General features: G+C 31.7%; 1 protein-coding gene across 1 annotated transcript; it reads left to right on the forward strand.

Annotated features, from left to right (window-relative positions):
- Positions 1 to 19,184: 19,184 nt before the first annotated feature.
- On the forward strand, positions 19,185 to 29,873 carry LOC122538184 (the record flags this gene model as incomplete). The annotated part of the gene is made up of 3 exons (XM_043672027.1): positions 19,185 to 19,257; positions 19,307 to 19,466; positions 29,804 to 29,873. Coding segments are annotated over exons 1-3 (303 nt in total), but the record flags the coding sequence as incomplete, so codon positions are not given.
- Positions 29,874 to 54,208: the final 24,335 nt, after the last annotated feature.

The following is a 54,208-nucleotide window of genomic DNA, read 5'->3' on the forward strand; positions in this document are numbered from 1 at the left end:
TTTTTTTTTTTTTTTTTTTTTTTTTTTTTTTTTTTAATGAAACAGGCAATGAAAAGCAGAATTTGAAAATGACAGAGCCACGAGAAAACGAAAGTTCATTTCTCAATATATAAAGTTGCAACTTAGTATTTTTTTGATATAGCAAAATAAATGTAAAAACTTTTCAGAAAATTTTTATCCGCAATGCCAATGATAAGGAACAGAAACTCAAAATTTGTTACAATCAACATTCCTCCTTCAAACGAGATACATAAGAGGAGTCAGTCTTTTTCAATCGAATATTTTATTCCGTTCCTTTTGTTTGAAATATAATATATATTAATACATAATAGATATTACTTTTTTAATTATGAGAGTGATGAAAAATAACGTACAAATATAAGAAAAGAAAATAATATTAATAATAATATTATTATTAATAAATATTATATTAAATAATAATATTTTAAAACAATATTTTATATTCAAAGATTAATTTTTCTCCATTTAAGTAACATCATTTTTATAAAAATATTTCTGTTCTTAAGAATCTTATCCACAGAGGAGTAGAAAAAAATAGAAAATTTTACTTCAAAAACATAGAGAAACAAAGAAATGAATCAAAAAAAACCTTAATATTTCATCTCTTCTGTTCCTTCCAGTGATTTTTAACAATTTTAGTACAATTCACGAATGATATTATACATTATTATAAATTATACATATATTTATAATTCACGAATGATATATATTATTATAAATTATAAATATATTTATAATTATGGTATTATAAATATATTTATAATTCACGAATGATATTATATATTATTATAAATTATATTTATAAATATATTTATAATTATAGTTATAAATCCCTAGTAGCTCCAAAAAATTCACCGAGAAACTTTCATCAACTTTCAGAACTCTTCGGTCTGAGAAAAACACCTTGCAAAAACAAGCGGTTACCTCTTCAACTCTATGTCCAACGCAATCCCCATACGATGTAGGGAAAAATGCACATTCCTGAACATTCCCAGAAACTCTGGCAAACTCTGTCAAGTGAAATTTCACTGGAGAAATGACCGGTAGGGGGTGGTCCGGATGACCTGGAAAGTGGGTCGCGCGACATGGCACGCGCCCCTTGTCAAATGGTCGCCAAACATTTCGAAAACATCTCAATCTGGTCGCGAGAGTGGACCACGGGTGGGCAAAGCTCGCTCTCTCTCCGAGGTTATTTGTCAAGCATCTCGAGGGGGGTGGCTATCTCTCCTTCTTCATCTCGGACAAAGGGTCGCGTGGCCAGACGGAAGTCGCTCGAGAGTTGTTCTCCTCCGCTGGAGGAACTGTGTAAATCACTTTAAAATGAAAGAAGGAGAGAGAGATGAACAACGTTGCCATTTCTCCGTAAACGGAGAGAATCGTGGATCACCGTGGTGAAAATTCGTTTTCTTCTATCTATTAGCTCGCGCCAATTGTATGCCTAGCCCCCATTCGGTCTCTCCGAGGCAAGGTTGGCCTCTTGGCGATTTGGCCCGAATACCCAGTGGCCCTAAATTTTCTAAAACTGTGCCAGCCACCAGTGCCTTTCTTCCCAAAGACTTTCCATTTTTACGTCTGGCTAGCGCGTACAATGGAGATCTCCCGCGACGAGCTGCCTGCCAACGGAGTCAGTCACGTTAGGAGAGGAGAGATCGCTACCAGTGTTCGTACGGGTTATAAACGCATAAATTGCTCCTCGTCTCGTTTTCGACGCACGCCCGCTGGCCGTGACCTGAATTCCTCAAGGCCACTGAAAGAAGAACAAACCGAGACGTTTGGCTTCCGAGGGAGCGTTGGGTTTGCATTGAGATTCTGTTTCTTTTGTGTTTTATGTTTTTTTTTCTCTCTCTCTCTCTCTCTCACATGTCAGACGAAGTCGAAAGAAGTTTCACTTTTTTGTCATTTCATTCGATAAATTGAGACTCGGTTCACGTACGAGTTCACTTTGGTAATTTGATCGTTGGAGTGTTTTACGCATGTACATCTGGTGATTAGGGCAATCGTTCTTTAACACGTATCAAAATACTCTAGAAATCATTTGTCATTTAAATGGTAATTGTCGAAATAAATAGATTCGCACGATTGTCGAAACGAAAATCAATAATAACAAAAAATACACCCGTGTCACCTGGTTCGCGGACCATAACGAGTGACCAAACACCGTATAATTCGTCGCTTTCTTTTTGAACTCGTCGGTATCACTGGACAGAAACCACAGAAGAAGTAATGAATTTATCATTTTACCTGGATTATATTTCAATATACCTAAAACGAAGAAAATTTTGGGACAAAAATTCCCTGTTGCGGAAACAGAAAATCTGAAATTCGTCGTATTAACGAGTATTGGTTGTTCTAGAACAATTCGGCAATAATAACGTACGAATACGCTACAAATTCCGCGAGTACTTTCGAGTACGATACAGAGTAGTCGCTCGAACGATGAGTGTTTTTAAAAATGAATTTTCAGTAAAGTAATATCCGGGGAGAAAAGAGAGAAGTCAGTTGCGGTGGGATTCGTAACGCTCGTCCAGGTACGTCAACAGTTTCGTAACGAAACGCAAACTTTCCTCTGGTCGTGTCGGTAGTAAAAATCCATTGGGTTACCGAACGGAAGCGGCGGTCACGCAACAGTCATCGCATTATCGATGCACACGTGCCTTTTGTAAAAAAATTCCGCCGCGTGAGACGGTGGCGCACGGTGTGCCACAAAACCGCCACGAGGTGTGATGCGTTACAGCTGGTTAAACAGCTGTAACCGGAGAAAGATAGCCGTGAACACCCGCGACAAATTTCAATACCTCCAGAAAACCTCGCGCTCCAAATCAGGCCAGTCTTCCCTCGTCTTATTTCCTTCCTCGTGTCTTTCCTCCTCTTTTCGCTGTAAACGACGATCTCCTCTTCGCGTTTGTTTGCCGATGAAAGAGGCAAGTTTGACAGAGTTTGACTAGTTGAGATTGATGTGTTCGCTGAGTTTCCGGCGAGAGAGAATTGTTAGTTTGTTATTTGTGAAATTTTTTGTAGTGGTTGTAGATTTTATTTACTGGTGAGTAAATAAAATTGCAAAAGTAATTGCAAGTTATTAAGAAGAGCGAGAGATAAGAAAGTTGTCAAATGTGTACTGATTCTGTTTCAGTTGGTTTCAGATGAAATATTATTTAGATTTTGGCGCGTGCTCGTGCAAATTAATACTCTTGCTTGAATGAAAGTAATAGAAACTAAATTGAAGTTTGCATCAGCCATTATATCTAATTATATATTAAATGTTTTATAAAATTTTTAATATATTGTGTGGATTCTTGGATCGCGTAAATTTTCTATAAATCCTCAACACATCCGTAATAATGTGATTATTAAACTATTCTTATGTAGGTGATTATTTCGTGATTAGATTTATAAATAAGATTTATAAATAAAGATAGTTTGAAATTTATCATAAAGTGACTGAAGATGGTATAGCTACTTTTGTTTGATGTTAATAATTTTATTTTAATAAGAGGATAGGAAGACTGTTTGTTGGAAATAGAAAATTGTTAAACTAGGGATTTTTATTCTACTTATTTCTGAGAAATTTGAAACTGCAAAAGTACATATAAGATACACGTTATATGAGAAAATGTACGTAAAATATATCCATTTTTACTATTAATATTTAATCCAAATTTAATAGTTCGGATCGTGTCATTAGTGCAAACTGTACACCTAAAGATGCTGGATATATCCACTTTTGGCCGTTATAAATCATGTTAAATATATCTTACAAACAAATAAATTTTAGGTATGTAACTTAAGTAGCTAACATGAATGAATTATAGACAGAGAACCTTAACTATGTATGTATAGTTAAGTTTGTTTATTCAGGTATAGAATAAAGCAGCACAACAGGACTTCACATTAAGGTTAAGGTTAAGTAGATTTAGTCAATTTGACATGATACTAACCAAATTTTTGTTCAAATAGGTAAATGTAATTCATATAAACAACGTCCTATAGTTACGAATAATAAAATGAAAATTTTATAACGTATAATATTCGGAAGTATATGTTAATTCTTCATATTTGGTCTTTGATCGTAACTTTCTGGAAAATTCGGAGCCTTTAGGATAATTTTACAAACTGTTTAGAATAAAGATTATAATTATAAAAGAAATTTTCAAGGTTCGGTCACGTGATGTGATAAAAGTCACCCTTTGCGAATGAAAGTTTATTGAACGTGGAGAGTAGGTCAGCAGGAGCTTTCATGAAAGGGTCAAGGACACCGCAAGATAACCACCCTCATAAATTTTATTTTATTAGGTAGCTACTTCATAAAAATTGGTTTTACGATAGCTTCATTTTGTGGCCAACAGAGAACAGGATATTCTCACTTTTTATTCCCAATTAACCGAGAATTAAGATTCGACTAACTGCCCTCCCTCCTATAAACCATTCATTATCTTTCATAATTTTCGGATTTTTTTGGAAACGTTGATATTATTGACTTTGTAGTTTATTTTTCCCAAATACATTTATGGCCACAGAAATACTTTCAATATCATCTTTTCAACATCTAATTTTGATTGATATTGTTTTGGGACACAATGTTTATTATCATATGTATTATATGTATATTTATATATACGTATTATATATATTTATATATATTTTTATATATGTATTATATATATATATTTATATTTTTATATATGTATTATGTATGTATATATTTTTTATTATTAATTTATATTCATTGTTCTACACCGTAAAAAGATATAAATCGTTCAGTGTTGGTAATTGGAGTATAAATACTTCGTGTCATGTATTCATACATGTACGAGTGTAAACTTTATTTAAAAATGAGTATTATGATATTCAGTACCTAAATTAATTGTTACGATATTCAGTATCTGAAAGAAGTTGATAGAAATACAAACATAAACATCTAACGATCCATATTCATCTTTCAAAGAAAATAATTAACCTACGGATTTTATGAGTATAATTAAAGAAATAGGATAATTAAAGAACAGAAATTTATTTCCACTATAAAATTTTCAATGTTTTATATACGTTCGCGTATTGTACGCACTTTTACATTCTCAGATTTCTTAAGTAACTTTTTTATAATAATTTTTTGCCATAATAATAATTTAATAATAATAATAATAATAATTTCTCATTGAAATAATAATTTCTTAACGTACCGAAGTGAATTTCTGACAAAAATCTATCTATTAATAACACAGTTTTGCAAGTTCATTTAGTACATCTAGAAGATGTGAAAAATCCCAAATTCATTAATGTCTAGAATGATAATTTAAAAAATTCTGTGTACCTATAATATGTAGATGACTGTAAAATCCATCGGTTCGATCTATTCGATCTGTTCGGCTAGTTTAGGACGGATGCCGCGATAGTTGCCTCGTCATGGTATAAAGAAAGAGATTTTGGTGGATGTCGAAACACCGGTAGCTATTATTAGATCTTATTTTTTCCTATAATTAGTATCATCGAGAGCATATTTATCAATATCTTTTGAACGATTCCAATGTAGTATGGTGCAATAGATTTTAAAATTGGAATGGAAGTTAGATCCTCTTTGTTTTGTAATTTTAATAATACCACTTCGCGAATAAATAGTTTTTAGTTTTATTAATTTAGTATATATTTTTTTATTGTATTTGAAAATTTATTAATCCTTCGAGAACGTGTACATACTAGCGTTCAGAATTGATATACACTAATTAAATTAATTTGATTGATTTGTAGATTTGTAATAATATTTAAATTTGACTGAAATATACAAATAAGTGATAAAGCAGTAATTAGAAACATCGCTTATTACGTTTTCTATGAGATTAGTAAACTGCAAGTAATGTAATAATATAAATAAAAATATAGTAATATATATATAGTAATAAAATATATTTTATATATTATAATATAATTTTATTATAATAAAATTTAATATAAATTTATTATAAATATAAATTTTATTATAATATATTATAATATTATAATATAATTTTATTCTAATAAAATTTAATATACATTTATTATAAATATAAATTTTATTATAATATAATAAAATTTTATATATTATAATATATTTTATTACTTATTATATATATATATATATATATATATATATATATATATATATATATATATATATATATATATTCTATATATATTTGCATTAATTGTGAAAGTTTTTTTCATCAGTTTAGAACAAATTTTTTAATCTAACTTATTAAAAATTTCAGAGATAAGAGGCGTATCAACTAATGAAATAATTCCACGTAATTGGACAATTACAAAGGCCAATTTTATTACTATGTCGATCTTTTCTTTCGACATTCTATTGTCAATCTTCAGAAACAGTAATGTCATTGACTTCATTTTATTTCCTTTTCATAAACATGAAATCTTTCTGCTTGTTTAACGATTGTTTTATCTTTGTAAAATGAGAGTTCTCTTTCGTCAATATTGCAAATCTTTGTTACAGTTAAAAATATTCTCTTTTCCTTATCTCAGTTTCTTGAGAAACTCTACAATAGTGACTTTCCACTAAAGACCGTTCTGTGAGGCACATTTTGGAAAGCTGGCGTCACTTTGAAATCGTTATCCTCGAGGTCGTAAAGGCAAGAACTGACAATATGTATTTCACGGGACTTAGTTATAAAATTCGCCATAAATACCATCGTGAAGTCCCATTCGTCCTTCGAAACTTGGGACTGTCCTCTTGTGCTCTCAGCTTTCAGCTTCTCTCGTTTTATCTTTTTCAATTTTCGTCTTGCTTTGTCATTGTTTCCTTCCCTGACATTTCCAAGCGAACTGTCTTTTTAGGCATGTGCCACATTAAATGTTCACTTGAATTGAATTTTATCTCGCTGTAAACGCTTTTGTTCTTTCCAGTCATTGAGAAATTCGATCAAAAATCGATTTCATTTATGAGAATCTAAGAATGTGGTTCCTTTATGAATTACGTATTTCTATGTGCCTAACAGAGCAGCAGGGCTTTGAAAAAATTCTATAAATATATACTCCCTGAGAAATTAAATTACTTCTTAATAAAAAAAAGCTCCATGTAAGTATTATTCACTTTCTTCGAACCATCATTTCAATTTATTATTTATTAAACAATTTCAGAGAGTACATTTTATTTATAGGAATAAAAAACGGAAAAGGGAGAGTCGAAGATTTGGCAGACGAAGTGTGCTTAGAAGTTCACGAAGCCACATTTTTTTTCCCCCCCCCCTATTCTTAGGGTGCAATAAATCAAAAAACGCAAGGTCTCGTCCTCGAAGAAAGGGCAGAGCCCCTATTTGGCGAAATCGTGGAATCGACGACCGGATATTCTATGGTCGGACGACGGCCACACGCCGGCCACCTCCATAAACTCATTAACTCGCAAAAGTTGCAATTCTAGCTCGCATTTTTCTGAAAAGGCGACCTCGTAAATTACATAGACATAATAACGTACACGCGAAGAATATTTAACGGAAGGTTATCCAGTGATGTCGGTTTTTCTCCCTTGCCTCACTTCGGTCGCACGCCCTCTTCTAACGGATTTTCGTTTCTTCTCTTTCCCTCCCTTCTTCTTTTCCTGGTTTTCAAAGTGTTTCCTGACACACACTTTTATATATCACATCGTTCCACATTTTTCTTCAATCCTTTTTCTGCAGACTCCGAAATTTTGAGAAACATAAATTTTAGGGATTGTTTTAACATACCTATATTATCTAAACGAGTGTCGTGGATAAAAGGTATTGTGAAATCACTTTGTCACAATCTTTATGCATTACAATAATTTGACATAAACATTAGATAATTATAGTTTATTTTCATAATCATCATGCAGACTCCGAAATTTTGAGAAACATAAATTTTAGGGTTGTTTTAACATACCTATATTATCTAAACGAATGTCGTAGATAAAATGTATTGTGAAATCACTTTGTCACAGTCTTTATACATTATAATTATAATTTGACATAAATATTAGATAATTATAGTTTATTTTCATAATCATCATAATCATCATGCAGACTCCGAAATTTTGAGAAACATAAATTTTAGGGGTTGTTTTAACATACCTATATTATCTAAACGAGTGTCGTGGATAAAAGGTATTGTGAAATCACTTTGTCACAGTCTTTATACATTATAATTATAATTTGACATAAATATTAGATAATTATAGTTTATTTTCATAATCATCGTGATTAATACAAACAATTTGTCATAATCATATATCAGTTTGAATAACGATGATACAGTAATAATTGTATAATAATAATACAATTCGATGTAATAATACAACTTGAATAACTCTATATAATTAGCATAAAAATCGTTTCTTGCATTGTCACGAGCATTCTTTAGTATTTTAATCGACAAAATTTTAGAAAATGTTGCAGCCTCTAGAAAACATTCAAATTTCAATTCATTCACTCGTTTTTCTAAAAAAAAAAAAGAAGAATAAAAAAGAAAGAAACATGTGAAAAATTATTCGTCAAAAGAAAAAAAAAAAATTATGTTTCATATCCTTTAAATTTCTGCATCATCATCTTTTATTATATTTCTTGGTTAAATATTTCTCTTTCACTTAATTCTCACTTATTCGCTTCAAGAAATTGATCACTCTTAAGTAGCATTGCGAAAAAATAACAAAGTCCTGATTAAACAGAAAAATCCCAAACACTTTGAATAATCTCCTAATTTTAAACGGTTTATTTTACCTTAACCAGCCGGAAAGGCAGGTATGTTTGAAGTGACGTTTAACTCGATAAAGGTGTCGTACCGTGTAATCACACGGAAAATCTCAAGATTTATCGCATCGTAACATCATGATCGGTAATACTCAATCCCGTGCTGAGCCTTGTGGACCTTTTCCTCTTCTTGTTTCTTTCTTTCTAGTTTCGAAGGGGCGCTACGGCGCCACTCTTTCTTCCTAAGAGGAAGTCGTATTTCATCCCCTCTGAAACGTGTCGCAATCATACGTCCCGTTTGATCTCGGCTTCAACGACGTTTGTGGATCGCGCGTACTATTTTCTTACCGTGGAGAATTAGCGTTGTAGAAACTGCGACTATTTTTCGATGTTTTCTGCTGTACTATAAATGGAGCACCATCGTAAAGTGATCGTTTACTATTGAGACGTTAATTGACTAGTTTGAAGAATAGTTAGTATAACAATTTAGTAATTTTAATATAATACACGTAATATTATATAATTATTATATTATAATATAATAATTATAATAATATATTATATAATTATGTATAATATAATGTTATAATAATTTAGTAATTAAAATTTTCTAAAATTAGTAAATTAGCCTATTTTTTATTGATTAGAAGAAAAGAACTTTTAGCAGTGAAGTTTTAAGGAATTTTCATTATATATTAATATTTGGATAAAAGAGTGTTAATTGTTTATAATCATAATGAATAGTTTATAATAATCATAGATATCTGCCTAGTTATTAAATAATAAATAAAGGAATAAAAATAGTTAAATTTTTTAGAATGCTTTTATTATTAATATTTTTCCAGAAGGATTTTAATAGCTTATATATATAGTATAGCAAAGAATTCTAATAGTTTAATTTTAGGAGATTTTTAGGGAGTATAATATACTATAAATGTACTACCAACAATATATTACTTATATGGTAGTAATAAATAGTTATAATAAATAAATAAAAGTATACTAAATTAAGTATGATAAATAAATTAAATATATTTGCACGTGTGATAAAACAGAATAAAGTCAGAAACCACTTAAGTAGATATAAGTTTTCAGTGGACAGCCACCCAAAGATTGAATTGACTTAAACATCGAAATCCTCCTCCAACTTGTGGGAGAAATAAAAAAAAAGAAAAAAGAAGGAAGCAAAAAGTGTTCAAATAACAACGAAACATGAGAGACGTCGATCTTCCCGATCAGCTTTGCAACTTACACGATCATAAACTCACCACGATGAGTAGCAGCTTCGTTAAAAGAAACTCCAAAATCACGGCACTCCAATTAGTCTTCGAATTTTTCGGCAACTTTTTAAACATTCTCGTGGCAAATTTTCAAAGAGGGAATGGCTATCCAGAGAGGCTGGTAGCCTGAACAAAAGGCGCGTTTCCAAAGGTTCATCGAAACACCCACGTTGAACTGCTCTCACGATGGTGGGATTCGTTTGGCCGGCCTCCGTAACGCCTCCGACTTGTTCACAATCAAGCTTGAACAGTTCGTGGTGGGGCTCGACATCGATTCGAGAAGTGGGGAATAAACGTCGGCGTACGTATTACATCACGATAACGCTTATATTCAGAGATAGATACAATGAAGAGTGGCAACCGAAGGCTTGAGATTTGGAGAATGATCACAGATTTTGGGTAAATAATTTTGTTGTTGTTGAAGTAAATGGAAAACACACTGTAATATATTGCTAATTTGAACAGTTTTTTTCGACGACTGTTTTATTTGTACGTAACGAAACATATGTACGCACTTATGTGTGTACAGTGGCCCACGAAACTCATTATTATCATTGGTTAAATTTAAAATCAATTTAAAAATGAACACAATTGAATAGGTTTTGAATAAATTATAATATTGTAATATATTATAATGTTATAATATTACATACAAGTACCATTACTTATAATATTATAATAATTATAATTATATTGTAATAATTATTTTTATTTATATACAGGTATAATTATAAAATATAATATGTATAGTTTATATTATTATTATATTTTATATTATATCAAATATGTATTATTATATTTGAAACCAATCTGAAACTGAGCCAACAACTATAGTATATCTTAATAACATAATTATATTATAGTCCATACCTACTAATATTATTATAATTTATATATAGATCATAATATATATAATTATTATTATTTATTATAATTAATATATATATATTAATTATATATTTATTATATTTATTATATTTATTATATTATATTTTATTATATATATTATATTTATTATATTTATTATATATTTAATTTAATTTTATAATTTTATATATTATATTATATTTTATTTAATATATATAATTATTAATTATTCACTATATATAATTATACATAATTATTATTTACATTACATTCACATGTAATATATCCACATTGATATTTATATTATTATTAGCCAAAGTATCAAACCTACTACTTGATAAATATCAGGCACATAACTTCACTTCATAATTCTTATCCGCAGTTTGTTTCAGTCGCAAGAAATCAGGGAATCGATTCTAGCAAGAAGCGGTGCCATTTTTTTTTTTTTTTCTTCATCCATCCTTTCAAGAGTTTCATCGTTATATTATCTATCTACATATGTCTAGATCGTTAAGAGCGAATGGTTTTGATAGTGTGAGACGACGATAAAATAAAACTAAGACCGAAGTATCTGTGTTACTTGAGAAATTTCGAGATTAATCACGAATTGGACACAGTTCGTTGGTATCTCCTTAATCATGGAATGTTGAAGTTTAGTGTGGTTCGACGATCGGAGTCGAGCTCGAGTTTTCACGGTTCGCTTGCGTTCCCTGTTCGAAGTAGTTTATTGTTTGTCATCGTTGTTGTTTGCTGTTGGTTCTCCGGCTGATCGACGTTGCTTTCGCTTCGAACTGAATGTAGGTTAATTTTACGCTTCAACGAAGTTCAACCTCATTTTCTATTCGCATGTCGGCGAAGTAAGTGTTTGTGGAAAGCGTGCGTTCGGATTGAAAGGTGTTTAATTTCGTTTGACTCTTCGTTTTTACTCCAATTTTTGGTTTCTTAGATTCTGTAGACTTCTTCATTTCTGTTATTTGTACTATAATTATAAATTTTGGAATTTAATCAAAACAGGATGCTAAAAACTACTGCATGAAAATTCAAATTGTTCGTAATTGTTTGATATTGTTTGATCTCTAGATTCTTCGTTTTTATTATTAAAATGAATGATTTTTTTTTTTTTGTTATCAAAGAAGATTACTCTAAAACTATTGTAAAAAAATTCAGGTCATTCGTAATTATCATAGGATTTAAATTATGTTATTTCCAGTAAAAGCGTAGAATTACAAAGAAGGAATTGAATTACCATCGTGTAAGAACCAAGTGTTCTTTCTCTGCATGAACAGCTTACAAATTAAAATTAGGTATTTAAGTAATTTTTCTGAATGAACAGTTAACAAATTAAAATTATGTATTTAATATTGTGAAATGTATATTAAAATTTTTTTTTAATAATTTTTAAATCTATAATAACAATTCTTTGCTATAAATTTACACATGTACATAAAGTTTAAACTCAGTAAGTTGACAATATATTTGTATAATCTTATTTTATCATATCAATAACTGCAGATAATTTTATATTAAATTTTTCTTTTACTGAATATTTTAGCTCTTTAACTATGAATAATGGTACTGTAGAATAATAATAGAGTCGAAATGTTCCTTAGTCTTCCGAAAGATATCAAAAAGCAAAGAATGGCTATCAAAAGTATTCTCATTAAATTCTAATTTAAAATATCAAAACATATCTAGAAATTTCCTGAAAAAGCAATTGAAAAGTTTTTACAAACTGAAGAGCAGAGCATCCAATCCAAATTACGGTACAATTTTTAGAACTATAAAAATCCTCAATTTTGTACGGAAGTGATGATGTAAAAGTGATGCAAAAAGAATTTCATTCAGTGTCTCGACTATAATGAAGTTTTCCCCTGAAACATTTCCTGAACAATTATCTACAGAACAGTTTGAAAATCTTTCGAATTATTATTAAGAAAACGTTATCAAGATTATAACGTTCAATATGCAATATATCTTTCTCTTATTGAACTTATACCTAAATAAATCAATTTTTCTGGAAGGTTAAACTATGAACAAAATGAAAGTGAAAGCAATGGCAAGAGATAAAAATTGATCATAAGACGAACATCCATTGTGTTAGACGAACATCCAAGGAGTTAGAAGATATTTCGCAGGCATGAAGAGGCAAAGATATTTCTGACATATTTATAACCAAGCGATTTACCTTTCGGTACATGCACAATTTATAATATATTTAAACAGAAAAAATATGAAGAATTCTGTTGTAACTACTGTTCTGTCTGTTGTAGTCATTTGTCTTGCCATTGGTCCCATGGGACTGTTTAATAACAGCTACCACAGACGGTTATGTACACAGGGAAAACGGATTATGGGATTAAGCACGAGCAGCAAATAACTTTTACCTTTCAACCAAGGCCATATTAACGGAAAAAAAGGCGGATTGTTGGCGTTTTCTAGTAATTGGTTATCTACGATAATCTACTGTTGCTGGCGTGTTGAAAAATTAGAAATAAATAAATATTTTGATTACCAACGGATTAGGACGGAATATAAGACTTTTCTGAAATTTTGCAAATTTGTGTCGTACGTACATGCCACTTCGGACTTTCAAATTCACTTTGAAAGCCTTGATGGATCATATTGTGACAATTAGTTTAAATTTTTTGATCCGGCAGGTTTTTATTAAGAATTTTATAGGTATGCGTAGGAATCTGCAAAAACTGATAAAGTTTTTGGGTAAATGAATGTGTTGGTAAGTATGTAAAGTTTTGAAAATCTTTTAGAGTTACAGTAGTGTTTGATAACAGTAGTGATGAATAGATTTTTATATATTTGTGGGGAATTTTATAGTGCAAATAATGCACATAATGTTAAAAGACAATAAAATATCCAAAGTACAGTTCTTTACAACGTTTAATAGATGTGTAAAACAATTTTCTATCAAAATTCTATTCTCTCAAAGGTAATGCATTGTCAAAGGTGTGAATTTGCATAAAAATTTTTAATTTAGTAATGAGTATTCAGTATCTTACAAGTAGTCTGGCTCGAACCTTTAATTTATGTTATTTGTTCTCATAATATATTTATGACAACTCGAAATTTCTGAACATTTTTAATATTTTCTTTTAATGATTTCTGATACCATAATATGATAATTTCAATTCTTGTTACTGTTACCATAAGAGTACTTGTCTTTGTATATTAAATCATTCATTTCTTAAACGACAAGGCAAATGTTAGATACTTCAATGATTAATTCATCACTAAATTATTATTTTACATATTTGGTAGATATTTATAGATAATATTATTGTAAATAATATGTTTTACATACAATTATAAATATTTTTGTAAATAATACATTGTAAATATATACATATTAATAATAATATTATTGTAAATATATACATATTAATAATATTATTGTAAATAATATATTTTACATACAATTATAAATATTCTTCTAGATATAATTAAACGAATAGAACTTACGAAATACTATAACGAATATACTCATTCCACTCTGGTTAGTATTGTAAATATATACATATTAATAATAATATTATTAATTATAATATAATAGTATTGTAAATAATATATTTTACATACAATTATAAATATTCTTCTAGATATAATTAATCGAAAAGGACTTACGAAATACTAGAACGAATATACTCATTCTACTCTGGAAATTTTATATGTATTGTAAAACACCAAGTCATCAAGTTTCAAGCACAAATGTATAAAAAAAATCTATTCTATTCATCGCTGATTTACCGATATTTTTTCAATCTTAATTTACTAATATAATTCTACAATCTGATCTACTGATGCAATCTCTTCTATACTAATACTCGTATTGACGATTAAAATGATTCCTTTCGATGAAAAATATTAAATCACGGAAACGAAGATGAGACACACATAAGTGCAGTGCATCAGTCAAGGCTAGATCCAGCAGAAATGTCTCAATTGGCGGGTTTTCGGTCCTGTACGGATGTGTTCCGCCATTTTCACGGATGCCATCGGGTGTAAAGACCGATCCCACCTGACTATAAATAAGCGAAAGCACGTGTCGACGTCGTCCGCGATGCTCACCTATTATTAGTGGCAATTAATGAGATACGGTTTCCACGGGGAATATATCCGTGGTAACGCGCGTTCGCCTCGCCTATCTCGCCGTGGAAACTTCCTACCATCCTAATTGCACCCGCTTACGCTCCCGTCAAAGTGAATTCTCGACTTCGCGCGCGCCTCGGTCTCTCGCCTCCGGTCACCTCTCATTCTCTGTCACGTTTTCGCGCCCCCATGCAGAATATTCTTGCCGAATATCCGCTTTGTCGATGTAAATATCAACCAACGTAATATATCATTTCCCCCTTTTATTTCAATGATCTCCGTCTCACCGAAATGAAAATTCATTGCACGCCGAGCACTTTTCCTCGTGATTTTCGTCTTCCCTCGTTTCGCAAATTTGACCTCTTGCGCTGGAATTTACTCAGTTTTCAGGTATATATTTAGGCGAAACGAATAATAAAATTTAGTAATTTTCGATCGTTTCTGTCCAGTGATATATATCGTTTGTACGGTTCGGTCGCTCGTTATGGTCCGCAATCGGTTGCCAGCCCAAGTGGTTAAAATTTGATCACGCTCGTGATTCGCGGTGCGAATTGTAATTTTCATTTAAACGAAACGAATTGTTGTTTGAATTTTAATTATAATTTTCAATTATTTAAATTGAAGGCTAATGCGTTGCAGGGTATTTTCAGGGCTCGAGAAAGTCACAAAGGTCGGTTGGTAAGGAAGAAAACATTTCATTTCAAAAGTTTGGCTATTTAAATGTTGCCGATGTGAACTTGTTGAAGGAATGAATAATGAACAGTTGTTTGAACAAGATTGTATCTGCGAGTAAGTTGATAAATTTACAACATTCAAAGGTTCGATAGTTCGATAGTTCGATAGGTCGATAGGTCGCGCTGTCATCCCTACGAGAAGCGGACATATTGTTGGAAAGAAAGTATAGAATCAATTAGCAATCACTTGTTGACGTGCGTATAACTTGCATTTTTTTTTTTTTTTTTTTTTTTTTTTTTTTTTTTTTTTTTTTTGTGAAGATTGAATACTGTACGATAAGTAACCTCAATTTTATTTAATAGATAATGTAATCATCAAATTCATAAAAATCATCAAAATCAATAGCTTCGTTCGAGTATAAATCGCGGCCATATGTATAATTTCATTGAACCTGTGAACACGTGAATTCTTAAAGTATAACAATTTACCATTATTTATTGTAACACTCTGTACGTGCATTTTCAAATTACAGTAGTCCCTGAACTTTACAAAAGTCTAAAGAGGACACACATTGACTACCAACCTTAAGCAGACCAAGGCTAAGAAAGAAAGAATGTGAAAAAGCAGTGTCGACAAAGAGAGCAAAATCAAGAGGGCAACAAAGCACGAAGATGCGTTTTCATCGAACGGAGGGGGGAAGGGGACGAAGGCAAAAGCGGCGGCGGCGGCGGCGGCGGCAAGAAAGCGTGGCTCGGCGCGGTGGACTCGCGCGTCCGCCCCTCCTGCGTACACACGATTCGAAAAAATTTCCTCCGGTGCTTCCTACGGCGACGATGCTCATCAATCTTGCCGCGATTTCGTCCCCGAGCCCGGACACCGAGGCACGAAATCCAATTTTCTTCGGCGGTGGAACAGCGCGCGAGAAAGAGAGAAAGAGAGTATCAGCGGGGCGCGCGGACCAATTGGCTCCTAATTTAAGGATGGCCTCGAACAAAAAAGCGAACGTAATTTCGTGGCTGGTCCAGGCGAACGACGAGCCGCGACCAACGAAAAGGCTTGGTCGTCGCAGGAGTGGCTCGCTGCTTGATAAATTAATTTGCACCGGAAACGGCTGACAAGGAAATGACGCCATCACGCGCTACCAGCCTCGGACCAGCAACCGCGCACCGCTTCCTTCGCCTTTGTTCCGATCTCGCTGTCAACCATCGATTCTAATTTCTTTTTTTCTTTCCTTCTTTCTTTTGGAGTACAATCGATTTGGTGAACCGTGGTCTTTGTTTTTTCCTTTTCTTTTCTTTCTTCAGTTGTCGGAAAACTGGATTCTTTGGTATATTACTATTGTGGATGGATTGAAATCTCTGGGAAGAAATTTATTCCATATATTATATTATAAATATATATTATATATTATATTAAAAATATAATTTCGAGTAAGTCCAAAGCGATCGTTCTTCCATTTTTCTTCGTTATATAGTGATATAACATGACATGTAACTGCATCGTTGTACTTAATGATATAATTCGCACCCTTGCAAATTATTGAATTCAAACGAGTGATATTCTTTAATAATATATTTATCGATAGTCATAGGTACCTACATAGTGTAATAATTAAATTTTTCTGTAAATAATAACGCCTAAATATCTCTATTTTCGTGAATCGTAATATGTCGATTTTGTGCACTGTGGTTCTCAATATTTTTTGACGAATCGATGAAAAATTAGATTGTTTGGTATTAGATACTTGAACTGCGAAATTTCATGCAGGCTCGTGTGTCTCTGTGAACACACAGGACCTAAAAAGTTGTCAAACGTTGTGACAGATAAGTAGCTATTTGAAAAGAAATTTGTTCAACTTAGTTTCGTAAATTTAGACTCCACTTGCTCAGTTATGGTGCGAAAAACTTAGAAAAACGCGTAAAAGACCGCGATTCGCAGGGACCCTCGGAAATTTCGATCCCTCCGCCTGTCCGGCAATTTTTTCGCTTAACTTCGTGACGCAACTCAAGGTCCGAAGGCGTTGGAAAGGATTCTAATATGCAACGAGGAGGATCGTGATACGACGGAGGCAAAAAGGGGAGAAACATTGAATAGAAAGAGAAGAATTAAAGAGCGAGAAAGAACAGAGGAAGAGGGTCGATCGTACGAGAGAGAAAGGAGACGATCTCATTTCGAAACGTGAATGAGCCGGCGGCTACCTCAAACGAGAGGCTCTCCCGGCCTTTTTCTTCTTTTTCCGCCACTCTCCACGCCACCTCTTTTTCTCTCCGTCTTTCTCGGCGTCGTTTTTTTTCCTCCCCCCATTGCTACCCGGTAGATTCGAGTTTTTCCCGGGCACAACAATGGCCGTTCGCCGCCGATCTCGCCTCGCTACCTGTTACACGGCAGAAGATCGGCATGATGCACCACCTATCTAGATAATGACTAATCAACCCAACTGGGGAACGGAGCCGACCGGTCTTCATTGTTTTCTCGATCGACCATCAGCGTTGATATACTTAAGAGTAGACGCGTTTGTGACAATTTAACGAACGGCCCCGGAGGGCCGACTTTTATTCCGACTGGGAAAATTACTTGCAACTTTTTGCGTTCGCATGTCCGTTTGAAATTTATCTTTGAGTAATGCTAGGTTATAGTAATATGCGTTATTTTATACAGTGATATAATAGCTGTATAATATAATATTATTATTTGGATAATAATCGATAATTGACATTTTAATTTTGGAGTTATTTAATTGACTGTAAAATTGTGGCCGAAAATCTTTCATTAATCGTAAGAGATTTTTTTTCTGATGTCTTTAACATCTTTTATTTATTTATTTATTTATTTATTTAGGTTTTGATGTTAGGGAACGTACAATTTTGTTTTGTAAAATATTTTTATGTCGTTTCAATTTCAATTTCTCAACATTTTTACGTATTTTGGATTTGTCTTACATTGTCGATAACATTTATTATCAATTATTAGATAATTATTGAAACTATAATATTAAATTATAATTAGAATGCTTCACACGTTAGAATCCATTTCAAAATTCCTTATTGTACATCGTAGATTTTCAGATATCATCAACTGTAGTGTAAAATTTCTATTTATAATTGTGATCAAAATGAAAATGCACAACCTAACACTAATAACTTCGTTCCAACGTTTTCGCAAAGAATCGTTCTCAATTCTCCAGAAACACGAATTATACAAAACACCGATTACACCGATTACGAAAATATTACAAAGGGAGACTCACTGTTCTAATGATTCTAATATTAACAATTGAACGGTGAGATCATTCACGAGTCGCCACCAGCACGTCCAGAATCACTATAAATACCGCAACTGTTTGTATTTCCAGCGAGACCCGTGACCGATGCATCGTGAAACGAACGAACGTGAAGATTTCGTTGGATTTCACGTGGCGAGCCAGCCGATCCCTCGGCGAAACGCAAAAAAAGAGAAGATCGGGCAACATTCCGAGAACAATGTACTATCGAAACGGTGATTGTGCCGGGCTCTACTCCACGGTGGACGATTTAATCGGGGAGAGGAGAGAAAAATGGAAGAAAAAGACTGTGACGACAAATACGACGACGTCTCGTTGGTAATAGGCTCACGTCATCGTGGCGCTGGTTAATTAAAAGCATCTCGCTCGCCTCGAGATCCGGATCATTTGTTTAGCGATCGTGCACGGAGAGTTATCTGGCTGTTACGATCGTTCCGTGTCGGATCGCAATCAGCTACCGGATTTAACGTACGAAGAAATCACGGCCGGCGAGGGGAAAGGAGAGAAGGAAGGCGAATTTGGGAACGAGTCGAACGAGGACACTGACACGTCGAAGTTGAAATGAAACGTTCAGGATATTATTGGAAATCTAATAGTTATTAGTAGAATTTTATTATGCGAGTATTACGTCGCGAGTCGGGTGATTTTACACTTATTCTTTCTTCAATCTTTCAATTGAATTTACAACATTGCTGCCATTGTCAATGATAAAAAAGAAAAGCAGGCACAGTAAGAGTATTTACTCAACGACATAATTAATGCAGCTTGTTTGCGACTCTATTAAATGAATACTTGAATAATGATTTCCGATTGATTGTAAAGTGTAAATTATATTATTGTTTTTACTTTGGGGAAAGTATGTTTTCTAAAAGAGTAAGTTAGCGTTTCTTTATTTATGCGGAACTATCGGTTTTGTTAAGTTACACAGCTACAATTCTACATCAGTCAGTAAACAATCTTGAGTGGTTTTCGACCGAAGAGCTCGGAAATAAATAGAAAATAAAACTCACGTATACAATGTATACTAAATTAACTTGAAAGAAAAAGATGCGTGTATAACTGCGACGACAATTTCAACTGCTCTTCGACTGACTAAAAAGGAAACCCAAATAAAAGAAAGCTTGTTGTCAGACGATGGCAACGTTGTAACAGCCACCCCAAAAAGTTGAAAACTTCGCAGTTTTTTACTTTAAAATAAAATAATTTTCATATAATATTGTTGGATGACCAACCCGGACAATATTATTGAATGTATCCAAATACTGACAATAAGCTAACAACAGTCCACATAAAAGTGGACTGTGAATAGTTAGTCATAAGGGCAAGATCCAATGGTTGGTCATCTATGCTCCTTCCCCTTCTACTTGACGATGATAACCAAATATATATAAGGACATGCTTTAGAGACATTCCTACTCATAAAACATTCTAACTCATTATATATAAAGACATTCTATATCGCTAACAAAATTCTAAATCATTATAGAGACATTCTATGTCATTAAAAGCATTAGACATTCATCATATTCCAAGACATTCTAAACTATTGTAAATCATTCTATTTCATATACGACCATGACTGTAAGGGAATAAAGTCTTCTAAATTGTAAATGACTCCATTACACAGAATCCAACAATATTACCAACTGTTTTCTTTACTTGTGGATTTGCAAAATTTGACTTCACTTATATAGAATATTTATACAAAAATATTTATAAATTTGAAAGAATAAATGTAAAATCCGATTGAAAAATTATCACTCTATACCGATACCGGTAACAGTCCACATAAAAGTGAACTGTGAATAGTTAGTCATAAGGGCAAGATCCAATGGTTGGTCATCTATGCTCCTTCCCCTTCTACTTGACGATAACCAAATATATATAAGGACATGCTTTAGAGACATTCCTACTCATAAAACATTCTAACTCCTTATATATAAAGACATTCTATATCGCTAACAAAATTCTAAATCATTATAGAGACATTCTATGTCGTTAAAAGCATTAGACATTCATCATATTCCAAGACATTCTAAACTATTGTAAATCATTCTATTTCATATACGACCATGACTGTAAGGGAATAAAGTCTTCTAAATTGCAAATGACTCCATTACACAGAATCCAACAATATTACCAACTGTTTTCTTTACTTGTGGATTTGCAAAATTTGACTTCACTTATACAGAATATTTATACAAAAATATTTATAAATTTGAAAGAATAAATGTAAAATCCGATTGAAAAATTATCACTCTGATACCGGTAATGTAATATTTTGGTACCCGAGTGTCGCAAACATTCGGGACCCGACCCGAACCCGAGAAAATTACCCGATTCGAACCGAACCCGAATTGTCGGGTACCCTAATTACTGATAGTATCAGGAGATATATGAATTGTTGTGTTTCAAAGTCGAGGAATAGGTATCAGTGAAGATTAATGATTGTTGAAATTCAGAATTCAGATGACACGTGACGATAGAAAGTGAATAGAAGTGAATAAACAAGCGTTAACAGTCGAAAGGAAACACTGAGAAAATTTATTGGAAATATTTTCTATCAGTTATTAAAAATTGGAAGCCACGTGTAATTGTGTTTCAGAATCGAAGAACATAAGAAAGGTATAATGAATTTCAGAATCTAACGGATGATATCATTGTGAGAGGAAGAAAAGGAACGAAAGAATGGCTCGTTCGATTAACTTCATTTCTTATCGATGACGCAGCGTGCGCGATAAAAAAATTATACGTGTGTGTCATTGATTGGTACTCAATTTTTTTCTTTTTTTTTTTTTAGATTGAAATCGAGAATATTATTCTACGAGTGAAATTGCAGTTTGAACAAAAAAACGAGCACTTTGTGTTTGTTTGAGCTATTGCGTACAAAAATCGGCTACCGAAGACAGTTTTTCCTGAACTCGCCGGCAAGGAATGTATTAACCCGTCAACGATGGAAACCATGTTGTAATTTTCTTCTTATATGAACAGAGAAGGTTTGCGTAATGCTCCAGCAAATTGTCCGATCTTTTTTGTCCCTTGAAATTGTTGGGATAATCTCCGTTTATGTTCTTTTATATTTTGAAGTGCGTGCTACGTTTACTTTGCCGAAGCAATCTTCAGCCACTGGTTTGACAAAAGATAAGTATCTATATAGCTGAGGAATTTGTAACTATAAAGATCAGTTATATCGAAAGAAATATTCAGAATTTATTGCAAATTTTGTCCAACGCGTTATTGCGTTTCAATGTTGATGATTGATGATTGCTGGAATCTAGAAGAAATGAAATGCGACTGTGAAGAAACTTGAAGACGTGATTAATAGAGCTCAAAAAGTTGATAGCTATAAAGTCGTTGCCAGATTGCATTACTAGATCACACTTCGTGTGATTTTGTATTTTCGAAAGAAACTTGAACAGAAATTTATTATAATAGAAACAGGTTACTCTACTTATGTTCTATTTTTTGCAATATCTTAACTGATGTTATCGGACATTAAATTAACTGAGTTTCCATTGTAACAATCTCAGTCGTAGTGAATATAAAACACAAAATAGAATGCAAAATTCCAAATGAAAGTGTAAAATTGAAAATCTATATAGCACGTTTCAACAACGTTTCTTCACACTACGTGCAATTTCACGATTCAAAGTAACCACACAAACAAAAATCCGCAGCTCTGTTAATTAGCTCCTCATAAAAAATGATCCAACTACATCCTTCCGAGAAGATCTAAAGAAACTACCGAACACCGAAGTAACTCCTCATCGTCTGAAACAATCAACACCTCCTCAAAAAAAAAAAAAAAAAAAAGAAAAAAGAAAAAACCGAAAACAGAAAAGAACCATAGAAACTTCGGAACACATAACGGAGGAGAATCTCTCAGAAGGCGTGCGAGACGAATCACCTCGTAGCCTTCAGTGACTACGCTCGAACAATCGGAAACACGTAACACGTCGAGGAGATCCTCCTGGTCGCCAGATTTTTCGCGCTTCGATCTCGAACTCGAACTTAATTACTGGAAGCCCCCCCCCATTATCGTTCACAATGAGGCTCGGCGATGCTTCTGCAACACCTCTTCTCTCGCCTTTTCCGATCTCCTTCGCCGTTCTTCCCTGCTATCTCGTTTCTTCGAGGAGACGAAGGAGCAGGGTGAGGTGGTTTTGTTTTTACCTAATTTGCCCCCGACGCGACGCGGCGTGGTCTCCAGTGGCGCGCTGAGAAGAAGATGGGCGGGAGACGCTGTCGCCTCAACCGCCATTTCTCGGCTCTACCGGGATCGTGGAAACTTGTCCAGTCATCGACGCTTGATCGAGCCGACGCAGATACTTTTCTCCTTCTCCTTCTCCTCCTCTTCTTCTTCTTCTTCTTCTTCTTCTTCTTCTTCTTTTTATTTTTATTCTTACTCGAGGGTATTCTTGTTCTGCTCCTCGTTTCCACTGTGTTTCTAACGGTATAGGTTGGAATACTGTAGGATACAGAAGTCACCTGAAGGGAGGTTGAACTTTTGGATAATTGGTCTGGTAATGGGATTGTTGTTGGCGAACAGTTAGTTCTGAGGATGCGACGTGAAGAAAGATGGCGCATTTTCAGTGTTTTTCCAGAATGGTACGAAGACGTACCAGATAATATATATATATATTATATATATTATAGAATTTATCTGGATATATATATTATATACATATATTATATATATTATAGGATTTATCTGGATATATTTTATGTTATTATAGGATTTGATTTTATTTCTTATTTTTGGTACTCAGTACTTAAAATTCAATATCTATCGTAGTTGACTGCATTTTATAATAAAATTAGTACATTAATACTTTACAAATTCTTTGTTGCGTAGTAGGTATATATCACAAGGATATATTTAGTTTTGAGGATGCGACGTGAAGAAAGATGGCGCATTTTCAGTGTTTTTCCAGAATGGTACGAAGACGTACACTTCTGCTCCAAAGTTTATTTATATAGACATATTATATGTTATTATAGAATTATAGAATGTTATTATAGAATTGTAGGATTTATCTGGATATATTTTATATATATATAAAATATATCCAGATAATATATATATATATTATATATATATTATAGAATTTATCTGGATATATATATTATATACATATATATTATAGGATTTATCTGGATATATTTTATGTTATTATAGGATTTGATTTTATTTCTTATTTTTGGTACTCAGTACTTAAAATTCAATATTTATCGTAGTCGACTGCATTTTATAATAAAATTAGTACATTAATACTTTACAGATTCTTTGTTGCGTAGTAGATATATATTACAAGGATATATTTAGTTCTGAGGATGCGACGTGAAGAAAGATGGCGCATTTTCAGTGTTTTTCCAGAATGGTACGAAGACGTACACTTCTGCTTCCAAAGTTTATTTATATAGACATATTATATGTTATTATAGAATTATAGAATGTTATAGAGTTATAGAATGTTATTATAGAATTATAGGATTTATCTGGATATATTTTATATATATATAAAATATATCCAGATAATATATATATATTATCTGGATATATTTTATGTTATTATAGGATTTGATTTTATTTCTTATTTTTGGTACTCAGTACTTAAAATTCAATATTTATCGTAGTCGACTGCATTTTATAATAAAATTCGTACATTAATACTTTACAAATTCTTTGTTGCGTAATAGATATATATTACAAGGATATATTTAGTTCTGAGGATGCGACGTGAAGAAAGATGGCGCATTTTCAGTGTTTTTCCAGAATGGTACGAAGACGTACACTTCTGCTTCCAAAGTTTATTTATATAGACATATAGAATGTTATAGAGTTATAGAATGTTATTATAGAATTATAGGATTTATCTGGATATATTTTATGTTATTATAGGATTTGATTTTATTTCTTATTTTTGGTACTCAGTACTTAAAATTCAATATTTATCGTAGTTGACTGCATTTTATAATAAAATTAGTACATTAATACTTTACAAATTAATACTTTGTTGCGTAGTAGGTATATATTACAAGGATATATTTCTTTGTTAATTGAGTATACAGAAGTGTCCTATGTTTTTCAAAAAATAGTTCAAGCCTCAAAGAACGAGCCATATCGTATATCTACAAAATTTCAAATCCTTTTTTTTTTTTATCACTCTAATGCCAACAATGCAAATAAATTCCTCCACTTCAAACGTTGGCATCATCTGAAATTTAGTGGGTGGCAACAGGAATAATCAAAGATCCAACAGGAATCGAAAGACTCTTAGGATCTTTATAAAACGCGAATTCAAAGGGCCAGGCATTTTCATCAAACGACCTAAACGAGAGGCAACATTTTCACAAAACGAGTTGAGTACCGCTAGCCCAGTAGCATCGAAAGTTTAATTAATGATGCCTCGGACTCGAGGTTCATTCATGGAGCCGAAGAATTCCATGAGCGACTCGCGTCCAAGGGAAAGAGGGAAGAAAATAAAACGCGGTGGCCGGCGAAAACGAGCAACAGGGAGAAGAAGGTTCGAATAAAAATTGGGGCCCACTGATTTTTCTTTTTTTTAAGGCGACGACCCGCTGTGCCCCCCCGAGGAAAATTTCATGTTCTCTCGGTCGCTGTTGTTGCCTCCCTCCTCTTTTTTTTTTATTTCCATTCTTTCTTCCCTTTTTTTTTTTTTTTTTTTCCTTTTGCACTCCACGCTGTTCGTGGACGAGCTAATTCCAGAAGCTTGATTAGTTTTACCGTACAACGAGGCTTCGCGCCCCAAGATCCGACGAGAGCCGCTCTCATTTTCGTGCATAATGCCGGACGAGAGCCCCGTGAGCTTGACTGACACGTGTAATCGGCGCGCGCGAGATACGAGTATCGATTAACTTTGTTGGCTCGTTTCACGATGTGATTTTCTTTACACGATTCTTGCAACGTTTGTTCCTTTTTCACGGGACTTGGTGTTTTCTTTGATTTGAAAGTGTTTTTTTTTTTTTAAAGTATACTTTTTAATTTTAATTTCTGGAGGCTGTAATACGTTTTAATAAAAATAAATAAGATTCTCTGTATCGTGAAACTTATGTGTTTATACATATAAGTCTATCTATACTATATTGATTCACTCATGTATTTCATTCACATTATACATTGTTGTAGAAATACCAAGTGAATCATTTACGATAATCATTAGTTTCCAGATTTTTAATTTGAATAAGTCTTTGTTTTTTTTATCTTTTCTTTAGAGAGATTTAACAATATCCACTTACTTTAGAAAAATTGTTTGTTTAACGAGTTTATAAATTGAATTATTAATTTTTCGCAGTATGTAGACTAGCGATATCGAGTTTAACAAACTTCAATTAAGAATTAAAATCACGATATAGCATTATTGATGAAAGTGTAGCGTCACTTTGTAAAAAACATTTCTTAATTTTAATTCTTCGAGATGACATCCATATATTGAAAATTTAAAAAGAAGTACAAGGTATGCGTTCATAACCACTTTGCATTAAACAGTTTAAGTGCAAACTGCAGTTTCACGAGACAGTGAATTCAAAATTAAATAAAAAAAGACTTGAAATTCAATATTCATTTGAATTGAATACTTCGTATGAAATATAACGCCATGGATTTCTGACAGAATTTTTTCGTCAGTTTTTTTTTTCAGTTTCTAATACAAGTGAGTCGATTTCAATAATACGACAAAGTATCAATCAGTGTACGTAATAATTAATCGGATTATTCCTTTCGCGGAATTATTGCGTAGGTAAATTCATAAATCATTCCATGAAACTCTAAATTATAATCACGAAGATAAATTATTGTTTTTTACGGAAAGTTTTTGTAACACTTGTGTAAGAATTGAGAATGAACAAAAAATAATTCTTAATCGGACACGTGTTTGATTCGTAGTTAATGAAATCTAATTCTCGCTGACAACGCAGTTTTTTTTTTTACGCAAAAGTGCGGAATTCTTTACATTTTTTTTTTGTTTTTTTATATCTTTTGTAATTTGATATTATAGATAAATTTCTACAAAAATTTTATATAAAATTTTTAAATAAAATTCATACTCATTATTTTCGTAAAAGTTCCAACGAATTGTAATTAATAAAAACCATAATATTTTAAAATAAAACTCGTAGACATCTACTCATTTAATTACGGATTTTCGTGCATTTGTAGGAAATTTTGAAGTACAAGAATAAAAAAAAAAAAGAAAAACATATGAAATAGATATTAATCGGAGTATAATATTTTTCCACACTATCATTTTAACATCCTGAAACAATTTTCCACCAAGCTTTTGTTTCTTTTATTACGTTATTATTCTCGAAAAAAGTCCGCCGTTTATTTATGATTTTCATAAAAATTCAAACTATATTTTCAATACATAGTCGTAATCATATAACACAATATTCTAAATAAAAATTCCTAATAACCCTAGTACAAGATTTGTACAGTATTTTTTTCTAAATAAAAATTCCTAATAACCCTAGTAAAAGTATTTGTACAGTTTAAGAAATACGTATTTATACAAATTCAACAAAAAAAAAAAAAATGTCACAATTACACGACAATATTCTATTTATTTTTCACACCAAAATTTTAACAAATCCACATTCCAAAATTTCCATAAAGGTTCAAAGAAAAAAGAAAGAAATAATTGTCATAACTCCTCGCAATTTTCTTTATTCCGCAACTCAACTTAAAGTTCACTTGAGCCTCAAATTTTAGCCTCCGATTTCACAAAACCAAGAAAGAAAAAAAAAAAAACTTCTCCATATATTATAGGTCTAAAACCAGCCTATCTCCGAAAAGAGTCTTCCATTAGAACCTCTTTTCTAATTCGCGCCTTTTTTATTTTCGATCGACGCATACCAAGGATCGCGACGGGTAAAAAAAACCACGAGCGACCGTGGATGACCATGCGGGAACGTGTCGCGCATTCCGTGGAAAATAAGAGATAAGGAAATAAGACGAAGGTTTTCATCTCACGAAGAAGCGGGCAAACACGTGTGTAATGCGCGTTTCCTTTTTTCCTTCCGTTATTCCACTTTCATCCGCTCGCGATGGAGGAGCAACCAGGGGGCAGCAGCCCGACAGTGTAAACAGACGAGGAAGCGAGACATTAGAGTGGAATGAATGCCCCGGGGCGTACAAAATCAGTAATCTCGCCTCTCCTTGAGATAGACGCCCAGCCTAACCCCCGTGTGTGCACGTTCGTCGTTCGCCTTAATGCTCGTGCCGATGCAAAAACGCGGCAATATCGTCGGTAACTGCCCAACCGACGGATCCTACGAAATCTTCGTAAGGTCTACGTCTCTTTCTTTTGTCGCCTGGCGCGTCCTGATTCCGGAAAATCTTCCCGCCTGAGGGGAGAACGACGAGGGCTGATTCTGTCAAGTTTCTCGGCCGCGTGACTCGCGAATATTACATTGAAATTGTTCGTACAGACAGATAGAAAATTATCGATATTTTCTGAATCGGCGTAATTTCGTGAAAAGGAAATGGAATTCATTTTAATTCTTTGAACGTTTAGTCCTAGCGTACTACTGTACAGATAATTTTTTTTTTTATATATATAGCAGTGTACTGTACAGATAATTTTTTTTTTTATACATAGCAGTGTACTGTACAGATGATTTTATATTTTTTATCTTATATTTTTATATAGCAGTATACTGTACAGATAATTATTTTTTTTTTTTCTTTATGTAGTAGTGTATTGTACAGATAATCTTATTTTTTTTTTTTTTATATAGTAGTGTACTGTACAGATAATCTTTTATATATATATAGCAGTGTACTGTATAGATAATTATATTTTTTCTTTTTATGTATAATAATGTATTGTAGATAATCTTATTTTTTTTATATAGTAGTGTATTGTACAGATAATCTTTTTTTTTTATATATAGCAGTGTACTGTACAAATGATCTTATATTTTTTATCTTATATTTTTATATAGCAGTGTACTGTACAGATTTTTTTTATATATAGTAGTGTATTGTACAGATAATCTTATTTTTTTTTTTATATAGTAGTGTACTGTACAGATAACTTTTATATATATATATATAGATATCTATATATATATATATATATATATATATATATATATATATATAGAGAGAGAGAGAGAGAGAGAGAGAGAGAGCAATGTACTGTACAGATGATCTTATATTTTTTATCTTATATTTTTATATAGCTGTGCACTCTACAGATAATTATATATTTTTTTTATATATTTTTTATATAGTAGTGTATTGAACAGATAATCTTTTTTTTTTTATATAGTAGCGTACTGTACAAATAATTTTTTTTTATACATATCATAGTGTACTGTACAGATAATCTTATATTTGATAACAAAATGATTGGTTTACTTACAAAGGGCACAAGAGTGTATTTTTATCTAATAAAGATGAGTGTATTTTTAATTTAAGTAACATGCTCCTCAATCAGCGTTAAACCTTCAGAATCTTGATAATTTCATGAACTTGAAGGATTAAGCGTAAAGTCCCCAATTTGGTTCTTTCTTTCCAAAGAAATTGTAAAGATTCAAACATCTCCAAGAACGTTGAAAATTTGTTTCACGACTGGAGATTCATCGTGATCTCTTGAGAATTGAAATTTTCTCTTTGCAATGTCTTTGTGAAATTCGCTGTACAAATTGTTTTTAAATTCTCTCTGAACATTGAAATTAGATGAACGTTAAAAGATTTTTTTAAATTTTCATCGTTAAACCATAATCGTTCAATCTTTACTAGAGCTTGCTTACTGAGACTCACGCAGTAAATAAGTTTAAATCTGGAAATCGCCAAATCTATTATAAAATCAAGATCTTCCATATTAAGTAACGAATGGCTAATTCAACTTGACTTTCGTTTCCAGGACGCACATGGAATTGGATGAACGTCGGGAAGAATGTAAAACGTGGCAGGAAGAAGGGAAAGAGGAACAGGTAAGAAAAAAAAGTGGAAAAGTCAAAAGAGAGCCGGACACAGGTGGGTGTCGGCTTCGTTTGTAACGCGAGTCCTTCTCACCCTCTTCCACTTCTTCTAGTCCACATCCTCCTAAGAAACGACGATCTGAGGTATCCCTACGAAATCCAGATCACAAGGTGATAGAATTTCTTGTTTATACAAGTTGCACACGTCACAGTGAACGTAACTTGTTCCTTCCAGGATTTTTGAATGACAACATTCCTTTGCATAGAGTCGTCTCGTCAAAATCTTTTTCGATGTCCATTTCAAATGAAATTAGAAACGAAAACTGTTACATTTGCTCAAAATATGTGGAAAATTAGAATCAGCGATATTCCGAGACGAGGGATTTCAAATATTGATTTTTAAATATTTTTGATCACTTTGCATTTGGTCGAAATCTTCTCTCCTTCAGGGGTGGTATGTAGAAAATAAGGGTTGTTAATATCTTTATCTATATTTTAATATATATATATATTTTTTAATATTTATATTCTGTATATTTCAAATTTTAATTTTTATTTAATTTTGTTTAATATATATATTTTTTAATATCTATATTCTGTATATTTTAAATTGTAATTTTTATTTAATTTTGTTTAATATATATATTTTTTAATATCTATATTCTATATACTTTAAATTTTAATTTTTGTTTAATTTTATTTAATATATATATTTATATTTTTTAATATCTATATTCTATATACTTTAAATTTTAATTTTTGTTTAATTTTATTTAATATATATATTTATATTTTTTAATATCTATATTCTATATACTTTAAATTTTAATTTTTGTTTAATTTTATTTAATATATATATTTATATTTTTTAATATCTATATTCTATATACTTTAAATTTTAATTTTTGTTTAATTTTATTTAATATATATATTTATATTTTTTAATATCTATATTCTATATACATTAAATTTTAATTTTTATTTAATTTTATTTAATATATTTTTTTTAATATCTATATTCTATATACTTCAAATTTTAATTTTTGTTTAATTTTATTTAATATATATATATTTTAATATCTATTCTATATACATTGAATATTAAATTTTAGTTTTTATTTAATTTTATTTAATATATATATTTTTTAATATCAATATTCTATATACATTAAATTTTAATTTTCGTTTAATTTTATTTAACATATATATTTTTTAATATCTATATTTTATCTGTCGAATTTGAGCGATACCATAAATAATTCATCTCAGGAATTCTCAGCACTCACTTTGTCTGAAGATCTTCGATACAATGGCGTCAGTACCATGATACGTCGCAAATAAATAACAACGCATACATAAGACGCGCAAAATTCACGTGTTAACGAACGAATGACTAGCAGAATCTACTTAGAAACTTGCAACTCCAGTTTCTATCGTGCGCGAACACCGTATCATAAAACTATCGGTGCCGTCGGCGCGGATCACTTCCATCTTTGTCACTTCCAGTCACGTCGCCGTTCACCAAGACTATTCTTGGATACCCTGTCTATCGTCCCGTGGTGAACTTAATCACCGAGACTCGTTTGCATTTACTCCGCAGTCACCGTCGTTACGCGATTTCATCAGCGAACGATCGGTAAAAAGATGCAGACGCATCTGTTATTTACAAAATGTACAACGAGCCGATGAATCGAGTGAGAGGGCGGTACTGTGGAAAATAGATAACGCGATTAATTTCGACGCTAATAGTTATCCGAGAAATTCATTTACGCCCCGATGGAACAGCGTTTTTCCTCCCCCTCCCACCTCCCCCTTCCAGTGTGACTCGTGCTACGCAGGATCATTCCGCGCCTCTTCGTGTTTCAAGGACCTCTCGGAGGGTTTCTCTCTCGAGAAGGTTGCGCGTACCGGTGAACACGTTGCATAGAGGTGCGCTCGCTGCGAGCTCAATGGGCCGTGTCGGTATGCACGGAGATGACGTTAGCTTTGGAATGTTTGCACGTGGCTGCGGTGCATTCCTTTCTGAAAGAACGTGCGCACTTGCATCGCGATCGGGGAGAAACGAAAACAGGAAAAATGCGACGACCTGGTTCGTCCCTTGTATCAATTTCGGACGTTTTTCGTACGACCACGATGTAAAATTGACGATAGATATTGTACGTTGAATAGAAATTTATTGTTAACGAGAGAAGAATTTGAGAGGAGCATTAACTTCTAAATTTTGATACGTAGATTTTAAATTTTTGAAATTTAAAATTGTTGAAACGGAGGGATGAAAGTTAAGGAAGAGTGGTGTATTTACAATTAGTATTGGTTACTTCAAATTTATTGCAGTCTTGATCAAAGTTAAATTTCGAAAAATTTGATTTTATAGTTTAAATATGGTATTATTATATATATACATAGTATACTATATATATTAGTATTTTATAGTAATTTTATAGTATAAATATTTATAGTATAGTATAAACTTGATATATAGTATAAATTTAACGAAAGTTAACTAATTTTAAATTTAAGTTTAACGTTAAAGTTAACTAAGAAAGTTAGGTTTGACATTAAAGTTAACTAAGAAAGTTAGCTTTAACTTTAAAGTTAATTAAGAAAGTTAGGTTTAACTTTAAAGTTAACTAAGAAAGTTAGGTTTAACTTTAAAGTTAACTAGGAAAGTTAGGTTTAACTTTAAAGTTAACTAAGAAAGTTAAGTTTAACTTTAAAGTTAAGTAAGAAAGTTAAGTTTAACTTTAAAGTTAACTAGGAGAGTTAAGTTTAATTTAAAGTTAAGTAAGAAAGTTAAGTTTAACTTTAAAGTTAACTAAGAAAGTTAGGTTTAACTTTAAAGTTAACTAAGAAAGTTAAGTTTAACTTTAAAGTTAAGTAAGAAAGTTAAGTTCAACTTTAAAGTTAACTAAGAAAGTTAAGTTTAACGAAAGAAGAAACATCTTTCTCTTATGATTTTTCTGTCAGTAAGCTTTAATACTTCATTACAATATCGAATCGTGAGAGTCGTAGATATAGCTCAACTATTGTAAATTCTTTTATTGCAACCTGAACCGATCTAAATATAAATGAATCTGAAATTAATTTTTAAAAGTTTATCTCGAGAGAAAACATAACGTTTCTCATAATATAATAAGATGACAAATTACAAATTCTTACAATATGACAGACTATCGTACAAGTGTAAAATATTCAAAGTGTAAAATAATAAATGTAAAATATTCATGCAGGTGTTAATCATAATCTCAAAAATATGAATTTGCATAAAAATCCACAAATCTGATCAATACCGATTAATAGCTCAACACAATTCCAATAAAACTGCATTATTTATAAAGTGTCGTAATAATCAAACTAATATCAAGTTTGATTTTTACAATAAACCGTCGACTGAAGTTATTAAAAGTACACGCCACGATGTTAAAAAGTAGACAAAGTAGAGCTGGTAACGGATATCGGCACGATTCCCACGAACTGAGCAACGCGATAAAAAAAAGCCTATCTAGTCGGCAACGTTCGAGGACAATTCCTCTAGTTGATCTTATGAAACACAACGTGTACGTGGCCGTCGATTTACAGTTTCACGTTGAAATCATTGTCTGGTACGGGCAATCAACCCGACGATGGTTACACCATGGACGAGACGAATATCTCGTCTCTTTTTCATCACGAACGACCGATCGTCGATCGTAAATCCCTGACGTTTGATTTCCCGTGATCTTATTTCCGTGAATAACATGGAACAAACTAGAACACGACAGATGTGCACAGTGTTTCGACTGTGAGTTCCGGCCGAACAATTTTTACATTGATTGAAAATCAAATTGGACATACAGGGAATAAAAACGTTTTTTCATTCGTGATAACATTGCATATTTATAGTGAAAGTTAATTATATTACGGTAAAACAAAATTTCAGTTTGCAGCACTTTTTTTTTTTTTGTATAAAAAAAATAAAAAAAGGAACCAAAAGTAAGTACGTGATGGGACAAGATTTTAAGGCAGAGTGAGAAGAAGAGGTAGGAGATAACGAAAATCAGGCTGTCGCTCGGGAGCTTAATCATGCGCGCCAATTAACGCGGGGATGATTAATTTTTGTAGCGTGCTCGCTCGTTCGACACCCTCGTGGGCCTGGCTCGTCCACGCTCGATTTATTGGGATTAGCCGCGGTTCGTACAGCCGGGCGTATCCTGCAATTGAAAATTCTACGTTGTCACGAATATGACGTAGCCACGTGGGCGTCTGATTCCGACTGATCAGCCTTAATTCGGGAAACTTGTTGCTCCTATGCTGGCTTCGTGCAACAGGCAATCAACTTTCCCTCAAAATAAAACTCGAAATTCTATGTTTGACGTGAATTCTTCTCAATATATCAAATAAATCGCGCGTAATCATTCATATAATTACTTTCTTCGTTTCCTTTAGTGAAATTAATTCGTTTCCTTTAGTGAATTAATGCGGATTTTTTTTTTTTAATTATTCGCGTGTTTTGTACATAATTAAAAATAAACAATCGTTTCAAATAATCAAAATTTTTCATGTTCCATGATCCTTTGAGTTCCATCACGTTATTAGAATCTTGATTTCTATTTTTGCTATCTGTTATCTTTATTATATAAAACTTCAAAGTTAATTTCTCTTTGAAATTTATGTTACATTTATATGACAGAGATCGGCATTAACATTGTTATGGAATTAAAAATTCAGCAAATTCAAGCAACGTAAAACAAGGTGATTATTTTTAATTAGTTAGTTTTTCAAAGTCAAGAATAAATTGAATCATTCATCAAAAATATTTCTGTTCCGACAACGTAAATTGCTAAATATCTTCTGTGCGAATCCCATCGTACAAGAATTAACCAGTTATATGTAGATTCTCGTGTCGGGCCAGTAATTCTCCAGTAATTTTGAAACGAAGTAATTTTGCTATCCAACGTTCAAACACGGCCTCGCTCGATCGGACACGCGAATAGTAATTACAGCTTTAAAACCTAATCGAAGAAGAAAACGGTTCGCTCGGGGAAGGAAATAGCATGTTTCACTTGCAGTTCTATCGCAATTCTAGCCTCGATATTAATGCGCGAATGTTCGACGTTGATGCCAGAGAGTAGGCTCATTAATCTCGAAACTCGCGGGGCGAGAAAGCGCGCGAAGCATCGCGGCGGATCGAAGTTCCGCACGAAAGTGAATCAAGAAGTAGCCGATCCGAAATTGCAGCCGGAGGATGCACATGCAGCGTGTGTAGCGTGTGTGGTCCCCCAATTCATCACGTGGCTGGCCTCTTCTCGTCGCAACGGTCTGATGTGAAGTATGACCGAGCCGGGAAATGATCCCTTAAATTGGTCCGACACTGCGGTGGGTCAGTTACAAGCCATTTGCATCGCGAAATTTCGCGGCACGCGGCACCCTACGATATAGTCGCGATATAATGTTGAAGGAGAGAAAAGCGAGCAAGTTTCGTATGGTATGTTGTGTATACCTACGTTGTTAACGTATCGATTTAATATCAGAAGGATCTGGTTGTTTTGATATTTTAACGAATTATATTGTGTTATTGTTATCATTATTATATTACATTACATTACATTACATTACATAACATTACATTTTATTGTATTGTATTGTATTGTATTGTAATGTATTGTAATGTATTGTATTGTATTGTATTGTATTGTATTGTGTTGTATTATATTGTATTATATTGTATTGTATTGTATTGTATTATATTATATTATATTATATTACATTACATTACATTATATTACATTACATTACATTACATTACACTGTATTATATTGTATTATATTATATTATATTACATTACATTACACTACATTATATTATATTATATTATATTATATTATGAAGTATAATTATATCAGCGTATATTAGTAATAGCGTTTTAACCAGTTATTTAGTTTATCAGATAGTTTTATTAGATTAATTTTAAGAAAATGGTGAAGGAAGTTTATTGGTAGTAAGTATCTATACATATTCATTTTTGTTGTCAAGTTTAATTGATTTAAAATCGGTTGATTGTTGGAGTGGTTGGGTTATTTTAAGGCTTCAGTGTTTTTATTAAATAAGTATGAATATTATTGTTAATCATATATATTATTTTGTTATATATATTATTACATATATTATATTATATATTGTATTGTTATTATAATATATACTAATATAATAACATATATAATATATAATATATAATAATTATAATTATAATGATGTAAAAATAATATATATAAGATATATATATATAATGTTATTATATATATACATATATATTATTTTTACATTATTATAATTATAATTATTATTTTGTTATATATGTATTATTATAATATACAATATTTAATATTATTATTCACGAATACAAGTCAGATTTTTCTAAAACGTCGAAACTCGGGATTCTAGGGAAAATTACACCATGTCATAAAGAATATCAAGGAAACCAGAAGTACGAATGAAAAAAGGACAGACATTAATAGAAGAGAAAGTTAAATTTTTCATGAAAATCGATTTACACATAGGAAGAAAGCAACCTGGTAGAAAGGGAAACAGAAACTCCATTTAGTTACGTAATCAAACGTCGATTAAGTAGATGTTCATGCATATATGATATTTGAAATTTTAATGCTCTTGCAAACGATCGACTTCAGTTCGTTTCGTTGCACTTGAAGCAATTTAACAGACTGTTTCAGTCCCTTTAGTCGCGCCTATATTAAATTCATTTTTTTCTTTGAAATACATTTTCTCCTCCGACAAAAGAACAAAGTTGGCAGATTGAAACTTCACACGGGTTGACGAGAAGAGCAGAACAGAGCGTTCAAACTTATCATTAACACGTTGATTATCACGGTGGTCGCCGTTTCTGTCCTTATGAATATTTTAGAACGGTTGAAACGACTTTCGTATCAGTCTCATTAAATTTCTTCGTACGCTCTGTTCTAATATTTATAATCCGTTCATTTCGTATTGTTGATTCTTCTGTATTAGAAATTTTTACTTTCGGAAACGATGAATATTTAAATCCAAAGAATCATCCTTGAAATTCAACACTTATATATATATATTGCAACTTTTTTAATGAAGCATTTTATCTTACACGATATGTCTTATTTTCATTCACAGAACACACTGACAAAATTCGATCGAGTAAAAATTAAATAAATGCCTAGAATGATCGATATATATATATATACACGCATAGGTATATGGACGAAAGGTGAAAGAAGAAAATTCTATTACACGGGCCGCAGGTGGATTTCAACGAACGAACGGTTGAACGATGATCCGCAGAGGGAAACGCTTCGTTCAAAGATGGTCGTTGAGGAAGAGGACGATGGTCTGGCGGAGGGTGGGGTAGTCAGGGTCGCGGGCTTTCTCACACGAAAATCCAATTTTACAAAAATATCGGCCTGGTAATGAGAAATAGCCGCTGAGTCACTCTGGTCGCCGGTAAAAACTTGAAGAAGCCGGCTTGTTCTTGGCTCGTACCACGGCACCGCGCCGCGTCCCACGCCCCTGGCCAATGAGAAAAATCAACCCCTCTCTGTACTCGCCCCCCCCCCCTCCCCCGTACTGGCCCCCATTTCACGTTCGCTCGTCACTTCCACCTTCGATCATTCTCTCTACGCGATGGAATACAGGCGTTTCTTGCCGATTCGGTATCGTGGAACGCGCAGCGACTCTTCGAGTAGACATGCACTGTAACATCGAGCACCTGAATTGCACGTTATCGTCCAGAGATAAACTTTCTTTTAAATTACAGGGGTTACACGAACCCCGTATTGTTTCGTAAATGTAACTTGAGCACGGCAGAGAGAATTAAGAGTTTCAATATTACGAAGTATAGAAGAATATATTTTCGTATGTAATGTTAACAAAATTTATAAATATTATGCATTGTATTTATAAATTGAATTTACGAATCGTATTATGTATAATAATATTGATGTAATAATATTCTTCATCGACTAAATTATTTGGAATAGAATGGACGAATAAAATTCTCTGTAAATGTCCGCCATCTATTTATAATAAATGGTTGATATGTTAGGCAATTGGATAACTGGAGTTATCAGTAACACAAATTGATTAGAAATAATAAAGTAGAATATTTTTATGGTTGTTCAAAATTAGAACGAGGTGCTTAGAGTTTATATATTATAAATTAAAATAGTATTAAATTATTAAATTATTTATTAAAAATAGTAAATTATTATATTTATTATTATATTGTTATATAATTATTATATTTATTATTATTTATTAAATAGTAAATTATTATATTATTATAATATTATATAATTATAATATTTATTATTTATTATATTATTATATTTATTATTATTTATTAAAAATAGTAAGTTATTATATTATTATAATATTTATTATTAGTTATTAAATAGTAAATTATTATATTATTATAATATTATTATATAATTATAATATTTATTATTTATTATTATATTATAATATTTATTATTATTTATTAAAAATAGTAAATTAATAGCATAAATTAAATATTAAACTATAAGGGTGTACAATATAGACATACTTATACCTACATGATTTGAGTTGATTTACAATATATATGTACAAATTGTCCGTAAATTATTGTTTCAGGTGAAATTGAAATGGATTTCTCGAGTGTAATTTTTGAATGTAGAGAGACTGAAGGCTTCCTGGCCGGAATAATCTAAAATCGCAGCTGTTTAGCAGTGACAACGCGCGCTACATAATTCAAATTAGACACAGCTCGCAATTATCCAGGGAATTGCGCTGTCTTTGTTCGCGCGAACCAAGTTGCAAGTTAGTGCAAAGCGTTCACATTTCGAAATTGAACGTAGAAGAAATATAAGACGATACGAAGAAACGTTCAAATTGGCCGCTAAAGAAAATAAAGTCTCAGTTTTATCGAAAGTACCAATAAAACAAGATTTCTTTCTTTTTGTCGAGTAAAAAGTAAAGCCTACATTGAACTATATTCTATATTGCACTGTGTCTAATGGCATTGTTTTTTCAATAGCAAGTTTTTCTTGTTTAACCTCGCAAAAATGTAAGGGTTTGACCATGATATTGTTATGATAGATAAGAGCAATACTGCTTGATGTGTATCATTGTATTTTTATTATTAATTTTTGCGTTTTATTTACATATTTCTATGTATGTCAAAAAGAATTTTTTAATTTATTTTAATTAATTTTTTAATACAAATATTTTATTTATTATATCTTTTTGATACTTTGAAGTGTTAAAAGTGTAATTAATTACGTTTAGAAATAACATTTATTATTATAATAAATTGCACGAAGAAGTTGACTTTATCTGAAAAGCAAATGATGCTCCAAACTTTTAAATAGGAGTAGATATGTTATATTGGAAATCTAAAGATTAGAAAATTGAAAGATTAAAAGATCGAGAGATCTGAATAATTCAAAAATCGAAAGATCGAGAAATACAAAAATCGAAAAATTCTCGATTGAAAGACCGAGAGGCTGAAGTATCGAAAAATTGAAAGAACGAAAGGTCAAACGATTGAAAACTCTATAAAGATAGAAAGAGGAAAGATTGAAAAATCGAATGATCGAGAGATCGATATGTCTACAATACCAATCAATTTTCCAAATAAATTGTGATTCTACTGAACTTCATAAACTGACCGTTCCGAAACATTGTGTCGCACTTGAAAAAATACCGGCAACAACCGGGGATTAAGGGTCAAGCAACGAGACCTCACTCTCTATCTTCGAATCACTATCAAATTCCCAAATCTCCAAATTGCCCTTCGTCACAAGTTCTGATCTCAAGATCTTCTTCGCCAGCGCCGACAATTGAAACCAACCCTTCAATCCCCCTTCACAAGTTTTGATCTTGAGATCATCTTCTTCACCAACGCCGGCAATTGAAACCAACCCTTCAATCTCCCTTCAACAAGTAGCCATTTAACCGATTCAAAGTGGCACAAGTAACAGGCAATAACGAGCAGTCTTTTCGAAAGACATAAAAAAAAATATATATACATATATGATGTTCGATGACAGTCGATCGATGAAACAGAGAAAGAGAGATAGAGAGAGAGAGAGGGGGGAAAGAAAAAAGATGGATTTCTGACTAAGAGGCAGGCAGCGTTGTAATTTCGTGGCCGTCGGCGGATCCTTTAACGCGTTGGCAAACGGTGCGCAACGTGTATACACGAGACACGACACGACGCACGAGAAACGAACGAAGGAACACGGGTCCCTCATTTGCTGTATGTCGGCCGGCTCGGATGCATTTATCATACGGCCGCCTGCCTCGAAGCACACACACACACACACACACACACACACACACACCAGTTCCCTCCTCTTCCATCCAGAGGCGAAAAACGGCCGCCAGTTTCACCTGGTCGGGTGTCTGCGTACACGCAACTTGCCGCGAGGAAAGCACAAGTCCAAGACTTCCACGTGTTGGACCCTCGGAATGGACAATGGCGGCCGGTCACGGTGAAACGCACGCGAGGCTACCGTATTACGCCTTCTATCATCGAGCATTTGTATACATGTATGCACGTACGTGTGCGCAGGTTTTTTTTGGATGTGTGCGACGGTTGAATTTGGCCGGATTGTTCGTTTGCGAGGCGAAGTCAGCTTGATGAGAGCGAGCGAGGATGGATGAGATTGAAAGTGATTTGCTTGGTGTACAGGAATTGGTATTGGTATATACTGAAGATTCGAATTTGGGGTGTTTGGTGGGTGGGGTGATTAGGTGATCGCGATTATGAATTGGAAATGAAATTGGATGCAATAGGTTCTCAGTGGTTTGGAGACTAGATAATTTTTTTTTAAATCTTTTGTGTGAGTTCAATGTTACAATTGTATGCAAACCGATTAATTCAAGAGTGATGCAAGTGAAAAAAAGTTGATTTCTAGATGACGAGACATGAAATATAAAAATTCTGTAAAATGCAGGTAATAATGTTAGTTGTACGTTTATACGTTTTCTACATAAAATAGAATGAAGTTTAATAAATGTTTGAAACGTAGTGTTTGACTTGCACTACTTCTGTATTAAACAGTTCATACATATAGTATGTATGTTAAGCTGAGAGACTAGAGAACTCTCAATGACAACAAAAAAAAAAAAAAAAAAATTGACCAAAAGAGACGTAATTTTAATGAAACGATTGCAACTTGAATCTAACTTTAGTATAATTAGAAATTACTCTAAATATAAGCCCAAATTTGATAACTAATTAGCCAAATCTTTTGTGATATAAAAATATAGTAGTACAAAGTGGACTCAGTACTCAAATAATCAAAAATATATTAATACAAAGTAGTACAAAGTGGAATCTTCGTAATCTTAAAAATTTAGATTCGAATCCAAAAAACCCTCAGATTTTCAACAAAATTCTCCAATTTTCGACGGCGAAACAAGTCGAAGCTGAGGAACAAAATGGCCACAGAATCGACTGAAACGATTCCAAAAAAACAGAAGCCGCGTCGTTTAGCCGACAGGACGAAGTGAAAGAAAAAAAAAGAGAGAGAGAGAGAGAGAAAGACAGGAACAGGGAGACCTTCATCGTCCGGCTGGACAATGTGCGTACAAAATTACATCTGCCTTCTTTATCGTTTTCTCTTCCCGTCTCTTTCTTCGCTTCGGTTCTCTTGATCTTATTAAGGCCCGATAGATCTGGACGGGACGGACTAGCCGGGCTTGAAAAGAATTCCTCGATCTCGTTATTGAATGAAGTCGTGGCTACCGTGGTAACCCGCGGTGAGACCCGACATGATGAACGGCATTCCGCGATGGGAGGCGTCATTGTGATCCGGATGTCATATGTTAGCGTCCCAGTGTTTCACATTGCCGATCGTAATGGCTGCTGCTGGCTCCTCGACTACTCGCGATTACGCGTATTCTTTCTGCGGGATTCTCGTATTCGTTCTGTGGGATATTAGGCGTTAAATGCAACTTTGTCCAGACGTTCTGTGACTTGAAAAAGACTATACACTCGAGGGTTAATTTCTTGAGCGTTCAGTTTGTATTGGAATACCTGAGATGATTAATCATGCTGCTCATCCTTAAATTTTCATTGAGTGGAATGAAGTTTCTCCTTGTACTTTTTTATGGGAATTTTCTTATACAGAATGTCTTGCATTTTAGTGTTCAAACTATAAATGATATTATAATAATAATAATATTCATTTTAATAAATAATTGAATATCATTAAATAATATTATATCATCAAATAGTGCATTGAAAAATAGTTCAATAGTTCATTAAATAATATTGTATATCAAAAAGAGTTCGTAAATGTTTCATCAGAGAAGTATGAAATGTGGCGAGTATTTTTATCTTGGTTTCAGTACGGAGACAAGCTACAGTTCACGAGGTTATCAGATTTTACATCCCTAGATTTTTACTTGCGAGGAATTCTGAAAATAAAAATTTACGAGGCGAACTGATCATTGAAGAATAAAAAGAGTGTGAAGACATTTGTCAAACTCGACGTGAAATTCAATAAACAAATAATAAATTTGACAGCGGTTTGATCAGTCAACTTTCCATTGACAAAAAAAGAGAATGATATTTTGAAATATATGTGGATATAAATTACAACTTTAGATTTCATATTCTTCTAACTTTTTTAAATATTTTATAGAACATATTGAATGTAAAATTAATTATTGAGACCAGATGTTTTTTGCTTTGCATTCAACTATTGAAAATCGTATTACTTTCTTCATCAAGTTCCATCTTAAGTTCCTCCTTTGGAATAATTCGACATCAGAATTTCATAATTTCATACAATGACGTTGGTTTCAAGTTTTGTCAAAACAGAAGAAACTTAATTCTATCTAAAATAAAGATAAGGTTTTTTTTTGTAATTACCCTCACATCGAAGGGAGTATCGATGCAGATACGATCGAATCGCGACGCTTTCGAGGAGACCGGCAGCGTACGACACGATTCATCGACTATTTCTGAATACTTACGGCTTCGTCGATGCCTGGAAAAAAAGTCGTTTGCATATTTTTTCACTTAGGCGACTTCATCAACGCCGGTCATTAAGCGGCGCAATTTTATCGCCTGGCAGGAGACGCATGCAACGCGACACACGAGAAGACACGAGGGTCGCGTACGTACGAGAAATCACAGTGTTTGAATTAATCGACCATATCGTGCCACAGTTTGTCGTTCTATTTTCTCAATGATAAAATTCAATAGTTGTAGTTTTAGAAACGATCGACAGAGACGGATAGGTCGAAATTCTCTTCGACGTGCCAAATTTATTTTCATTTCATGTTCTCATCATTCTTTATAAAGTTATTGTTATTTTCGAATTTGTTTCTCCTTATTTTTACTTTCATAAACTTACTTTTTATGATATTTAGAATATTATCTAATTATTAAATATTATTATATACATATTATCTTATATATTATTATATTAGAATTTGTTTCTCTTTATTTTATTTTAATAAACTTACTTTTTATAATATTTAGAATATTATCCAATTATTAAATATTATGTATATAATTAAATAGTATTAAATATTATATACATATTATCTTATAGATGTTATTATATTAGAATTTGTTTCTCCTTATTTTCATAAACTTATTTTTTATAATATTTAGAATATTATCTAATTATTAAATATTAGTATGTATATAATTAAATATTATTAAATATTATATACATGTTATATATTATTATATTAGAATTTGTTTCTCCTTATTTTATTTTTATAAACTTATTTTTATAATATTTAGAATATTATCTAATTATTAAATATTATTATGTATATCATTAAATTATTAATTATTATGTATATAATAGTATTAAATATTATATACATATTATCTTATATATATTATTATATTAGATTTTGTTTCTCCTTATTTTCATAAACTTACTTTTTATAATATTTAGAACTATCTAATTATTAAATATTATTATGTATATAATTAAATATTATTAAATATTATTATATATATAATTAAATATTATTAAATATTATATATATATTATCTTATATATCATTATATTAGAATTTGTTTCTCCTTACTTTATTTTAATAAACTTACTTTTTATGATATTTAGAATATTATTTAATTATTAAATATTATCTTAAAATTTAGAATATTATCTAATTATTTGAACATGTTAAAATTTTCCAGTCAATGATATTCTAATCGCACAAGGTAAATATAGAAACAGCAGTCACCTGGTGACCACCGTGCTAGTCAACGTCTGTTAATCGCCTTTTACGTCACGTACAAAGAGCCCAATAATTCATCTGCCTGCCTAGATATTCCATCGCCACTAATGATCGTGTTCTCGCGTTCGATGCGTCGCTGGCGATTAGCGAGGCCGATCGTCGTTGTAATTTCGCGAGCTCGTGACGCAATCAGACGGTTGCTCAACATTCGAGTCAGCGAGTGTCCAACGGGAATGTGGATCAAAGTCACAACGACAGCAGGTGGTCCGTGAACTTCCTCGACGCGGTTCCACGCGGTTTGACTCGCGTCGTCGATGGAATTCGAACCGTGAAACGGAGGAAAGAGAGAGAGAAAGGAAGGTATAGCCGCGTTGACAGACCGTCGAAAGAACGGATGGAAACGCGACAATTCCGGAGGGAGAAGCAAGGAAAAGGCGTGACTAAAGGGGGGTTAAGATTAGAATAAAGGTGGAGGAACTCGCGTCGGGAGCGTTGAACGAAGTATTCCTGTTGATTGCTGGTTGAGAGATCCTTCATATCGGATTTTTATGAAACGTCGTGTCTGTAGATCTATAAATGTCCTACTTAGAAATTTTTATTGGGTTTATAAATGGTCGACATTTATAGATTTATTGGTTTTCGTAACGCAAAGATTGTAATTTGGGAGATTGACATAATGTTTGGAAGTTACATAGGAATAAAGTTATCCATTTCGTAAAGAATAAAGTTATAATATACTTATGATAAATTATATTAATATAAAATTATTATAATTATAATATATTATAATTTATATTAACTATAATTATAATTATAATATATTATAATATATACTATATAATATATATATAATATTTAATAATATTTAATTATATACATAATAATATTTAATAATTAGATAGTATTCTAAATATTATAATTGTAATTATAATTATAATATATATAATATTTAATAATATTTAATTATATACATAATAATATTTAATAATTAGATAATCTAAATATTATAATTATAAATATATGTATAATATATTATAATTTATATTAACTATAATTTTAATTTTAATATATTATATTTATTTATGATATTATGTTATTATAGTTAATATAAATTAATGTTAATTATATAAAATTATATCTATGTGTTAGTAATTTCTGTACCGAGAAGAAACGTTTTAGATCGTACGATGTGACAGGGGCATTTATGCATTTTATTCAATACATTAGACAATAATTAATAGATATAATTCAGATACGATTTAATAGATCAGATATATTTGACACAGTATGTGTGTGCATGTGCCTTTTAACTGAACCATGCAAGAAAACATATCCAATATCAAAATACGCTTTGCATAAACATATCCGCAGTATTTATAAATCGCGGATAAATTTGATCTCGCTCAACTTAACTCTGTCTTATTTAAAGATCACTAAATTGGCAACAGCGACGCCAATTCCTCCAATCTGTGTTCCCAGCAAGAAACGCCACACTCTATGAGGCTAGAATAATCTAGCTAACCACGATTTGTGCAATAATTCCTCTAAATTTTCGCCGATTTACATAAACAATTTAAAATCGACAAGCATCATAATACTGCACATTATCATTATTGTGAACAAAATTATACGACGCTTCACATAGTGAAAAAAAAAAAAAAAAAAACAAAATATACACCTCATATCAGAGTGAACAGACAAAACGTTTACAAGAGAGAATTTAATCACTTGCGCTGGCAACTGATTGCGGACCATAACGAGTGACCAAGCCGTATATACAATAATTCGTCGCTTTCTTTTTGAACTCGTCGGTATGATATCACTGGATAGAAATGATTGACAAGTAACAAATTTATTATTCGTTTTGCCTATTTTGTTTTACTTAAATATACTTAAAACTGAGAAAGTGTTACAATTTTCGAGCAAAATTGGCACGTCATTCCATTGGCGCAAGAGGTTGGAAAAAAGGAACGTGAATGTGAATTGACATTAGTTTTACAAAATTCTGAGAAAATTTTCCGTTCTTGCGATTTCTGTCAGCAATTATTTACACAACTGCGAGTGAGAGCCTTATAATATTAGGTTATTTATTTCAGAGACAAAACTAGTGACAAGTGACGAGGAAAAATTAGATCGAATTGTTTTCTCAAGAGTAGAAGACAGCATAAGAGTAAAAGAGAAATCGTTATGTTACGTATATATATTTAAAAGAGTAGAATACACATTTTGTTCCTTTAAATGTACAAAATTTACAAATATTGCAACTATTTTATCACATCAATGTACATTGGACTCGCAAAGACTCGCAGAAGCAAACTATTCTTCCTGACATAGATACTAAAAAAATATAAACCAATCTCGCGTCGAACCGTGTCATACAACAAACGTTGTATCGTTGAAATACAATGAAAAATACAAATTGCAGGTACATTTCTCTGCTAAATGCTCGAAAGTTACGATATCACGTTCACCTTGTCTTGTTATTTCGCCCCTATAGGGCTCGCGGTCAGTAGAAACGTAGCAAAGATTCGTCGAAACAAACCGTTTCTTTCGCTCTCTGGGGTGATATCTAATTAAACGAGCGTCTCGGTGTGGCACGGTTTGACGCGATTCGCTGTTTTCTCCCGGCGGGCAAGAAACGTTTTTCATTGCGGCAACACCACGCCGTGGATACGCGTTTACGTCGCAAAGTATCCGCTGCCCCGTACGCAGAAAAACGATAATTGCTACGTTAACCGCTATAATAATGTTTAATCGTCGGCGAGGGGGCAGCTTCGTGGCCATTTCCGTCGCGGGCTCTTTTACGCGATATTAATTTTCGATTAACCTGTTCTACAACGTTCACTCGCCGGTGCATTCGTCACGTGTCCGTGATTCTACGTACGTATGAACGTATATACCTCGTTCAGGCATTAACGTCTTACGTTACGTACAGCTGAATTTCTTGATTGCTTATCGACTAGTTAACGCGCCTAATATATTCTAGACGCTTGTCATCTGTCCACGTCGAGATATCAACAGTCTTCGAGTAATTCGAAGTTTTCCTTGATCGCGCGAGGACTTTGTTGAATCACTCGTGAGAGGATAAAAAGGCGTGATTCTCCTTGATTCAACTTTGGATCGTTTGCGGAGGGAATTTATTACGCGTTATTCGAAATATCTCTACTGTAAAAACGGCACGTGTCACAGTGCACAGGTTTCACATTGACGTTATTATCAAGATGTACAGAATAATGAAATGTTAAATGAAAATTGAATAATACATAGAGGACGATATATATTTTAATGGACAAGTAAAACGAAAGTGAACAGTTAATGAAAAGAAAATGAATAATGACCCTATGTTAATGAATAAATTATTCGTCAATTTATTAATTATTAATTAAATCACTCATTAATATATTTACCTTTCTTCTATATCTAAGAAATCTATATACAAAAATAATCGAATAAAATTGATTTATCTTCCAAACGGGCACAATTGTATCATTTGTCCGTGTGAATTAGATTCGTCACAAAAGTGACCATTTTGTAAGATACATCATATCTGCTTAAATAATTAAATAAATACTTAAATGCTAAATTTTTTCTTTAATATAACCTCTCGTGAGAGAAAAAAACACAGAGGACGAATGATGATTGAAAAAGAGATCTGTAAGAATTTGTTCAATTCCAAAATCGTACGACTAACAATGAAATTATTACCAAATTAAGTACCAAAATTGCATTTGAAAGAAAAAAAATTTTATTTCACATTCGCCGATCTAATAAAATGATTTCCCCCCGTCCTAATTTTCGCAGCATCCATCGTGCCACTTGCTCGAAGAGAAACCTGTATCGAAACCTTTTATGTCGCACCTATAACCCGATCGCAAAAAAGCAAAGGCAGCTAAAAACCGGCACTCACTTAGCAACACTTTATCGAAACGATCTTTCTCACGGTCCAATCGAAACGATAATACCCAACTGGATGGATTTCATGGAAAATAGATCGATAGATCGATCCGTAGCGACGCCTACGATCTAAACCAGCGAACAAGCCGATTCACGCAACCATGATGTTCCGCTTTTAAGCTTGATCCACACACTGCCGATCTCCTATTTTATCGATTCGCTCACTTTTCACTGTCGATCCGATGAATATCCATTATATTATATTATATTATACCTATATTTTTATATATTATATTATATATATTGTTATATTTTTATACACTCAATATAATTATATATTAAATAATAATTAAATAATAATATAATTAACAATATATTAATATTTTTATATATTATATTATATATATTGTTAATATATATTAATATTTTTATATTATATTAATATAATTATATATAAATAACTATTTTTATATAATTACTATAATTATATATAAATAATTAACAATACGTTAATATTTTTATATACTTAATATAATTATATATAAAAAATATTAATATAATTAACAATATACTAATATTTTTATATATTATATTATATATATTGTTAATATCATATATTGTATATATTATTATTTATTATGTATTATATATTAATAGTAATATATTATATCCATTATAATTTATAAAGTGTAATTCAGACGAACTATTTTAAAACTACTTCTCAACAATCATTCGTGCGCTATTTTTTGAATTTGAAGCCCGTATCAACGATAAAAGGCTATGCCATCATAAGCTTAGTATTATTTCGTATTTCGAAAAGAAAGCATTGTTATTGTTTTCTCTACCAATATGACGTAAGAGTACAGCGTCCTAGAAATAGAATTTTATGGTTGATATTATTATAATTTATTTGTAATTTAATTATAATTTGTTCTCATATGATTTCACTTGAATCACACGCAATTACTCATTTGTGATTTAGAAAATGATTCGTTTGAATTAAACTTAATGCTCCAATTTCAATAGCACTGCGAAATTTTCCAATTTTGATTCTTGGAGACGATATTTCCCAAGAGTTTGAAAATTTATTCGAAGCTGAACCGGTGATGCAAACAATCTTATTTTTTTGTGATTTTTCGAGTGTCAAAAAGTGATAAAACGAATGTAATTCAGCAGAAATTGTTGGTGTTTCGAAAAAGTTGTGTTATATAATTTTAATTAGAATTATTAATATTATAGTATAATTATAATTATAATTATTAATATTATAGTATAATTATAAATATAATTATTAATATTATAGTATAATTATTAATATTTCTCTAAATTTCTACAAGAACACGCAAACATATATGGAAAAAAAAGAAAAAAGAAAGATTTACTGTGCTGAATGTTTTCTTATTTTTGAACGTAAATAGAAACTGAAGGATTGTATAATTTGCAGTCACAAGGTATAGTATATTCTACAATGACACACAAGGGATTTAAGAGCAGGACACTTCTACATGAAATAATGTAATTGTTTTCAGAGTTGAGGGACATGAACATCTTCAGCTTATCAGTCTGATAACGTGGACACCAGGAGTAGATCAGCAATGTGGATCGAGCTTTAACGATCGTTCAAGACCGAGCCTCGATAACGATGGAAAGAAAAATGGCGAACGAATTTTCTTAAACAGAGCCGGAAGACAATTCGAGCCTTCGGCAGTAAAATTGCTTCTTCCTTTCATGGTGTTCGTCCTATTCTCAATCGAGGTCGATTACAGAGAGCGTGTAACGAGAATGACGTGGTAATTGCTGATTAACGAGCGTCGATAACGATGTGTATCGGAAAAAAACCTTGTGTCGGTGTTAATAACATTTGACTGAGAGCGTGTGATGTGTTTTGCCTCTTTGGAAATAGAATTCTTTTGTTCATAGAGAGGCTGTTTGCATAGGTAAGTACCTGTGTTATTTGTTCACAGTCGCTATTTTTGTTGAATAGAGGGAAACATTAAGAAGTGACAGATATTTATTGTTTGTTTTATACTACGGTACGTTTACTATAACTTGACTTCAGCTTAGAACTTCTTCAAACATAACTAAATGAATAGAAATTTGTTTTATCTACTACGTATTGTGAAAGATACTCTGCTTTGGGTATATTTTATATATTTTTGAATATTATATGCACTGTATGCAATTTATAACGAAAGAACAACTGCAATATTTTTTTTTTCTTAAACACTCAGAATAATAAATTATACACGCTTAATAATATGAAATGTTATAATGTGAGTCTTTTAGAAGTCATTCAGTTGTATTTATGTGTCTTTTTAGGACAATTGGAATAATAAATTAATTATAAATATAAAACCAGTATAAAAATTTAATTAATTAATCATACAAATTTAATTAATTAATTATACAAATGGCATAAATGTGAGATATTATTTGAATAAACACAATTTTTTATGAATAGAAATAAGAACTACAGAAGTAAGATATTTTATGTTAATATTTTAATTTTTTTTTTAATTAAAATAAAATCTAGGTAGGAAAATAGTTCTCTTTAATAAATTACTTTATTTTGTATGTATTTTGTTTAAACTATTCTTACTATACAATTGTATAAATTCTCTGTAAAAAGAAACTGTTAACTTGATTTAATACCACACCTTTTCAGGAAAGAAGGACAATAAAAACTGGCACGAAAGGTTAGAACGTTGAAACGAGTGTAACGGTGACGTGATTTCCAAACTAAATCCAAAAGGGTGAAAAGGATGAAAGAAAAAATGGTTCGAGAAACTTATGGTAGCTGCCACGTTTCAAGAGTCAAGCACGTGGGCAAAAAATCAGAGATCATAAATTACAAAAAGTTGCAGAAGACAGGAATGAAATGACGAAAGGAAGAGAAGATCAGGTACCATGATTTTTTGTTTCCCTCCCCCCACTCTCTTGCGTTGTGTTTCAGTGCTCGTGCATTTCTGACCATTTCCCCTCTGTCCGATTTCTCCATTCTTCTGGAAAAGGACTGGTCCTTCTTTTTTCTTTTTTTTTTTTTTTTTTTTCACTGTCTAACATTGGCCAGTTCATCGACCAACAATGAGAATTATGAGCGATGATGACAAATATTTATGAGTTTACGAACTGACGACTTTACGACACGATTTTACTGCTTGCACGCGAAGGACGAGGGAAAAGAGCTCTGACAAGGTGCCTGTCACGTGCAACCAGAGCATCCTCTCACAGGTATCTCAGTATCCTTTTTCAGAATAATATACCAGGATCGTGTGTTCAATTTTTTTTTATTTCCTTCGAATTTATTGAATTGTTCTCCCTCGTGAAAAAATTCCAAGACAGAAGTTTTATACTCAGAAATTGTCTATTTACTTTTTCAATTAAAATCAGATGTAACATTTCCGAATATTTATAATGCACAAGAAAATGATTTTCTTGACATGAGACGTAACTCACAACATTCATAATAATCAGGAAAATTATTTATAAGTAAAGAGGGTTTAAAAATTGGTTATTGTTAGAAATTAACAGATTCATCGTAGAAATTGTAATTAAGACAATCAGAAAATGTTAGAAAAGAATTTATTTATTCTTCGAGTAGTCAAATGACTAGTTGCAAGTAGTATTGCAAATTTACATCTGCAATGATACATCTTTGACAGTTTACATAAACAAAGATCTATTTTCCTCCTACAGTTACTGGAATAATTTAATTACTGTTTTGCAATTACATATTGTAATAATCATAACATATAATATATTGTAATAATCATAATTGTCAATGTTGTTAATTGCATATTATTATAGTACTGTAGTACTATAATTACTAGTATATAGTATATAGTTACTATAGTTATATATTACTATAGTATATAGTACTATAGTTACTATAGTATATAGTTATATAGTTATATAGTACTATAGTTACTGTAGTATATAGTTATATAGTTATATAGTACTATAGTTACTATAGTATATAGTTATATAGTACTATAGTTACTATAGTATATAGTTATATAGTACTATAGTTACTATAGTATATAGTTATATAGTACTATAGTTACTATAGTATATAGTTATATAGTACTATAGTTACTATAGTATATAGTTATATAGTACTATAGTTACTATAGTATATAGTTATATAGTACTATAGTTACTATAGTATATAGTATATAGTTATATAGTACTATAGTTACTATAGTATATAGTATATAGTTATATAGTACTATAGTTACTATACTATATAGCAGTATTACGTATTGGGATAATTTACTTACCTTAATTGCAGTAATTAATTATCAATTTCAATTATAAAATACGCTACAATAATTTCTCACGTATCTTCCACGCTGGTCAACATAAATTTCACATCTCACACTCGTCGTTAACACCAATGATCTAAAATAAATTTAAAAGGAACTCCACGAAGTTTATCTCCGTCAGTGAACGTCGTGAACGTCCGGGAGGCGCAATTTTAATTAGGTATATTTACGTCGTAACTCTTTCATTGAGTTTTCGTCTGGATTTCGCTGGTTCTTTCGACTGTTGCCGAGGTCAAGTTTCTCGTAATAACGCGATAATAGCGCGTTAAATGCTGACATTGGATGATCACCGTCTGACTCCCGGAGTCGTATATTAGGAATGATGAGTTTACTGTCGTCGTATTGCCATTTTTCTGTAATGCCAGTTTACATTGTATTGTATTGCCATTATGTCTTCCTTCGTCCTTCTTCGCGGTTGGAGTATTACACAATGCCCCGCAGATTTACGATAGGACCTGGAACTCGACAGAAACTCTGCACGTTTTTCGAAGTACTGTCTTCCTTTCGTCCCTCTTTCTTTTCTTCTTCATCTTCTCCAATACTTCTTTTTTCACGATCCTGCGAGCAGAAAAACTCTATGGTTCTTCGTGAGCGATTTTGAAACTGGAAATTGAGGATAAGAGGTTGTGTTGTTGGAAGAATAAAGCAACGGGTTAAACGTGAAGGAGAATTACGAAAGGATTGTTATATAGGAGAATTATTATTAAAAAAATGATGGAAAGATTGTAGGTGGATTGAGGAAGAATTGTGAAAGAAGTTATATATTATAGAGATATTATATAGAATTACATAAGAAGAATCAAAAGAATATTGGAAGAATTCTAGAATAGTCAGAAAAAGAAAATTGTAGAAGAATGCAAACAGAATTGTAAAAGAATTGCAGATTATTAAAAAAATTATAGAGTAATGGCACTAGAATTATAAAGACATTGTAGAAATTTTATAAAGAAATTATAAGAATTTACAGAATGATGGAAAAATGGACAGAAGATTGCAGAATATTTTACAGAAATGAAATTCTGAAATACAAGATGATATGGATCTGAATTTATAGAAAATTAATCATTGTCTCCTTTTCCTTTTCTAATATATTAATATTTTATTCACCGGTATTATACCGAAATAATCTATAATAATATCTACCGACCTAACATCGTTTTAATAGCATCATATCGATCAAACATAATCGAATATTAACCTAAAAATACTGGTATTCGTAACTACCGATTCGGTCTCTGTTTATAAATATATTGTATTCTATATTTATAAATCTGTTGTATACTATATTTATAAATATGTTGTATACTATATTTATAAAAATGTTGTATACTATATTTATAAATCTGTTGTATACTATATTTATAAATCTGTTGTATACTATATTTATAAATCTGTTGTATACTATATTTATAAATCTGTTGTATACTATATTTATAAATCTGTTGTATACTATATTTATAAATCTGTTGTATACTATATTTATAAATCTGTTGTATACTATATTTACAAATATGTTGCATACTATATTTATAAATCTGTTGTATACTATGTTTAGAAATATGTTGCATACTATATTTATAAATCTGTTGTATACTATGTTTATAAATATGTTGCATACTATTTTTATAAATGTGTTGTATACTATATTTATAAATCTGTTGTATACTACATTTATAAATATGTTGTATACTATATTTATAAATCTGTTGTATACTATATTTATAAATCTGTTGTATACTATATTTATAAATCTGTTGTACACTATATTTATAAATCTGTTGTATACTATATTTATAAATATATTTATAAATCTGTTGTATACTATGTTTAGAAATATGTTGCATACTATATTTATAAATCTGTTGTATACTATGTTTATAAATATGTTGCATACTATTTTTATAAAT

The sequence above is a fragment of the Frieseomelitta varia genome, unplaced genomic scaffold (genome assembly GCF_011392965.1).
Source record: "Frieseomelitta varia isolate USP_RPSP 00005682 unplaced genomic scaffold, Fvar_1.2 scaffold_972, whole genome shotgun sequence".
Classification (NCBI taxonomy): Eukaryota; Metazoa; Arthropoda; class Insecta; order Hymenoptera; family Apidae; genus Frieseomelitta; species Frieseomelitta varia.